Genomic DNA, 72089 nt, shown 5'->3' with positions numbered 1-72089 from the left:
GCTGGGTGCCTGGAGCCAAATCAATACAGAAATCAATATCACGATCCGGTGGTATGCTAGGAAGATCAGAAGGAAACACATCAACGAACTCTCGAACTACTAAAACTGAATCAATCATTGGAGACTCTACGGTGGTGTCTCGAACATATGCCAAATAATCCAAACACCCCTTCTCGACCATTTGTCGAGCCTTCAAGAAAGAGATAACCCGGCTAGACCTATCAACCGTGGAACCCTTCCACTCCAACCCTGGAAACCCTGGCATCGCTAAAGTAACAGTCTTAGCATGTCAATCTAGGACGACGTGATATGGAGATAACCAATCCATTCCCAGGATGACCTCAAAATCGACCATATCAAGCAACATGAGATCTGCTCTATTCTCTAAACCACAAAAGGTGACCACACAGGACTAGTAGATCCGATCCACAACCACGGAATCGCCTACAGGAGTGGACACATGAATAGGAGTGCCCAAAGGCTCAGGAGAAATAACCAGCAAGCGAGCAAACAGAGATGATATATATGAATAAGTAGACCCTGGATCAAATAACATTGAAGCATCCCTACCGCAGATGAAAATGATACCTGTGATGATGGCATCTGAGGCCAATGCCTCTGGCCTAGCTGGAAGGGCATAAAATCTGGCTGGAACGCCAGCTGGCTGGCCTCCACCTAACTGAGTAGTAGCTGGTTGACCTCTCCCTACCTGGCCTCTACCTCTTGAATGGCCCCTACTAGTCTGCCCTCCACCTCTAGGTGGCGGGGCAGCCGGTGCTAAAATCATAGGTTGCTGACCCTGCTGTACTGCCTTGCCCCGAAGCCTGGGGCAGTATCTCCTCATATGACCAAGGTCTCTGCACTCGAAACAACCCCACGGTGCGGTAGCCTGCTGCCCTGATGGCTGACCCTGATGGCCTGTAGACCCACTGGAAGAAGCATGGATAGCCAATGGACGGTACGAACTCTCCGGCATAGCATTGAAATAAGAATCAGAAGAACCCTGAGGACCTGAATACCCATTGGAAAAACCCTGAATAGTTGGAGGGCGATAAGAACTCTCTGGCAAGGCATCTAAATAGGGGCGTGTCGGAGCACCCCGAGTAGGTGGCGGTGTTGAATATGGGAGCGTGGTGGACTGACCCCTCCCAAACTAACCTATACCCCTAGCCGGGGAACCTCTAAACTCTCCAGAGAATTCCATCTTGTCCTGTTGCATCTGGTCTCTATCCCTCAAACGGTAGCCCTCAATCCTCCGAGCAATCTCCACCACTAGTTGATAAGGAGTCACCATCTCCACCACTCGGGCCATGTGTGCCCTAATGCCAGAATGCAACCTTGCAATGAACCTCTGCACCCTCTCTGTGTAAGTAGGAAGTATCATCAATGCATGGCAGGATAACTTAGAAAACCTTGCCTCAAAGTCGGTTACCGACATCTCACCCTGCTCCAACTACTCGAACTGATATCATAGATCTTCCCTCTCAGAGGGTGGAATATACCTATCTAGGAATAACTGTGTGAACTGACTCCAAGTGATGGTAGGAGAACTTTCTAGCCTACCAAGAACATAGGACTGCCACCATCTACGGGCCTTGACCTCAAGCTGAAAAGTAGTGAAGTCAATCCCATGCGACTCCAATATCCTCATGTTGTGCAGTCTGTCCCTACACCTATCTATGAATTACTGGGTATCCTCATGATGCTCACCCCCAAAGATAAGAGGGTGAAGTCTAGTTGTGATGACCCAAAAGGTCATCACTTGTGTTGCAAGTGAATTCAGTGTTTCGAGGCCTAAACACCTCCTTTTTACCTTACATTGATTTACATGCGTGGTCCGGACCTATATCCGAAAATCCTTCTATGTGAAAATATGAGAAATAGAAATTTCTAGAGTTAAAAATTTGATTATGGTTGACTTTGGTCAACATTTTGAGCAAATGGACCCGGATCCGTGTTCCGATGATCCCGGGAAGTCCGCAATAAAATATGGGACTTGGGCGTTGTATTGGGAAAACTTAAGTTTATATATAGAATTTATTATAATATGACATGTCATGACACGTGAACCAGTCAAAGGAGGATAGGTGAAGAAGAATAATAAAAGAGGCACGAGCTTCAACAGGCACGGGTAGATATTCAAGAAAAGTCAAGAGAGATAGACGTTCGAACCTCTTTATGATGGAAGGGAATGAATCTGATAGTAATTAAGGTATAGATACGTACTACTGGGCATTAAATACGGAAAACGTTAAGGAATCTATATTGAATCAAATATGATTACTGATTGTAACGTTACAATATATGCTATTAATTATCAGTAATGGCATTGTTATGGTAAAAACAAAATGTATTCCCTAGAAATAGCTATAAAAGGAGAAGATTGATCATTTTTAAGGACATGAAATACTATTGGAATACATTGATTTACTTTGCATTCAGCTATTATTTCTCAATTATTCTTATTTCTATTTGATTATCAGTAACCCAAGTTCTTCTAACATAAGCTTTGACCAAAATCCCTATTTTTGTTTAAATAAATTGGTTTCGTTACCGGGAATCAGATAATCGTTTACTTTCTTAATCAATTCTTTCATCAAAAAACTTACCATGTCGAATAACAATAACAACCAAAAAGATCCTCAACATCAGGAGAATGATGCGGGTGACAGGACTCCACTTCCCTCACCGCATGATTCACAATGTCAGTCACGAGAAGGAACTTCAGATGGATCTGAAACAAATAACGGGATTGCGAACCAAAGCGGATTTGAGGAAAATCAAAATACTGGAGTTGCGAACGAGCAAGCACTCGATAATGCTCTGAAGAATCTAATTGCTCAACAAGTTAGTAATGCTCTCTGGGCTTTTACCATCCAGTTGCCCATTGCGCCACCAACGCCAACTCCGAATCAGAATACCTTGGAAAACCCACGTTCTGGGCTCGTTCATTCAGGCACTGGTGGAACTCCAAGCGAGTCTCGTGATGGCGAACCAGGTAACATAGTTAATTCTGATTTACAAAGTTTAGTTCTAACCCTGCAAAAGCAGCTCAAGGAACAAAGCGATCGCATAGAACAAATACTTGGAGTACCACCTGTAATCAAAGGAATAGACATGGATAAATATTCACAACAACCATGGAAGCCTAGTACTACTCCAGTGTCAATACCAAAGAAGTTCAAGATGCCCGATATTCCAAAGTATGATGGCACAACTGATCCACGAGACCACGTGACTGCATTCACAATTGGTGTGGAAGGCAACGATTTAACCAAACAAGAAATCGAATCAGTATTTTTCAAGAAATTTGGTAAAACACTCACCAAGGGAGCATTGACATGTTATTCTCTCTTACCGGAAAATTCTATAAATTTTTTTGCTGAGCTTGCAGATTTATTTATCAAAGCGCATTCGGGAGCTCATAAAGTCGAAAAAAGAATGGAAGATATTTTCAAAATCAAGCAAGGAGATTTAGAGTTTCTTATAGAGTTCGTGGATAGGTTCTAGCATGAAAGAATGACGCTACCACGCGTACCTGATAACTGGGCAGCTATGGCTTTCACCAGTAATTTGAATGAGAAAAGCTCAGAAGCCACAAGACGACTCAAGGAAAGTCTGTGTGAATTTCCAGCAACAACCTGGAATGACGTTTACAATAGATACAGCAGAAGCTATGTATAGAAGAAGATACTATCTCCCGGTCTGAAAAAGAGGAGAAAGTGAGTTGAAGACGTGCAGAAACCGAAAAAGGTCCGGAAAAAATAGATACGAACCATATATGGGCCCAGTAGGGAAAGACTCACGATCAAAGCAGGACAATTCAAGGTATTATCATAGATCAAGGGATAGAGAGTCAGGCTCATCATCGAGGTTTGGAAATGATCGAAACACGAGAGAGATGTGAGATGATGATAGAAACTTGAAGGCAAGATTTGGCGGTTATAATTTTAATGTCAGCACTTCAGAGTTAGTAGCCATATTAAGAAGCATGGGTGATAAGGTGCGGTGGCCAAAAGAAATGAACTCAAATCCAAATAGACGTAATCCTGACCACTGGTACGAATTTCACAACGATCATGGTCATAAAATAGTAGATTGTAGATTGCTACAAGGAGAAGTCGACCATCTATTGAATCAAGGGTATCTTACTAAAATATTTAGTGAAAAAGGTAAGCAAGCATGTATGAAGAATAGGCAAGAGCCCCCTAAACCTCCTTCTCCGAAAAGGACCGTTAATGTTATAAGCGAGGGCGAGGATATCAATGGCGTAACTTATACGACGGCCAATAAAGTTTCTAAAGTTACAATTACCCACAGGAAAAGAGTCCGACATGTTTTGGAGGAAGAAAGTATTATATTTGATTATGCAGATGCGGACGACGTGTTAAGTCCACACAACGATGCACTGTAATCTCTCTACTTGTACATGATACTCATGTGAAACGGGTTTTGATTGATCCAGGTAGTTCCGTGAACATTATTGCTAAGAGTACTAAGCGAGATGTTGTTGATACCCAATTTTTTCCTATATATTTTCGATACGCAAAATACTTTCAAAATAGCATATGTATGCATATATAAGTATGTCCATATGTTTTATTATTTTTTCTTAATTTTTAAAGATTTTTAAACCAATTTATTCCCCTATTTTATTCATAAAAAATCCAATAATAATTTCCAAAATTATCATTTTTGGTGATTCATTTATTGGATTCTCATATTTATACTAAAATATAGCTCATATAAATTTTTCATATTTTTACAAATTCATTTAGTATTTTCAAAGCTAAATTGCATATAATTGCAATATTAGCCATTTTTAAGATTTAATTGTGTTTATATTTATAAAATTAAGTCCATTATTTTTAAATTGATAATTATGTGTTACAAATCATTTTAGTGCTTTTAATTTATTTCCAGGAATTAACTTGCTATTTTTTATAAAATAAATAGGGAAAATGGCTATTTAAAATCTAGCCAGATTCATTTCAATTGTAGCCTAATTTTACCCCAATTTAAACCCAATTACCCCGGCCCAATTCCTACTCATACTCGACCCCCAACCCAATTAAACTGACCCATACACGGATCCCCACCTAACCTTTTAAATCTCAGACGTTGATCATTTAGATCAACGGCCACCGGCTTCCCTTACCATAATTAATCCCAAACGACCACCAAAACCCTATCATTTGATATAATCCGCCGCCCTTGAACTCCTCTTCTCTATCAAATTATCTCTAAAACTCTCATGAACCCTAGCTACCGCCCTCTCACCCCACCTTGATATCTACTTAATCAATGGCCCTCCGTGGTCATTTGAGACCTGTACCAGCCTTCCATGGCTCCTATGTTTTCGTTATTAGGGTTTTAAGGCCAGACCTTGAAGGATCTTGGTCCAGTCCTTGTTCGATTTCAGTTATTAGCTCTTCTCCGGTCATCCTTGACCTTTCTCCAGCAAGCCATGGCCGCTCGAGTCAGATCCTTGACTCTCCTAGTTAGATCGGTAACTTTCAGGGCCTTTCTCACCTTTTTTGGTTTTTCTAAAACCTTAATCTCTAAGATCTTTCGATTTCTTTCAGACTACTTTAGATCTGTGCTTGCTTTGAACTTTTAAGCATTTTCGCAAAGTTTCTTTAACTTTATTTTCAAAACGACTCATTATTTTTCCGATTAGGGTTTTTCTCTTAAGTTATTTCAAAATATCTTCTCTGACTTTAACATGCTTCCGATGTTGCTATGTGTTGTTCATGTTGTTCTTTTATCTCATTTAGCATGTTGAAAACCCTATTTTTTTGGCTGTTTGTTAGATGAGTGCTTGTTTGGTTACGTTTTGTTTGATTTATTTGTTTATCATCTTTAAGCTCGACTATTGTTGAATGATCTATGTCTTTGGGTCTGAAACTGTTCGTTTAAATACATGACTCGATTTAAAGTTCTTTGTTCCAGAACCCCTTTTTCTTTATGTGATTCCTTTGATTCTGGGTTTTTATTATCTTTAAAACTCAACTATACTTGAAACCCTAACTTTTCAAAGGGTTTTTCTCGTCTGCTACTGTGAGATCTTCGGATGGTTATGATATTTTGTTTTCTCCACTATCGATTCAATGTGACTTAACCTACTTGAATACTATGCTTTGAATGTTTGCTTTACTTCTGAACCTTATGCCTATTTCTGTATGTTGTTTCTTTTGCCAATGGGTTTGGCCTCACATGTCTAGTTTGTTCACTCTATTTATATGCTGAGGTTCCTTCTTTGATTGACCTACAATCTTGTGACTGAATTCAAAACTTTTCTTTTATGAGCTCTAATTGCACTCGCCTGTTAAAGTTAATTGATTCCTTTCCTTATTTTTCCTTACTGAATCTTTTTCCAGAAAAAGTATATTTCTGCACTTAGACTTGATTACTTACTCGGTGGTTTTACTGCTACTTTTATGGCAACAATCAGACTACTTACAAACTTATTTTCTTTCCTTATTTTAAACCTGTCACTACCATTAAACAAGGATTCCCTAATTAAAGGGGAATCACTTAGTAAATTGATTCTGACTATTGATTGTTTCCATATTTGTATTGAAACTTTACTTATTACCTTATTTCTCACATATTTTCAAAACTATAAATACCCTGCACCCCTCTTCTTTCAAAGAGGGGAACCACTTGAGTTCAGAACACACACTTCACTCAAACTCTCTCTCTTTTTCTCTGTTGCTGCTTGTGTTGCTACCTTATCTAGACGGCTGAAAGCCAAGGCTAGGCTGTGGGAAACTTGCTTACTTTTTCTTTCTGCATTTGCTTCTTTACTAGTATGTTCTAATTAATTTTCCAGCATCAACAACAACATGTTTTCTTTGCTACTTCCTTCACTCTTGCCTATTTTTGTTTGTGTTTTAATCAAATTGCATTATTAAGCATGATGTAACTTGCCCCTTCCTTTTTCTGAATTCATGTTTTCCTTATGTATGAACTCTATGAACCCCAAACCCCATATCCCCTATGTTCTTGTATTCCTTGGTTGGTTTAAGGGCATGTCAGCATTAGACACTGTTGTGCATGACCCAAACCTGATCCTCCCTGATCATATACTTCATATCCTCTTTATGTGTGTGTCCTCTGGCTGGTTTATGGGCATGCCAAAATCACTTATTGTTGTGCATGTCCAGATATTTTACCCTTCCTAGGGTCATATACCACCTGCAATGTATTCCCAAACCCCTGCCCCCTTTGTGCAATTACTGATGCTATATAATTTTAGTTTTACTACTACTGTTTTCCAAACTACCCTCACCCCTTACTATTCTCAACCCAGTTCTTAAACAACTCTCTGCTCTTGCACTTCCACTATACTCTTAGACTTAGGTTCTGCCCCTCTTATGTGAGCCTTGCCTTGGGACCCATGAGCTCCCTCTGAACTTGGACACATGGGGGCTGGCCCTTCCACACTACACTCATCTCTATCTGGTTATGCAACTTGGGTGTGAGCACTACCCGGGGTCCCCTTGAGACCCTTAGGGAACTTTGACACACTCAAGTCTGAGAAAGGCTTTTAAACAATGGCATTTGAGGTGGTTTATTCCATAACTCAAAGAGGAAGTCAAGAATCAGTCTTTCTCTGGTTGTAACTTTTTCTTTTATACTTCCTTGATTTAATTCATTATTCAGTTTGTAATAATTTGTAATAAACACTTGGGCTGGCTAGTGAAAAGGGCTGGGTAATTATGCATGCTTAAGGGTAGAAATCATGCCTATAAGATCGGTTGCTTTAAATTCTGCATGTTTAACTCTGCATTTAGAAATCATGCCTATAAGATCTGTTGTTTTAAATTATGCATGTTTAACTGTGCATTTAGATACCATATCTATAAGGTTTGTTTTCACTAAAATTCTGCATATTCTACATTTAGAAAATATGCCTATAGGATTTAAATTATGCATACTTAGAACCTATCTATAGGACTTTTTCTTAAATTCTGCATTACCACATTTAGAGACCATGTTCTTAGGATCCAACCAGTTATAATCTGGCTTCATGTCCAGTAGTTTAAAATCAGTATCTTTTATAGAAATTATGCCTATAGGAATTGCGACTAAATTCTGCCTGCTTCATTACACGTTCAACTAGGTATCATGTCTATAGGAATTAGATCATCAATAATAGATTTCATGCCTAAAGGATCCGAAATCAGTCTAGTCTAAAATCAATCCAATTCATATTGTTCTTAACTAGTTTTTAAAATCCTCTCTTGTTTCCTACTAATATAGTTTAGAGAGCATGCCTGTGGGATCTCAAATCGTTTGTTTTAAAATTGAACTTCTTTGCCATATTCTGAACCAACTAGATATCATAGGACCTCACCACTTAGGCAAGCCTTAGGTGATAATAACTATAAAAATTGAATCCGCCTTTTGTTAATTAGCGATTGCTACAACCAGCAGGCAGTCCTGATTCAGACTTCTTATCTGAGTTATGTAATAAACTAGTCTGCTTCAACGATTGAAACTTCCCTTACCTTAGTATGTTAAATTCAGACCTTAGATGTATGTTTAAGTCATGCTATTTATGTGCTTTGGAGGTATACATGAGCCTCTTATTTGTTACATGTTTCCCCTAATGTGCAGTCCCTATATGTTTTTGTATGTCGCCTTAGCTTTTACACCTTTAAAACCTAAAATCAGCCTAATATCCCTCCCCTTTAGGAATAGTAATCCTAAACTCCTCCGGGACTAATAGGAAGGGACGGGTAGTAACATGCAATAGAGGTCGAGACCATTCCGCGCTTTAATACCTTAATGGGGTGGGAAGGGTAGATATGGATATGATGACCAGTGCGCTAATACCACGTGTATCCCCTCTTTTGAGGAGTGTCATACCAGGTATCGCATTGATGTGATCCATATTAAATATAAACCTAGGACCCCCTTGCCCTTTATTTGCAAACTTCTTTTCAAAACTCGTCTTTTAATTGTTCTCGTATGTGTTTAAATTTAAATCCCCTACTATTTGACCTTATACTTGTTTATTAGCTAAATTGCACAAATTCACAAAACTGCCTGACCGGGAACCACACTAGTGGATCCTGTGGGGTGCCTAAAACCTTCCCCGTAGGATAATTTCAAGCCCTTACCCTATCTCTGGTTATCAAATGAACTTAGAATTAAACCCTTATAGGTGTCCTAATGCGCCTTAAATCATTAGGTGGCGACTATTCAAATGCAAAACACATTTCTCAAAAGGAACTAGTTGTCCTACACCCGAAATGTCATAAACCCGATCTCCCGATTGCATAAGAGGGTAAAAGGGGGCGCGACAGCATGGCAAATCCGCTGGGGATATTTAGGATTTTACGATTTCAAACTGTTATTGTGAATTTATACCTCTTTATGTGCAATTACTTGTTTAATTCTTAAAGCATTCAGTTCCATTTTCAACTGCAAAATAGACTTGTCTTCTTTGTTTCTTTCCTTTACTCCTACTTTAAATTATGAAAATGCTGTATTTACTGCTTTCTTAATGTGTAAATACATGCCAACATGCTTTTAATTATTACATAACCATGCTCAGCATCATACTCCACTCGTGCCAAACAAATACCATAGCAGCACTTATAATGAGTGGTTGCACTCTTCCTATATTATCACCCCCTAAATTCGGAATGGCATATTTGCGATAAAACTAGTCGATCAGCAGTGCAGTCAGCCATTCCGTGCCTTCCCCCTTGAGTTGTCTGCTCAAGGATACCAGTCTAAATCCCCATAGAAACCTTACTCTGTTCAAATTGTGCATGCATCATGGTCAAACCTAGCCAGGTCAGTTATGTTGTCCACATAATGATCCTTTAAGATAGTCTTGTCCAAAGTCCACTAGTTTTCCCTAAACCTAAACGGAATCACCACGTTCTGTGCATTTATTTGGAGAACTAAATGGTTCATGCTAATTGTTGGTATTAAATAGTCGAGTCTAGTGGGGGTAAGGGTCTAACCTTATTTGTCTTGTAGAAATATGAGGCACGAAGTCCCTAGATTCGGCATGGTCACCAACATCTACCCAAGACTGCTAAGCTGGTAGAAAGATCTTATCGAACCCTTGTCCAAAAATGTTTGGGGAATCTACCTTCCCTCCTAGAAATCCAACCTAACAACAAGATCATAAAAGCTGCTAATTTGTTTTGTGATTGTGAAAGGGCTATATTCCGCTTTGGGGGTATTGAAATGACACCCTTGCTAGAGGAGATAGGAAGATTGGCTGGGCTAGTATGGGAAACTCCGGGTCTGCTGATGCCCGAGAACCGTAAAGGTAGGGGTTTCCTCAAAATTATGGGTTTAAAGAAGAATCCAGAATTGACATGTCTGAAGGAGTCCTACATCCCTTTTGATTATTTGTATGAAAGGTACGGTCACAACAAATCCTATAGTACCTACCATGACGAGTTTGCCATCACATCATTGGGGCCACATCCATCGAAGGGTCTTCATATTCATGTTTTGTTTCCTGGGGCTGATCGTGTTTCCGATGAAGAAAGCAAGAATCCACACCAGGCTGGCTATGGTAACTAAAACCCTAATGGAAGGGATCAGTAGGCAACCATTCAGCATCATGCCCATGATCATTGCCTACATATATCGAGCCTTGGAGAAGTGTCAACGAGGAGCAAAACACTTCGAAGACTGCAATTTATTACCACGTTCTACCCATTTATTTGGAAAACTAAATGCTTCATGCTAATTGTTGGTATTAAATAGTCAAGTCTGATAGGGGTAAGGGCCTAACCTTATTTGTCTTGTAGAAATATGAGGCACGAAGTCCCTAGATTCAGCATGGTCACTAAAATCCACCCAAGACTGCTAAGCTGATGTAAATATCTTCACTCTAGTGATCAAACCCTTGTCCGAAAATATTTGGGGAATCTACCTTGCCTCCTGGAAATCCAACCTAACAACAAGATCATAGAAGCTGCTACTTTGTTATAGGATTGTGAAAGGGCAGTTTTTCGATTTGGGGGTATTGAAATGACACCCTTGCTAGAGGAGATAGGAGGTTTCGCTGGACTAGTATGGGCAACTCCGGGTCTACTGATGCCCGAGAACCGTAAAGGCAGGGGTTTCCTCAAAATGATGGGTTTAAAGAAGAATCCAGAATTGACGTGTCTGAAGGAGTCCTAAATCCGTTTGGACTATTTGTATGAAAGGTATGGTCACAACAAATCCTACTGTACCTACCCTGATGAGTTTGCCATCACATCATTGGGGCACATCCATCGAAGGGTCTTCGTATTCATGTTTTGTTTCCCGGGGCTTATCGTGTTTCCGATGAAGAAATCAAGAATCCACACCACGCTAGCTATGGTAACTAAAACCCTAATGGAAGGGATCGGTGGGCAGCCATTCAGCATGGTGCCCATGATCATTGCCGACATATATAGAGCAAAACACTTGAAGGCTGCAATTTATTACTTCAACTGTGGGTCATGGAACATCTCCAAAAGGGTGAATACCGACAAAATTCAGCGAAGGGACTGGGATGATCATATCGTTTTTCATCATCTAAAGTGAATGAATTACATCCCCGATATTTTCGCTCAGCTTGAGGATGCCAAGGGATGGTTGGAGCTATTTGATAATCTGACTGAAGAACAGGTTCAATGGATGTTCGAATGGTTTTCAACCGAGGAGTTCATCGCCCAATCCAGAGATGTACCTTTCCTGATATTGATTGGTCTGAGGGGAACCTATCCTTACGTCCCTCTCCGAGATATGAGACAAGCTGGTAGGAAGCAGGTTATACCCAGGGTCGACAAGATGAGTCATTTCTGGGCTGACTTCTAGAATGATGACAGCCCTTACAAGTGCCAAGCTTAGCATATGTGGCACTACAAGATCATAATGGGGAGAGATACCATCGAGCCAGACAGGTATCATGCTGGTTGCGCTCCTTTCTACTCAGGTTGGTTGGAAGACAATCCCGGTCATGAGATCATAGATGAAAGAGCCAAGGCACAGGTCAAATACAACCAACTTCACAAAAGGATCTGGGAGTACAAAAGCTAACACCGCGAGATACAAGAGTCCAACCAAAAGCTAATTAAGGAATTGAAGGACATGGCTGTCAGTGCCAACAAATGACTGGGATACTTGGAGCGGGACATCTAGCCAGAGCCTACCTATTGCTGGGACTTCGCGAGTTGGGGAAGCGGTTCGACGGAGCCAAAGATGCTGAATCTGGGGAAGGTCCTTCTGGGACCAAGTAGATAGGAGTTTTTATTTTCGCTTTATAAAATGTAATAAGGCCAATGGCCATTAGTGATTTTCATTCCTGTTTATTTAGTATCAATTAGGGATTCGTCTACTTTTTATCAATAAAATTAGGCATTTAGCATCCTAAGTTCTACAAATCAATTTGTCGCTAGACTTACCTCGGGCACAAAGAGGTCCCCAAACTAGGACACGATTTACATTCCCGCACTATGTGTTTAAATATTGCAATACTTCCTATAAACCTCACTAACTTGGTTACCTATTGTTTTTATTTTTATTTTTGTTTTTGTTTTTATTATTTCCCCTCCCCAAAGATTAGTCCGTGCACTCTGGCAATATCATCCTATTCCATGAGATCCAGGGGCCCTCCACCCACTCCTCCTCTTAGTCCCGTCAAAAACAAGAACAAAGGTAAGATGGAAGATTTGAACAATATCAGAAAGGAGAATTCAACTGAACTGATAGAGGCCACTAATGGCCATGATACGTAGGTTACTAAGGAAAGTGCATCCCAACTTGAATAAAAGCTATTGAAATTCCAAGAAGAGCTCGATCAGGTTAAGAATCTGGCAAGCTTGTCATTTGCCCTTAGCACCCCGAATATCCCTTTTTCTAACATTCAAAACCCTATACCACCTCAAAACAACCCAAAGCAACAAAATCATCTCGCTCCTCACCATCATACTGTTCCACCAAAGACCCAATACAACATCTATCATACCTCAAACAATACTCCCCTACTCGTCCCAGAACCCCAAAACTCCACAAATAACCACTTCTACACCCACTATAACACCCCCATCTACGTGGAGACCATACCGCACTCCACCTGACCTATCTTGAGCACACCCGAGTCTGATGATAAAGACTTGCTCATCAGGAACCTGGTTGAGGAACTTAAGAAATTGACCAGCCAGATTCAAGGCGTTGAAGGAAGCAAGGGAATTGAGAGGCCGAACTATGAAGATCTTTGCATACAGCCTGATGTCGAACTGCCCAAGGGGTAAAAACCTCCGAAGATCGAAATGTTTGATGGTACAGGGAATCCATGGGTCCATTTAAGAACGTACTGTGACAAGCTGGTTGGAGTAGAGAAAGACGAGAGAATCCGCATGAAGCTTTTCATGAGGAGTTTGAAAGGAGATGCTTTGTCTTGGTACATCATCCAAGATCCTAAGAAGTGGTTAAGCTGGGTAAGCATGGCGTCCAACTTTATGGACAGGTTCAAGTTTAACACAGAAAAAGCGCTGGATGTGTTCTATATTCAGAATCTAAAGAAGAAGCCTACAGAAACATTTTGCGAGTATGCTACTCGCTTGAGGTCCAAAACTGCTAAGGTCAGACCTACCTTAGAGGAGGAACAGATGAACAAATTCTTTGTCCGTGCCCAAGACCCGCAGTATTATGAACGACTAATGATGATTGACAACCACAAATTTTTTGACATTATCAAACTGGGTGAAAGGATTGAAGAGGGTATCAAAAGCGGTATAGTTACAAACCTCGAGGCCTTGCAAGCTACAAATAAGGCCTTACAGTCCGGTGGTGTGTCCAAGAAAAGGGACGTGGGGCGCTCACCCACTTATCAATCGCCTCCACCTCTCACAAATCAGCCTACTTTTCCCGGATATTCCCAACCCTCACATGTCTACCAAACCGACAATGCTCAACCATCCCACTATCAATCACCTCCTGCATGCCAAAACATCCCTAGACCTCGACCAAATTTTGACCGCAGACCTCTGAAACAATATACAACCATTGCTAAACCTATTGACCAGTTGTACGAGAGACTCAAAGCTGCTGGTTATGTCACCCCCATCCCTACTACAACTCCTGAGAACCACTCTCAGTGGGTTAACCCAAACAAATCCTATTCATACCACTCCGGTATGAAAGGGCACACCATCGATGAATGTCGTTCCTTGAAAAACAAGATCAAGACTATAATTGATAACAAGATTATTCTGTAAAAGGAACCCGCTCCAAATGTCCGCAACAACCCTCTGCCGGACCATAAGAGTAGGGTATCCACATGATTGAAATAGAGGATGATTGAGATCCGGAGGGATCAATCGGGTTGATCGCAGAAGGTGATGACCCAAAGAAGCCAATAGTTACTCTTAATCTAATCATAGTCCAGATTTAGCCATCCGAAGATGCTGAGGTAAATATGGTTGTGCCACTTGAGTTTTAAGCAACGTCATCCACAAAGACACCAGTGCCAATTGAGGTCAAATTCGTGTCTCCAGCAAATGCACCCACACCGTTTGAAGTTGCAATTTTACCACCCACCGCACATGCTCCGTTTAGAGTAAGGACAGCCACGCCAATCACAGTGGCGATGTCGTCCATGACACCATTCCATACAAAGGCTATACTATGGGACTATACAGCCTAGGCAAGAAGGAAAGGCAAGGTTAGGTTTGAATAGACTATTGCAGCACAAGGTATGATAAGAGCTGGTAGAGTTTATACCCAGAACATCTGGCTGAGTCAAGCAAGCAGGCTTCTAATCGGTCACCCATCATTGAGACAGGTCCAGATGATCTTTAGAAAAAGATACATGCCAATGAATAATTAGTCGTCGACCAGTTGAACAAAACACCGGTGCAAATCTCCATTCTTGCTATGCTACAAAATATCGAGGCACACAAGAATGCTATGTTGAAGGTGCTAAGCGAAGTATACGTACCAAGCAATATCACTGGTGGAGAAATGGCTAACATGGTAGGACAGGTGTTGGAAAGCCATAAGATCACATTTCATGAGGATGAGCTACCACCTGAAGGGTTGGGACACAACAAAGCACTACATATCACTGTGCAATACGAGGACTATTTCATCGCTAGGATCCTGATCGACAGGGGTTCCAGTCTCAACATTTGTCCACTGGTAACACTCAAGAAGCTGGGTAAAGGACTACACAAGATAAAGGACAAAGCCATCAATGTGAAAGCCTTCGACGGCTCCCAAAGGTCCACCATTAGGGAGATCAGCTTATGCTTGCAATTGGGACCAACCTGGTTCGACGTTGATTTCAAGGTAATAGATGTGCCAGCATCTTACAATCTGCTGTTGGGACAGCCATTTATTCATGTTGCTGGGACCGTAGCGTCAACACTACATCAAGCCATAAAGTTTGAATGGAACCACTAGGAGGTGATCTTTCATAGCGATGGTAGCAACCCTATATACAGCCGCCAGACCATTCCGTCAATCGAAGGAAGAAGGAAGCTAGGTAGAGAGACTTACCACCACATTGAATGGGTAAATGCTGTTGACAAAGACAAATGGTGGGATAACAAAATCGAGAGCATACTGAATTGGAGTGGGTACGAACCTAGAAAAGGACTCGGAAAGAACATCCAAGGAATCGTTAAGCCTATAAAACTCAAGAAACATGGCACCACTTTTAGTCTGGGATATGAGTACACTTGGGAAGAATTCAACAATTGGTCGCCACCATAGCGCGGTCCTTACTATCCACTGGAGCTGCCAATACCACATTTGGTGCAGACTTTCCAGTAGGCTGACATTGTTTATGGGTCAGAAGAAGAAGAATCACTTGCAGTGGTAAACAATTTGTTCCTAGAAGATAATGACATGGACTGTTGTATTGTTCTCAAGGAGGAGGGGGAGGAAGGCCCTTCTATACAGGCTGTAAGCAGAGGGGCATGCCTTAATAACTAGACCATTAAACTAGAGCCTAACTATCCTCAGGGTAGCAAGGCTAAAACAAGCACTGTTTTTATTTGCTAAATGATTTTCCTTCCGCATTTTAATTCCCATTATAAGATCTTCAATGTTCAAAACAGTTATGAAATTTATCAAAGCCTTTCGACTTTTCTTATGAATCAACACTCATTATTATTTTTCTCTCTCATTACTTTACTTATATAGCATTACTATTACTTATCTTGATGAACCAATGATTGTGACATGCAATGAGACAACGCAACAAGCGAACATAGATTCAGAGGAAGACGACATACCAGAAGAGATTGTTAAAGAAGTTGAAAATTTTGAAAGTAGACCGAAACCCAACCTAGGCGAGACCGAGATTGTTAACCTGGTAGATGCAGAAAACGTCAAGGAAACACAAATCAGCGTTTACTTATCGCCATCAGAAAAGAAGGAATATATAGAATTTCTAAGGGAATATGAGGACATATTTGCCTATTCATACGATGACATGATTGGTATGAGTACATTTATTGTGGCTCACAAACTACCAACCGATCCAACATGTCCGCCGGTAAAGCAAAAGCTCAAAAAGTTCAAGCCTGACATGAGTTTTAAAATCAAAGAAGAAGTCACCAAGTAGGTCAAAGCTAAGGTTCTCAGGGTAGTAGAATACCCGACATGGTTATCAAACATCGTGCCAGTACCAAAAAAGGATGGAAAGGTTAGAGTCTGTGTCGACTACCGGGATCTCAACCGGACCAGTCCGAAAGACGAATTCCCTTTGCCAAACATACACATCCTGATTGATAATTGTGCCAAGCATGAGTTGCAATCATTTGTTGATTGTTTCGCTGGTTATCATCAGATCTGGATGGATGAGGAAGATGCTGAGAAAATGGCTTTTATTACACCGTGGGGAATGTATTGTTACAAGATGATGTCGTTGGGTTGAAGAATGTAGGAGCCACCTACATGAGGGCCATGACCACCATTTTCCATAATATGATACACAAGGAGATAGAGGTATATGTGGATGACGTTATCATCAAGTCTAAGAAAGCTACTGATCACATGGGAGATTTGAGGAAGTTCTTCAATAGATTGCGGAGGTACAACCTGAAACTGAATCCCGCTAAGTGTGCATTTAGGGTTCCTGCTGGAAAATTCTTGGGTTTATTGTGAGTCGCCAAGGAGTAGAACTGGATCCATCAAAAGTCAAAGCAATTCAAGAATTTCCACTGCCAAGGAATAAGAAGTACGTGATGAGTTTCTTGGGGAGACTCAACTACATCAGTCGGTTCATTGCACAGTCTACAGTCATCTGTGAGCCGATCTTTAAGATGTTGAAGAAGGATGCCGCTACCAAATGGACTGATGACTACCAAAAGGACTTCGATAGAATTAAGGAATACCTGTCAACACCACCAGGCTTGGTCCCGCCTGAGCCAGGTAGACCTTTGTTACTCTACCTCGTAGTATTGGATGGAGCTTTCGGTTGTGTTCTGGGTAGCATGATGAAACGAGGAGGAAGGAGCATGCCATTTATTACCTCAGTAAGAAGTTCACCCCGTACGAGGCTCGGTATTCTCTATTAGAGCGCACTTGTTGTGCCTTGACTTGGGTGGCCTACACTACATATCTTATATCAAGGATGGATATTTTGAAGTACATCTTTCAGAAGCCCATGTCCGCTGGCAAGCTAGCCAAGTGGCAGATCCTGTTGAGTGAGTTCGACATTGTCTACGTGACTCAGAAAGCAATCAAGGGACAGGCACTAGCAGATCACCTTGCTGAAAATCTCGTGGATGGAGAATACGAACCCTTAAAAACATATTTTCCTGATGAAGAGGTATCATTCATAGGAGAAGACATTGTAGAATCCTATGATGGTTGGAGAATGTTTTTCGATGGAGCAACAAATTTCAAAGGAGTCGACATAGGAGCAGTCCTAGTTTCAGAAACCGGTCAGCATTATCCGGTGTCTGCCAAACTTAGGTTCCCATGAACTAACAATATAGCTAAATATGAAGCTTGCATCTTAGGGCTCAGAATGGCCATTGACATGAACATTAAAGAGTTGCTAGTGATTGGAGACTCGGACCTACTCATACATCAGGTCCGAGAAGAATGGGTGACCAAGAACTCCAAGATAATCTCGTATCTGCATCATGTACAGGAATTGAGAAAGAGATTCACAAATATGGACTTTCAACATGTTCCCAGAATCCAGAATGATTTCACCGATGCATTGGCTACCTTGTCATCTATGATACAAGATCTGGACAAGAATTCAATTTATCCCATTCCAGTAGAGAACCATGATTAGCCAGCTTATTGTGCCCATGTTGAAGAAGAAGCAGATGGAAAGCCTTGGTTTCATGATATCAAGGAATATTTGGCAAAAGGTAAGTACTCAAAACTTGCAAATCCTTCTAAAAAACGCACACTCTAGAGGTCTCCTGATTTGGGATTATTAAGGTGTGTCGACGCAAAGGAAGCATCTATGCTACTAGAGGAAATTCATGATGGGACCTACAGTCCACATATGAACGGTTTTGTCTTAGTAAAGAAGATGCTCCAGGCTGGTTACTTTTGGATGACTATGGAAATTGACTACATCCATACGTCCAGAAATGCCACTGCTATTAGATACATACAGACCTGATAAAGGTACCTCTGAATGAGCTTAATGCAACAAGCTCACCATGGTCGTTCATCGCCTGGGGAATGGATGTTATTGGACCAATCGAGCATGCCGCTTCCAACGGGCACAGTTTTATCCTAGTAGCAATCGACTATTTCACCAAATGGGTCGAAGCAGCAGCTTACAGAGCAGTAACTAAGAATGTCATGGTAGACTTTGTCCGTGACTGCATTGTTTGTAGATTTGGAATTCTAGAGTTAATCATCACTGATAATGGCTCCAACCTCAACAGTGACTTGATGAAAGCTATGTGTGAAACCTTCAGGATCAAACACAAGAATTTCACACCCTATAGGCCGTAGATGAATGGAGCTGTAGAGGTCACCAACAAGAATATCAAGAAAATATTGAGAAAAATGATAGAGAAGCATAAACAGTGGCACGAGAAGTTATCATTTGCTCTATTGGGGTATCTCACCACAGTCTGCACATCAACTGGGGAAACCCCCTATATATTGGTTTATGGTACAGAGGCAGTCATTCCCGCCAAGGTAGAGATTCCTTCCCTAAGGATCATACAGGAAGCTGAGCTCAATGACGCAAAGTGGGTAAAAAGTCGTTTTGAGCAACTAGCCCTTATTGATGGAAAGAGAATGAATGCATTATGCCATGGTCAACTCTATCAGAACAAAATGTCTAGAGCCTTTAATAAAAGAGTCAAGCCGAGACAGTTCACACCGGGGTAGCTGGAACCAAGGGGAAATTATCTCCCAACTGGAAGGGTCCATATATGGTCCACCAGGTTCTGACAGGAGGAGCCCTCATACTTGCAGAAATGGACGGAGAAGTCTAGCCAAAGCCAATCAATTCAGATGCAGTCTAGCGTTACTATGTGTAATCTTTACGCTTTCCTTATATGATGTAATTGAACTACGCCTGACTTGATTCCCATTTAAGAGGGGATACGTAGGAAACCCTATGGGTTCGGTCAGAATTCAATAAACTTTTCATTTCCCCGCAATTGGAAACTGGGGCAAAATTTTGAGGAGGACCCTCAAAATTCTGAAGTAATTTCAACCGATCGTCACAAGCAACAGTCAGAAGCATCAACCCATTAAACTAGGGCAAAATTTTGAGGAGGACCCTCAAAATTCCATAACAAGAAAAGTTGCAATGTCCTGAACCACATCGCAGTCGTCGGTTCATCTAAAAGCTATTCTTAATTATATACTTATGTCATATTTTTACTAAATCATGCATGTTTATTACTGAAATTGCCTCGTTTAGCAATGCTACCCCAAGGATACATACAATATCACCAGATCAAAGCCGAGCAGGTCAAGTAGAGCCAGTGGGGATACAAACTAACCTCCCCCTTTACAAAACTCACGACTTTTCTTTGGGTGCAGGCACTTGGATTGCAAAATCATCCAACATACTATACACTCACGAGACAAACATTGTTCAGGAATACAACTCTCAAAACTGTTGCACTTACCAACATTTGCTATCCACCTATACCAGTGACGTTTCGTGTGTCACAATGTCCCCAGCAGTCACAATATCGCAATTTGCTATTAGCTAAGAAAACTCTATTACAATTTGCCACTTTATTTCATTGCATAAGGCTACCATTCTGCCTTCCGAGACTAAATGTTGTCTCCATATGCATTCTGTATTACATAAGGCTACCATTATGCCTTCCGAGACTAAATGTTGTCTCCATCTGCATTATGCGTTGCATAAGGCTACCATTCTGCCTTCCGAGACTAAACGCTATCTCGATCTGCATTTCTATATTGCATAAGGCTGCTATTCTGCCTTCCGAGACTAAATGTTGTCTCCATCTGCATTTTTGCATTGCATAAGGCGACCATTCTGCCTTCCGAGGTTAATCTCTACCTCCATCTGCATCTGCATGGCTTAAAGATCGCCACAAACTGCATTTGCATGGCCTAAAGATCGCCACAAACTGCATCTCATGGGCTAAAAGATCGCCACAAACTGCATTTCACGGGCTGAAAGATCGCCACAAACTGCATCTCATGGGCTGAAAGATCGCCACAAACCGCATATCATGGGCTAAAAGATCGTCAAATTATCCAAAGGTGTCATCGTTCGGAGGCAACATCTTCATAGGCCGAGAACACCATGTCATGGCCTAAGGATCCCATTTAATCTTTTACATATCAGTATTCAAAGGCATCATGGTTCGGAGGCACCATCCTCGTAGCCCAAGAGCATTATTTCATGGCCTGCAAATCCTTTATTGCACACTCTATGGTTCAGGACATCATGGTCTAAGGACGTCATCTAACCGTTTAAAAAAACCTTTATGGTCCAACGGGAATTTGCATCATGTTTAAATTTAAGCGCGATGCGCGCTTGTATTGTTTCTAGTTGTAGGTACACTGACAAGCAATGGCCATCTCGGCAGGAGAGATCCTGCTCCAGTTCCCGTAGCCATATCAAACCAAAACATTCCCAAAAATCTACCACACACTCGACCCTAAATATTGCGTCCATTCTCGAAAAGTCTACATCGGCATCCTCCGCCGACAGATCTTGAACTACATATGGCCTGATTCCTATAAAACCAGGGATATGTAGGTAGCTCAGAAGCCAGGGCGCGGACGAAACCTCTTCGAACCGTTCCGCTCAGTCAAAATTTGCCATCATATCTTTACCCGACAAATCTTTCATCCATCCCGAGTAAAAAGGGGCAGCTGTTGATACCCAATTTTTCTCTATATATTTTCGATGCGAAAAATACTTTCAAAATAGCATATGTATAAATATATAAGTATGTCCAGATGTTTTACTATTTTTTCTTAATTTTTAAAAAAATTTAAACCAATTTATTCCCCTATTTTATTCATACAAAACCCAATAATAATTTCCAAAATTATCATTTTTGGTGATTCATTTATTGGATTCTCATATTTATAATAAAATATATCTAAGATAATTTTTGCATATTTTTACAAATTCATTTAGTATTTTCAAAGCTAAATTGCATATAATTGCAATATTAACCCCTTTTAAGATTTAATTGCTTTTATATTTATAAAAATTAAGTCCAGTATTTTTAAATTGATAATTATTACAAATCATTTTAGTGTTTCTAATTTATTTCCAGAATTAATTTACTATTTTTTATAAAATAAATGGGGGAAAATGGCTTTTTAAATTAGCCAGATTTTATTTCAATTGTAGTCTAATTCTACCCCAATTTAAACCCAATTACCCCGGCCCAATTCCTACTCATACCCGACCCCTTACCCAATTAAACCGACCCATACCCGGATCCCTACCTAACCTTTTATATCTCAGTCGTTGATCATTTAGATCAACGGCTACCGGCTGCCCTTACCTTAGTTAGTCCCAAACGACCCCCGAAACCCTATCATTTGATACAATCCGCCTCCCTTGAACTCCTCTTATCTCTCAAATTCTCTCTGAAACTCTCATGAACCCTAGTCGCCGCCCTCTCACCCCACCTTGATATCTACCTAATCTATGGCCCTCCGTGGTCATTTAAGACTTGTACCAGCCTTCCATGGCTCCTATGTGTTTGTTCTTAGGGTTTCAAGGCCAGACCTTGAACAAGCTTGGTCCAGTCCTTGTCCGATTTTAGTTCTTGGCTCTTCTCTGGTCATCCTTGACCTTTCTCCAGCCAGCCATTGCCGCTCGAGTCAGATCCTTGACTCTCCTGGTTAGATCAGTATCATTCAGGGCCTTTCTCACCTTTTCTGGGTTTTTGAAACCCTAATCTCTAAGATCTTTCAAGTTATTTCAGATCTGCTTTAGATCTGTGCTTGCTTTGAACTTTTAAGCATTTTCTCGAAGTTTCTTTAACTTTGCATTCAAAACGACTCTTTATTTTTCCGATTAGGGTTTTTCTCTTAAGTTATTTCAAAATATCTTCTCTGACTTTAACATGCTTCCAATTTTTTCGATGTGTTGCTCATGTTGTTCTTTTATCTGATTTAGCATATTGAAAACCTTATTTTCTTTTGGCTGTTTGTTAGATGAGTGCTTGTTTGGTTACGTTTTGTTTGATTTATTTGTTTATCATCTTTTTACCTCGACTATTGTTGAAGGATCTATGTCTTTGGGTCTGAAATTGTTCGTTTGAATACCTGACTCGATTTAAAGTTCTTTGTTTCAGAACCCTTTTTCTTTATACGATTCCTCTGATTCTGGGTTTTTATTATCTTTAAAACTCGACTATGCTTGAAACCCTAACTTTTCAAAAGGTTTTTCTCGTCTGCTACTGTGAGACATTCGCATGTTTATGATATTTTATTTTCTCCACTATCGATTCAATGTGACTTGACCTACATGACTACTATGCTTCGAATGTCTGCTTTACTACTGAACCTTATGCCTATTTCTGTATGCTGTTTCTTTTGCCAATGGGTTTGGCCTCGCATGTCTGGTTTGTTCACTCTATTTATATGTTGAGGTTCCTTCTTTTATTGACCTTCAATCTTATGACTTAATTCAAAAAATTTCTTTTGTGAGCTCTAATTGTACTCGCCTGTTAAAGATTAATTGATTACTTTCCTTATTTTCCCTTACTGAATCTTTTTCTATAAAAAGTATATTTCTGCACTTAGACTTGATTACTTACTCAGTGGTTTTACTGCTCCTTTTATGGCAATAATCAGTCTGCTTACAAACTGATTTTCTTTCCTTATTTTAAACCTGTCACTACTATTAAACAAGGATTCCTTAATTAAAGGGGAATCACTTGGTTAATTGATCCTGGCTGTTGATTGTTTCCTTAGTTGTATTGAAACTTTACTTATTACCTTATTTCTCACATGTTTTCAAAACTATAAATACCTTGCACCCCTCTTCTTTCAAAAAGGGTAACCACTTCAGTTCATAACACACACTTCACTCAAACTCTCTCTTTTTTTCTCTGCTGCTCCTTGTGTTGCTACCTTATCTAGCTGGCTGAAAGCCAAGGCTAGGCTGTGGGAAACTTGCTTACTTTTTCTTTCTGCATTTGCTTCTTTACTGGAATGTTCTAATTAATTTTCTAGCATCAACAACAACATGTTCTCTTTGCTACTGCCTTCACTCTTGCCCATTTCTGTTAGTGTTTTAATCAAGTTCCATTATTAAGTATGTTGTAATTTGCCCCTTCCTTTTTCTGAATTCATGTTTTCCTTATGTATGAACTCTATGAACCCCAAACCCCATATCCCCTATGTGCTTGTATTCCTTGGTTGGTTTAAGGGCATGTCAGCATTAAATATTACTGTGCGTGACCCAAACCTGATCCTCCCTAATCATATACTTTATATCCTTTTTATGTGTGTGTCCTCTGGCTGGTTTATGGGCATGCTAGCATCACTTATTGCTGTGCATGTCCAGATTTTTGACCCCTCCTAGGGTTATATACCACCTGCAATGTATTCCCAAACCCCATGCCCCCTTTCTGCAATTACTGATGCTATATAATTTTAGTTAAACTACTACTGTTTTCCAAATTACCCTTACCCTCTTACTATTCTCAACCCAGTTCTTAAACAACTCTCTGCTCCTACACTTCCACTATACTCTTAGACTTAGGTTCTGCCCCTCATATGTGAGCCTTTCCTTGGGACCCATGAGCTCTCTCTAAACTTGGACATATGAGGTCTGACCCCTTTCATACTGCACTCATCTCTATCTGGTTATGCAACTTGGGTGTGAGCACTGCCCGAGGTCCCCTTGAGACCCTTAAGGAACTTTGACACACTCAAGTTTGAGAAAGGCTTTGAAACAATGACATTTGAGGTGGTTTATTCCATAACTCAGAGAGGAACTCAAGAATCAGGCTTCCTGTGGTTCTAACTTTTTCTTTTATACTCCCTTGATGTAATTTATTATTCAGTTTGTAATAATTTGTAATAAATACTGGGGCTCGTTACTGAAAAGGGCTGGATAATTATGCATGCTTAAGGGTAGAAATCATGCCTATAAGATTTGTTGCTTTAAATTCTGCATGTTTAACTCTGCATTTAGAAATCATGCCTATAAGTTCTGTTGTTTTAAATTATGCATGTTTAACTCTGCATTTAGATACCATGTCTATAAGATATATTTTCACTAAAATTCTGCATATTCTACATTTAGAAAATATGCCTATAGGATTTAAATTCTACACAATTAGAACCTATATATAGGACTTTTTCTTAAATTCTGCATTACCACGTAGACGCCATGTTCTTAGGATCCAACTAGTTATAATCTGGCTTCATGTCTAGTAGTTTAAAATCAGTATCTTTTATAGAAATCATGCCCATAGGAATTGCGAGTAAATTCTACCTGCTTCATTACATGTTCAACTAGGTATCATGTATATAGGAATTAGATCAACAATAATAGATATCATGCCTACATGATCCGAAATTAGGCTAGTCTAAAATAAGTCCAATCCATACTATTCTTAACTAGTTTTTAAATAACTTTCTCGTTTCCTACTAATATAGTTTAGAGAGCATGCATGTAGGATCTCAAATCGTTTGTTCTAAAATTGAATTGATTTGCCATATTTTGAACCAACTATATATAATAGAACCACACCACTTAGGCAAGCCTTAGGTGATAATAACAATAAAAATTGAATCCGCCTTTTGTTAATTAGTGATTGCTACAACCAGCAGGCAGGCCTGATTCGGACATCTTATCTGAGTTATGTAATAAACCGGTCTGCCTCAGTGATTGAAACTTCCCTTACCTTAGTATGTTAAATTCAGACCTTAGATGTATGTTTAAGTCCTGCTATTTATGTGTTTTGGAGCTATACATGAGCCTTTTATTTGTTACATGTTTCCCCTAATGTGCAATCCCTACATGTTTTTGTATGTCGCCTTAGCGTTTTCACCTTTAAAACCTAAAATCGGCCTAATATCCCTCCCCTTTAGGAATAGCAATCCTAAACTCCTCCGGAATTGATAGGAAGGGACCGGTAGTAGCATGCAATAGAGGTCGACACCATTCCGCACTTTAATACCATAACGAGGTGGGAAGGATAGATATGGATATGATGACCGGTGCACTAATACCACGTGTATCCCCTCTTTTGAGGAGTGTCATACCGGGTATCGCATTGATGTGATCCATATTAAATATAAACCTTGGGCCCCCTTGCCCTTTATTTGCAAACTTCTTTTCAAAACTCGTTTTTTAATTGTTCTCTTATGTGTTTAAATTTAAATCCCTTACTATTTGAGCCTATACTTGTCTATTCGCTAAATTGCACAAATTTACAAAACTGTCTGGCCGGGAACCACACTAGTGGATCTTGAGGGGTGTCTAAACCTTCCCCTTACGATAATTTCAAGCCCTTACCCTATCTCTGGTTATCAAATGAACTTAGAAGTAAACCCTTATAGGTGTCACAATGCGCCTTAAATCAGTAGGTGGCGACTATTCAAATGCAAAACCCAGTTCCCAAAAGGAACGAGTTGTCCTACACCCGAAATGTCATAAACCCGATCTCCCGATTGCATAAGAATGAAAAAGGGGGCGCGACAGCATGGCGAGTCCACTAGGGTTATTTAGGCTTTTACCATTTCAGACTGTTATTGTGAATTTATACCTTTTTATGTGCAATTACTTGTTTAATTATTAAAACATTCAATTCCCTTTTCAACTGCAAAACTGACTTGTCTTCTTTGTTTCTTTCCTTTACTCCTACTTTAAATATGAAAATGTTGTATTTACTGCATTCTTAATGTGCAAATATGTGCCAACATTCTTTTAATTATTGCATAACAATGCTCAGCATCATACTCCACTCGTGCCAAACAAATATCATAACAACACTTATAATGAGTGGTTGCGCTCTTCCTATATTATCACCCCTAAATTCGAAATGGCATATTTGCGATAATACCAGTCGATCAGCGGTGTAGTCAACAATTCCGTGCCTTCCCCCTTGAGTTGTCCGCTCAAAGGTACCAGTTTAAAACCCCATAGAAACCTTACTCTATTCAAATTGTGCATGCATCATGGTCAAACCTAGCTAGGTCAGTTATGTTGTCCACATAAGGATCCTTTAAGATAGCCTTGTCCAAAGTCCACTGGGTTTCCCTAAACCCAAACGGACATCACCACGTTCTGTCCATTTATTTGGAAAACTAAATGCTTCATGGTAATTGTTGGTATTAAATAGTCAAGTCTGATAGGGGTAAGGGCCTAACCTTATTTGTCTTGTAGAAATATGAGGCACGAAGTCCCTAGATTCAGCATGGTCACTAAAATCCACCCAAGACTGCTAAGCTGATGTAAATATCTTCACTCTAGTGATCAAACCCTTGTCCGAAAATATTTGGGGAATCTACCTTGCCTCCTGGAAATCCAACCTAACAACAAGATCATAGAAACTGCTACTTTGTTCTAGGATTGTGAAAGGGCATTATTTCGCTTTGGGGGTATTGAAATGACACCCTTGCTAGAGGAGATAGGAGGTTTCGCTGGACTAGTATGGGCAACTTCGGGTCTACTGATGCCCGAGAACCGTAAAGGCAGGGGTTTCCTCAAAATGATGGGTTTAAAGAAGAATCCAGAATTGACGTGTCTGAAGGAGTCCTAAATCCGTTTGGACTATTTGTATGAAAGGTACGGTCACAGCAAATCCTATTGTACCTACCCTGATGAGTTTGCCATCAAATCATTGGGGCACATCCATCGAAGGGTCTTCGTATTCATGTTTTGTTTCCTGGGGCTGATCGTGTTTCCGATGAAGAAATCAAGAATCCACACCAGGCTAGCTATGGTAACTAAAACCCTAATGGAAGGGATCGGTGGGCAGCCATTCAGCATGGTGCCCATGATCATTGCCGACATATATAGAGCAAAACACTTGAAGGCTGCAATTTATTACTTCAACTGTGGATCATGGAACATCTCCAAAAGGGTGAATACTATCACTTTCCATCATCCAAAGCGAATGAATTACGTCCCCGATATGTTCGATCAGCCTGAGGATGCCAAGGGATGGTTGGAGCTATTTGATAATCTGATTGAAGAACAGGTTCAATGGATGTTCGTATGGTTTCCTACCGAGGAGTTCATCGCTCGATCCAGAGATGAACCTTTCCTGATATTGATTGGTCAGAGGGGAACCTATACTTAAGTCCCTCTCTGAGTTATGAGACAAGCTGGTAGGAAGCAGGTTATACCCAGGGTCGACAAGATGAGTCATTTCCAGGCTGACTTCCAGAATGATGACATCCCTTACAAGTGCCAAGCTCAGCATATGTGGCACTGCAAGAACATAATGGGGGAGAGATACCATCGATCCAAACAGGTATCATGCTGGTTGCGCTCCTTTCTACTCAGGTTAGTTGGAAGACAATCACGATGATCTGGGCCAGCCAGAGTTTGCTCGAGGTCACAGGATCATAGATGAAAGGGCCGAGGCAGAGGTCAAATACAACCAACTGCGCAAAAGGATCCGGGAGTACGAAAGCGAACACTACGAGATACAAGAGTCCAACCAGAAGCTAATTGAGGAATTGAAGGACATGGCTGTTAGTGCCAACAAATGACTGGGATACTTGGAGCGAGGCATAGTGGAGATGGAAATAATATTTCTCAAGAGGGTCGAAGACTACTAAAATGCTAAAGGAAACGAAGGCGGACATCTAGACAGAGCCTGCCTATTGCTGGGACTTCGCGGGTTAGGGAAGCTTTTCGACGAAGCCAAGGATGCCAAATCTGGGGAAGGTCTTTCTAGGACCAAGTAGATAGGAGCTTTTTTTCGCTTTATAAAATGTAATAAGGCCAATGGCTATTAGTGATTTTCATTTCCTGTTTATTTAGTGTGAATTTGGTATTCGTCTACTTTTTATCAATAAAATGAGGCATTTAGCATCCTAAGTTCTCCAAATCAATTTGTCGCTAGGCCTACCTCAGGCAAAAAGAGGTCCCCAGACATGATTTACATTCCTGCATTATGTGTTTAAATATTGCAATACTTCCTATAATACTCACTAACTTGGTTACCCTTTGTTTTTATTTTTGTCTTTGTTTTTATTATTTCCCCTACCCAAAGGTTAGTCCGTGCACTCTGGCAACATCATCCTATTCCACGAGATCCAGGGGCCCTCCACCCACTCCTCCTCTTAGTACTATCAAAAACAAGAACAAAGGCAAGATCGAAGATTTGAAAACGTCAGAAAGGAGAATTTTGGCCATGGTACTCAGGTTTCTAAGGAGAGTGTATCCCAACTTGAACAAAAGATGTTGAAAGTCCAAGAAGAGCTCGATAAGGTTTGGAATCTGGTAAGCTTGTCATTTTCCCTCAGCACCCCGGATATCACTTTTTTCATCACTAAAAACCCTACACCACCTCAAAACATCCCAAAGCAACAGAATCATCGCGCTCCTCACCATCGCACTGTTCCACCAAAGACCCAATACAACACCTGCCATACCTCAAACAATACTCCCCTACTCATCCCAGAACACCAAAACTCCACAAATAACCACTTCCACACCCACCATAATGCCCCCATCTACGTGGAGACCATACCGCACTCCACCCAACCCATCTCGAGCACACCCGAGTCTGGTGATAAAGACTTGCTCATCAGGAACCTGGTTGAGGAACTTAAGAAATTGACCAGCCGGATTCAAGGCGTTGAAGGAAGCAAGGGAATTGAGGGGCTAAACTATGAAGATCATTGCATATAGCCCGATGTCGAATTGCCCAAGGATTACAAACCTCTGAAGTTCGAAATGTTTGGTGGTACAGGGGAACCAAGGGTCTATTTAAGAACGTATTGTGACAAGCTGGTTGGAGTAGGGAAAGACGAGAGAAGTCGCATGAAGCTTTTCATGAGGAGTTTGAAAGGAGATGTTTTGTCTAAGTACATCAGCCAATATCCAAAGAAGTGGTCAAGCTGAGTAAGGATGGCGTCCGACTTTATGGACAGGTTCACGTTTAACACAGAAATGCACCGGATGTGTTCTATATTCATAATCTAAAGAAGAAGCCTACAGAAACATTTCGCAAGTATGCTACTCGCTGGAGGTCCGAAGTTGCTAAGGTCAGACCTGCCTTAGTGGAGGAACAAATGAACAAATTCTTTGTTTGGGCCCAAGACCCGCAGTATTATGAGCGACTGATGATGATTAAGAGCCAAAAAATTTCCGATATTATCAAACTGGGTGAAAAGATTGAAAAGGTTATCAAAAACGGTATGGTTACAAACTTTGAGGCCTTACAAGCTACAAATAAGGCCTTATAGTCTAGTGGTGTGTCCAAGAAAAGGGACGTGGGGGCCGTAATGGTTGCACAGAAAACCAAGTCTCCCATCAAATACTAAACTTACCCAACACCTCCACTCACATATCAACCAACTTCGAACTACCAAGCACTATCACCATCCTATCAAGCTCCGTCACCCACTTAGCAATTGCCTCCACCTCCCACATATCAGCCTACTTCGCCTAGATATTCCTAACTTGCCCATGTCTACCAAACCTACAATGCACTACCATCCCACTATCAATCACCTCCTTCATGCAAAAACTTCCCTAGACCTCGACCAAATTTCGACTGTAGAGCTCTGAAACAATATGCAGCCATTGCTGAACCTATTAACCAGTTGTAGGAGTGACTCAAAGTTGCTGGCTATGGCACCCCCATCTTTGTTGCAACTCCTGAGAACCCTTCTTAGTGGGTTAACCCAAACAAATCCTGTGCATACCATTCTGACATGAAAGGGCACACAATTGATGAATGTCGTTCCTTGAAAGACAAGATCCAGACTTTAAGTGATAACAAGATTATTGTGGAAAAGGAACCCGCTCCAAATGTTCGCAACAACCCTCTGCCAGACTATAAGGGTGGAGGTATTCACATGATTGAAATAGAGGATTATTGGGATCCGAAGGGATCAATCGTGTTGATCGCAGGAGGGAATGACCCAAAGAAGCCAATAGTTACTCTTAATCCAATCATAGTCCAGATTCATCCATCCGGAGATGCTGAGGTAAATATCTTTGTGTCACTTGGGTTTGAAGCAACGTCATCCACAAAGACAGCAGCGACAATTGAGGTCGAATTTGTGTCTCCAACAAATGCACCCACATCATTTGAAGTTGCAGTTTTACCACCCAAGGCACATGCTCCATTCGGAGTAAGGACGGCCACACCAATCCCAGTGGCAATGTCGTCTATGAAACTATTCTATACAAAGGCTATACCATGGGACTATACATCCTAGGCAAGAAGGAAAGGCAAGGTTAGGTTTGAAGAGACTATTGCAGCACAGGGTATGACAAGAACTGGTAGAGTTTATACCCCAGAACATCTGGCTGAGTCAAGCAAGCAGGATTCTAATTTGTCACCCATCGTTGAGACAGGTCCAGACGATCTTTGGAGAAAGATACATGCCAAGGAATACTTAGTCATCGACCAGTTGAACAAAACACCAGCGCAAATCTCATTTATTGCTTTGCTACAAAATTTCGAGGCACACAAGAATGCTCTGTTGAAGGTGCTAAGCGAAGTATACATACCAAGCAATATCACTGGCGGAGAAATGGATAACATGGTAGGACAGGTGTTGTAAAGCCATAAGATCATATTTCATGAGGACGTGCTACCACCTGAAGGGTTAGGACGCAACAAAGCACTGTATATCACTGTGCAATGCGAGGACTATTTCATCAGGCCGTAAAGTTTGAATGGAACTACAAGGAGGTGATCATTCATAGCGACGGTAGCAGCCCGATATACAGCCGCCAGACCATTCCGTCAATCGAAGGAAGAAGAAATCTAGGTGGAGAGACTTACTACCATATTGAACGGGTGAATGCTGTTGACAAAGACAAATGGTGGGATAACAAAATCGAGAGCATTTTGAATGTGAGTGGGTACGAACCTGGCAAGGGACTCGGAAAGAACCTCCAAGGAATCGTTAAGCCCATAAAACTCAAGAAACATGGCACCACTTTCGGTCTGGGATATGAGTACACTTGGGAAGAATTCAACAACTGGTCGCCACCATGGCGCGGTCCTTACTGTCCGCTGGGGCAGCCAATACCACATTTGGAGTAAACTTTCTAGCAGGCTGACATTGTTTATGGGTCAGAAAAAGAAGAAGAAGAAGCACTTGCATCGGTAAAGAATTTGTTCCTAGAAGACAATGACATGGACTGTTGTGTTGTTCTCGAGGAGGAGGGAGAGGAAGGCCCTTCCATATAGGTTGTAAGCAGAGGGGCACAACTCAATAAATGGACCATCAGGACAACCAAAGCCCGACTAGGCTCGGGGTAGCAAGGATAAACAAGCATTGTTTTTATTTGCTAAATGATTTTCCTTCCGCATTTTAATTCCCGCAATAAGATCTTCAATGTTCAAAACAGTTATGAAATTTATCAAAGCCTTTCAACTTTTCTTATGAATCAACACTCATTATTATTTTTCTTTTTCATTACTTTACTTATACAGAATTATTATTACTTATCGTGAAGAACCAATGACTGTGACATGCAATGAGACAACTCAACAAGTAGACATAGATTCAGAGGAAGAAGACATACCAGAAGAGATTGTTAAAGAAGTTGAGAATTTTGAAAGCAGAACAAAACCCAACCTAGACGAGGCCGAGATTGTTAACCTGGGAGATGCAAAAAATGTCAAGGAAACACGAATCAACGTTCACTTATCGCCATCAGAAAAGAAGGAATATATAGAATTTCTAAGGGAATATGAGGACATATTCGCCTGGTCGTACGATGACATGATTTGTCTAAGTACATTTATTTGAGCTCACAAACTACCAACCGATCCAACATGTCCACCGGTAAAGCAAAAGCTCAGAAAGTTCAAGCCTGACATGAGTTTGAAAATCAAAGAAGAAGTCACCAAGCAGGTCATAGCTAAGGTTCTCAAGGTAGTAGAATACCCGACATGGTTAGCCAACATTGTGATAGTACCAAAAAAGGATAGGAAGGTCAGAGTCTGTGTCGACTACTGAGATCTCAACCGGTCCAGTCTGAAAAATGACTTTCCTTTGCCAAACATACATATCCTGATCGATAATTATGCCAAGCATGAGTTGCAATCATTTGTAGATTGTTTCGCTGGTTATCATCAGATCTAGATGGATGAAGAAGATGCTGAGAAAATGGCTTTTATTACACCGTGGGGAATGTATTGTTACAAGATGATGTCGTTGGGTTGAAGAATGTAGGAGCCACCTACATGAGGGCCATGACCACCATTTTCCATAATATGATACACAAGGAGATAGAGGTATATGTGGATGACGTTATCATCAAGTCTAAGAAAGCTACTGATCACATGGGAGATTTGAGGAAGTTCTTCAATAGATTGCGGAGGTACAACCTGAAATTGAATCCCGTAAAGTGCGCATTTGGGGTTCCTGTTGGAAAATTACTTGAGTTTATTGTGAGTCGCCGAGGAGTAGAACTGGATCCACCAAAAGTGAAAGATATTCAAGAATTGTCACCGCCAAGGAACAAGAAGGATGCGATGAGTTTCTTGGGAAGACTCAACTACATCAGCTGGTTCATAGCACAGTCTATAGTCATCTGTGAGCCGATCTTCAAGATGTTGAAGAAAAGCGCCACTAACAAATGGATTGATGACTGCCAAAAGGCCTTCAATAGAATCAAGGAATACCTGTCAACACCACTAGTCTTGGTCCCGCCTGAGCCAGGTAGACCTTTGTTACTCTACCTTGCAGTATTGGATAGAGCTTTTGGTTGCGTTCTAGGGCAGCATGATGAAACGGGGAGGAAGGAGCAGGCCATTTATTACCTCAGTAAGAAGTTCACCCCGTACGAGGCTCAGTATTCTCTATTAGAGCGCACTTGTTGTGACTTGACTTGGGTGGCCCAGAAGTTGAGACATTACTTCTGTGCCTACACTACATATCTCATACCAAGGATGGATCCTTTGAAGTACATCTTTCAGAAGCCCATGCCCGCTGGCAAGCTAGCCAACTGGCAGATCCTGTTGAGTGAGTTCGACATTATCTACGTGCCTCAGAAAGCAATCAAGGGATATGCACTAGCAGATCACCTTGCTGAAAATCCCGTGGATGGAGAATATTAACCCTTGAAAACGTATTTTCCTAACGAAGAGGTATCATTGATAGGAGAAAACATTGCAGAATCCTATGACGGTTGGAGAATGTTTTTTGATGGAGCAGTAAATTTCAAAAGAGTCAGCATAGGATCAGTCCTAGTATTAGAAACCAGTCAGCATTATCTAGTGTCTGCCAAACATAGTTTCCCGTGCACCAATAATATGGATGAATATGAAGCTTGCATCTTAGGGCTCAGAATGGCCATTGACGTTAACATTCAAGTGTTGCTAGTGATTGGAGACTCGGACCTACTCATATATCTGGTCCGAGAAGAATGGGCGACCAAGAACTCCAAGATACTCCCGTATCTGCATCATGTATAGGAATTGAGAAAGAGGTTCACAAAGACGGAGTTCCAACATGTTCCCAGAGTCCAAAATGAGTTCGCCGATGCATTGGCTACCCTGCCATCTATGATACAACATCCGGACAAGAATTTCATTGATCCTATTCCAGTAGAGATCCACGATCATCCAGCTTATTGTGCCCTTGTTGAAGAAGAAGCAGATGGAAAGCCTTGGTTTCATGATATCAAGGAATATTTGGCAAAAGGCGAGTACCCAGAACTTGCAAATCATACTCAGAAACGCACACTCCTGAGGTCGTCCAACAATTTCTTTTACAACGGAGGAATCTTGTATATGAGGACTCCTGATTTGGGATTATTAAGGTGTGTCAATGCAAAGGAAGCATCCAGGCTACTAGAGTAAATTCATGCTGGGACCTGCGGTCCACATATGAACGGTTTTGTCTTAGCAAAGAAGATGCTTCGGGCTGGTTACTTTTGGATGACTATGGAAACGGACTGCATCCAAAATGTCCGGAAATGCCACCGCTATCAGATACATGCAGACATGATAAAGGTACCTCCGAATGAGCTTAATGCAACAAGCTTGCCATGACCGTTCGCCGCCTGGGGAATGGATATTATTGGACCAATCGAGCATGCTGCTTCCAACAGGCACATGTTTATCCTAGTATCAATCGACTATTTCACCAAATGGGTCGAAGCAGTATCTTACAGAGCACTAATTAAGAAAGTCATGGTAGACTTTGTCTGCGACCGCATTGTTTGTCAATTTGGAATTCTAGAGTCAATCATCACTGATAATGGATCCAACCTCAATAGTGACTTGATGAAAGCTATGTGTGAAACCATCAAGATCAAACACAAGAATTCCACAACCTATAGGCCGCTGATGAATGGAGCTATAGAGGCTGCCAACAAGAATATCAAGAAAATATTGAGGAAAATGATAGAGAAGCATAAATAGTGGCACGAAAAGTTATCATTTCCTCTATTGGGGTATTTCACCATAGTCCGCACATCAACGGGGCAACCCCCTATATGCTGGTTTATGGTACAGAGGCAGTCAATCCCGTCGAGGTAGAGATTCCTTCCCTAAGGATCATACAAGAAGTTGAGCTCAACGACGCAGAGTGGGTAAAAAGCCATTTTGAGGAACTAGCCCTTATAAATGGAAAGAGAATGAATGCAGTATGCCATTGTCAACTCTATCAGAACAGAATGTCCAAAGCCTTCAATAAAAGAGTCAAGCCGAGACAATTCACACCGGGGCTGCTGATGTTAAAGAAAACTTTTTCGCATCAAGATGAAGCCAAGGGGAAATTCTCTCCCAACTAGCAAGGTCCATATATAGTCCATCGGGTTCTGACAGGATGAGCCCTCATACTTGCAGAAATGGATGGAGAAGTTTGGCCAAAGCCAATCAATTCAGATGCAGTCAAGCGTTACTATGTGTAATCTTTACGCTGTCCTTATATGATGTAATTAAACTACACCTGACCTGATTCCCATTTAAGAGGGGATACATAAGCAGCCCTATGGGTTCAGTCATAATTCAATAAATTTTTCATTCCCCTCGTAATTGGAAATTGGGCAGAATTTTGAGGAGGGCCCTCAAAATTCCGAAGTAATTTCAGCCGATCGTCGCAAGCAATAGTCAAAAGCATCAACCCATTAAACTGGGGCAGAATTTTGAGGAGGACCCTCAAAATTCCGTAACAAGAAAGGTTGCAATGTCCTGAACCATGTTGCAGTCATCGATTCATCTAAAAGCTATTCTTAATTATATACTTATATCATATTTTTGCTAAATCATGCATGTTTATTACGGAAATTGCCTCGTTTAGCAATGCTACCCCAAGGATACATACTGTATCACTAGATCAAACGTGAGCTGGTCAAGTAGAGCTAGTGGTGATACGAACTAACCTCCCCCTTTACAAAACTCACGACTTTTGTTTGGGCGCAGGCACTTGGATTGCAAAATCATCCAACATACTATACACTCACGAGACAAATATTGTTCAGGAATACAACTCTCAAAACCGTTGCACTTACCAACATTTATTATCCACCCACACCAGTGACATTTCATGTGTCACAATTTCCCCAGCAGTCACAATATCGCAATCTGCTATCAGCTAAGAAAACTCTATTACCATTTGTCACTTTATTTCATTGCATAAGGCTACCATTCTGCCTTCTGAGACTAAACACTGTCTCCATCTTCATTCTGCATTACATAAGGCTACCATTCTACCTTCCGAGACTAAACACTGTCTCCATCTGCGTTCTACATTGCACAAGGTTACCATTCTGCCTTTCGAGACTAAACGTTGTCTCCATCTGCATTTATGCATTACATAAGGCTACCATTCTGCCTTCCGAGGCTAAACATTGTCTCCATCTGCATTTCTGCATTGCATAAGGCTACCATTCTTGCTTTCAAGGTTAAGCTTTACCTCCATCTGCATCTGCATGGCTGAAAGATCGCCACAAACTACATCTCATAGGCTGAAAGATCGCCACAAACCGCATCTCATGGGCTGAAAGATCGTTACAAACTGCATCTCATGGGATGAAAGATCGCCACAAACCGCATCTCGTGGGTTGAAAGATCGCCAAATTATCCAACTGCGTCATCGTTCGAAGGCACCATCTTCATAGCCCGAGAACACCATGCCATGACCTGAGGATCCCTTTTAATCTTTTGCATATCATTATTCAAAGGCATCATGGTTCGGAGGCACTATTCTCATAGCCCGAGAGCATCATTTCATGGCCTGCGAATCCTTTATTGCACACTCCATGGCCCAGGACATCATGGTCTAAGGACGTTATCCTAACCCTCCAAAGACAACCTTCATGATCCAACGAGAATTTGTATCATGTTTAAATTTACGCGCGATACACGCTTGTATTGTTTCTAATTGCAGGTACACTAGCGAGCAACGACCATCTCGGCAGGAGCGATCTCGCTCCAGTTCCCGCAGCCATATCAAACCTAAACATTCCCACAAATCTACTACACACTCAACCCTAAATATTGCATCCATTCTCGAAAAGTCTCTGTCGGCATCCTCCGCCGACGGATCCTGAACTATATATGGCCTGATTCCTGTAAAACCAGTGATATGTAGGTAGCTCAGAAGCCAGGGCGTGGCCTAAACCTCTTCAAACTGTTCTGCTCGGTCAAAATTGGTCATCATATCTTTACCCGACAACTCTTTCATCCTTCCCGGGTAAAGAGGGGCAGCTGTTGATACCCAATTTTTTCCTATATATTTTCGGTATGCAAAATACTTTCAAAATAGCATATGTATGCATATATAAGTATGTCCAGATGTTTTATTATTTTTCCTTAATTTTTAAAGATTTTTAAACCAATTTATTCCCCTATTTTATTCATAAAAAAAACCAATAATAATTCCCAAAATTATTATTTTTGGTGATTCATTTATTGGATTCTCATATTTATACTAAAATATAGATAATATAATTTTTTCATATTTTTACAAATTCATTTAGTATTTTCAAAGCTAAATTGCATATGATTGCAATATTAGCCCCTTTTAAGATTTAATTGCGTTTATATTTATAAAAATTAAGTCTAATATTGTAAAACTGATAATTATGTGTTACAAATCATTTTAGTGCTTTTAATTTATTTCCGGGAATTAATTTACTATTTTTTATAAAATAAATGGGGAAACTGGCTATTTAAAATCTAGCCAAATTTCATTTCAATTGTAGCCTAATTCTACCCCAATTTAAACCCAATTACCCAGGCCCAATTCCTACTCATACCTGACCCCCAACCCAATTAAACTGACCCATACCCGGATCCCCACCTAACCTTTTAAATCTCAGCCGTTTGATCATTTAGATCAACGGCTACCTGCTGTCGTTACCTTAATTATCCCAAAGGACCCCCAAAACCCTATCATTTGATACCATCCGCCGCCCTTGATCTCCTCTTCTTCTAAAGTTCTCTCTGAAACCCTCATGAACCCTAGCCGCCTCCCTCTCACCCCACCTTGATATCTACCTAATCCATGGCCCTTCGTGGTTATTTGAGACTTGTACCAGCCTTCCATGGCTCCTATGTGTTTGTTCTTAGGGTTTCAAGGCCAGACCTTGAAGGAGCTTGGTCTAGTCCTTGTCCGATTTCTGTTCTTGGCTCTTCTCCGATCATCCTTGACCTTTCTCCAGCCAGTCATGGCCGCTCAAGTCAGATCCTTGACTCTCCTAGTTAGATCGGTAACTTTCAGGGACTTTCTTACCTTTTTGGGTTTTTTGAAACCCTAATCTCTAAGATCTTTCGATTTCTTTCAGATCTACTTTAGATCTATGCTTGCTTTGAACTTTTAAGCATTTTCTCTAAGTTTCTTTAACTTTGCTTTCAAAACGTTTCTGAATAGGGTTTTTCTCTTAAGTTATTTCAAAATATCTTCTCTGACTTTAACATGATTCCAATTTTGCTCATGTTGTTCTTTTATCTGATTAAGCATGTTGAAAACCCTATTTTATTTTGGTTGTTTGTTAGATGAGTGCTTGTTTGGTTACGTTTTATTGGTTTATTTGTTTATCATCTTTTAAGCTCGACTATTGTTGAAGGATCTATGACTTTGGGTCTGAAACTGTTCGTTTGAATACCTGACTCGATTTAAAGTTCTTTGTTTCAGAACCCCTTTTTCTTTATATGATTCCTCTGATTCTAGATTTTTATGATCTTTAAAACTCGACTATCTTTAAACCCTAACTTTTCAAAAGGTTTTTCTCATCTGCAATTGTGAGACCTTCACATGTTTCTGATATTTTATTTTCTCCACTATCGATTCAATGTGACTTGACCTACTTGACTACTATGCTTCGAATGTCTGTTTTACTACTAAACCATATGCTTATTTCTGTATGTTGTTTCTTTTGCCAATGGGTTTGGCCTCGCATGTCTGGTTTGTTCACTTTATTTATATGTTAAGGTTCCTTCTTTGATTGACATTCAATCTTGTGACTGAGTTCAAAACGTTTTTTTGTGAGCTCTAATTGCACTCGCTTGTTTAAGTTTGTTGATTCCTTTCCTTATTTTGCCTTACTGAATCTTTTTCCAGAAAAGTTTATTTCTGCACTAAGACTTGGTTACTTACTCAGTGGTTTTACTTCTCCTTTTATGACAACAATTAGCCTACTTACAACCGATTATCTTTCCTTATTTTAAACGTATCACTACCGTTAAACAAGGATTCCCTAATTAAAGGGGAATCACTTGGTTAATTGATTCTGACTGTTGATTGTTTCCATATTTTTATTAAAACTTTACTTATTACCTTATTTCTCACATGTTTTCAAAACTATAAATACCCTGCACCCCTCTTCTTTCAAAGAGGGGAACCACTTGAGTTCAGAACACACACTTCACTCAAACTCTCTCTCTTTTTCTCTATTGCTGCTTGTGTTGCTACCTTATATAGACGGCTGAAAGCCAAGGCTAGGCTGTGGGAAACTTGCTTACTTTTTGTTTCTGCATTTGCTTCTTTACTGGTATATTTTAATTAATTTTCCAGTATCAACAATAACATGTTTTCTTTGCTACTTCCTTCACTTTTGCCTATTTTTGTTTGTGTTTTAATCAAGTTGCATTATTAAGCATGATGTAATTTGCCCCTTCCTTTTTCTGAATTCATGTTTCCCTTATGTATTAACTCTATGAACCCCAAACCCCATATCCCCTATGTGCTTGTATTCCTTGGTTGGTTTAAGGGCATGTCAGCATTAGACATTGTTGTGCATGACCCAAACCTGATCCTCCCTGATCATATACTTCATATCCTCTTTATGTTTGTGTCTTCTGGCTAGTTTATGGGCATGCCAGCATCACTTATTGTTATGCATGTCCAGATTTTTGACCCCTCCTAGGGTCATATACCACCTGCAATGTATTCCCAAACCCCTGCCCCCTTTGTGCAATTACTGATGCTATATAATTTTAGTTATACTACTACTATTTTCCAAACTACCCTTACCCTCTTACTATTCTCAACCCAGTTCTTAAACAACTCTCTGCTCCTGCATTTCCACTATACTCCTAGACTTAGGTTCTGCCCCTCTTATGTGAGCCTTGCCTTGGGACCCATGAGCTCCCTCTAAACTTGGACACATGAGGGATGGCCCTTCCACACTGCACTCATCTCTATCTGGTTATGCAACTTGGGTGTGAGCAGTGCCCGAGGTCCCCTTAAGACCCTTAGGGAACTTTGACACACTCAAGTATGAGAAAGGCTTTGAAACAATGGCATTTGAGGTGGTTTATTCCATAACTCATAGAGGAATTCAAAAATCAGGCTTCCTCTGGTTGTAACTTTTTCTTTTATACTTCCTTGATGTAATTCATTATTCAGTTTGTAATAATTTGTAATAGACATTGGGGCCGGATAGTGAAAAGGGCTGGATAATTATGCATGCTTAAGGGCAGAAATCATGCCTATAAGATATGTTACTTTAAATTTTGCATATTTAACTCTGCATTTCGAAATCATGCCTATAAGATCTGTTGTTTTAAATTATGCATGTTTAACTCTGCATTTAGATACCATGTCTATGGGAATTCTTCCTGCTTCATTACACGTTCAGCTAGGTATCATGTCTATAGGAATTAGATCAGTAATAATAGATATCATGCCTACAGGATCCGAAATCAGTCTAGTCTAAAATCAGTCCAATCCATACTGTTCTTAACTAGTTTTTAAACAACTCTCTCGTTTCCTACAAATATAGTTTAGGGAGCATGCCTGTAGGATCTCAAATCGTTTCTTTTAAAATTGAACTGCTTTGCCATATTCTAAACCAACTAGATATCATAGGACCTCACCACTTAGGCAAGCCTTAGGTGATAATAACAATAAAAATTGAATCCGCCTTTTGTTAAATAGCGATTGCTACAACCAGCAGGCAGGCTTGATTCGGACTTCTTATCTGAGTTATGTAATAAACTGGTCTGACTCAACGATTGAAACTTTCCTTACCTTAGTATGTTAAATTCAGACCTTAGATGTATGTTTAAGTCATGCCATTTATGTGCTTTAGAGGTATAGATGAGCCTTTTATTTGTTACATGTTTCCCCTAATGTGCAGCCCCTCTATGTTTTGTATGTAGCCTTAGCTTTTTCACCTTTAAAACCTAAAATCAGCCTAATATCCCTCCCCTTTAGGAATAGTAGTCCTAAACTCCTCTGGGACTGATAGGAAGGGATGGGTAGTAGCATGCAATAGAGGTCGAGACCATTTCGTGCTTTAATACCTTAATGGGGTGGGAAGGGTAGATATGGATATGATGACCGGTGCGCTAATACCACATGTATCCCCTCTTTTGAGGAGTGTCATACCGGTTATCGCATTAATATGATCCATATTAAATATAAACTCAGGACCCCCTTGCCCTTTATTTGCAAACTTCTTTTCAAAACTCGTCTTTTAATTGTTCTCTTATGTATTTAAATTTAAATCCCCTACTATTTGAGCCTATACTTGTCTATTCGCTAAATTGCACAAATTTACAAAACTGTCTGGCCGGGAACCACACTAGTAGATCTTGAGGGGTGCCTAACACCTTCCTCTTAGGATAATTTCAAGCTCTTACCCTATCTCTAGTTATCAAATAAACTTAGAAGTAAACCCTTATAGGTATCCTAATGCGCCTTAAATCATTAGGTGGTGACGCTACAAATGCAAAACCCAGTTCCCAAAAGGAACGAGTTGTCCTACACCTGAAATGTCATAAACCCAATCTCCCGATTGCGTAAGAGGGAAAAAGGGGGCACGACAGATGCAAGCTAAATATAAGCTACTACCTAGGGCACATACTTTGTCTGGCTTCGACAATTCAAGAATTGTGACCAAAGGGGAGGTAATATTTACAACATTCGTTGAAGGGGTGGTCAAAGATACAAAATTTCAAGTGGTAGAGATGGAAATGGCTTACCATATGATTCTTGGGAGACCGTGGATCCATGAGATGGATGTTTTTCCATCTATCTTACATCAAGTTATTAAATTCCCATCACTATGGGCAATACATCAAATCCGTGGGGATCAATAGACTTCCAAGAGCATCAATTCTGTAGCAGATTCAAGTATGAAAAATGAAGAAAAGTAACAATTACAGAATCCAGTTGAGGATATCACGGCACAAGCATCTACTAAACAAGGACGGACAGTTGTAGACTCAAGGCCCGATTCCATTCAAGAACCAGAAGAAAATGAAAATATCAAAACAACAATTGAAGAACTGGAGGCTGTAGAGTTATTTGCACAATGGCCTAAAAGGAAAGTCCACATTGGGGCCAACTTAAGCCACGACACGAAAGGTAAGTTGAATGAATTTTAAAAACTAACGTGTATTGTTTCGCCTGGTCCCATTCTGATATGACAGGAATACCCCTAGAAGTAATGACTCACAAGTTAAATGAAGATCAATCGTATCCGCCATTCAAGCAAAAGAAGAGAAAGTAGGGGACTTTCAAAAATCAGGTGATTCAAGATGAGATTCAAAAACTATTAAAAATTGGGTCTATCTGCGAGGTAAAGTATCCTAATTGGTTAGCCAATATTGTGGTAGTACCGAAAAAGAATGGCAAATGGCAAGTTTGTGTAGATTACACCGACCTTAATAAAGCATGTCCTAAAGATTCTTTTTCATTACCACATATAGATCAACTGATTGATGCTACTGCAAGACATGAATTGTTAAGCTTTTTAGATGAGTATTCAGGGTACAATCAGATCAAAATGGATCCCTTAGATGAAGAAAAAACTTCATTTATAATAGACAGGGGGACTTACTGTTATAAAGTAATGCCCTTTGGTCTCAAAACGTTGGTGCCACATATCAATGATTGGTGACCAAAATGTTCCAAGAACATTTAGGTAAAACTATGGAAGTGTACATAGATGATATGCTTGTCAAATCTCAACGATCAGGAGATCATATATCGCATTTGACTGATATATTTTAGATCTTATGAAAATTCAATATGAAGCTAAATCCCGAGAAATGTGCATTCGGTATTTCATCAGGTAAGTTTTTGGGTTTTCTTGTTTCTAATCGTGGTATTGAAGTAAATCACGTACAGATTAAAGCCATTGAAGAAATTCCTGACATGCTTACAAATAAGAAAGAGGTGTAGAGACTAATAGGAAAAATTGTAGCCTTGGAAAGATTTATTTCCAAGTCATCGAAAAAATATTATAAATTATTTTCGGCTCTTAAAAAACAAGACCAGTTCGAATGGTCAGGAGAGTGTCAACAAGCGCTCAAAAACCTGAAGGCATAGCTGTCAAACCCACCATTGCTTGCAAAACTGAAGGTCAGAGAAAGGTTACTTATTTATTTAGCTATTTCAGAAGTAGCGGTGAGTGTTGTTTTAGTTCGTAAAGACCAAGGTAAACAGTTTCCAATTTATTATGTTAGCAAATCATTATTAGATGCAGAGACGCGGTATCCCCAATTAGAAAAGCTTGCATTTGCATTGATTATGGCATCTAGAAAACTAAGGCCTTATTTTCAATGCCACTCTATTTCCGTAGTAACTACTTATCCATTGCATAATATATTATATAAACATGATTTATCAGGTAGGTTAGCCAAGTGGGCCATAGAATTGAGTGAATACGACTTCGCATATCAACCTAGAACCGCTATAAAATCTCAGGTATTAGTAGGTTTTTTGGCTGATTTTAACCATGGGATACAATTAGAAGCTGAAAAGGAACTACAGGTGTTTAATGGGTCTAATCCAGGATTTTGGACCTTATTTACTGATAGCTCATCTAATGTGAATGGGGTCAGGTTTAGGAATTGTTTTTGTACCACCTACGGGTGAAACCGTTCGAGAAGCCATAAAATGTCATCATATAACTAACAATGAGACAGAGTATAAAGCTGTGATTGTAGGTTTAGAACTGGAACGTGAACTTGGTATTAATCAGATTGTAATCAAAAGTGATTCGTAGCTCGTAGTTAATCAAATGTTAGGGACTTATACAGCTAGAGAAGCACGAATGCAGCAGTACTTAGAGAAGGTACGAGATCTGATTAGGCAATTCCAAACCTGGAAAGTTACGCAGATACCAAGAGATGAAAATGTCGAGGCAGACACCCTAGCTAATCTCGCATCCGCAGCGGACGTGATGAGCAATGAAAATGCTTCTGTAATCCATTTGTTTCATTCAGTTCTCGATCCTCACAAAAATGAGGTAAATTTCAATAACTTAACCTAGGATTGGAGGAACGAGATTGTCACTTTTTTGCAGTATGGAACCATCCCTGAAGACAAGAAAAAGGCTCTCGCGCTTCGTAAAAAGGTTTCTCGGTACTGTTTAAAGCAAGGCAATCTTTATCGAAAAATGTTCGGTGGTCCCTTAGCAAGATGCCTCGGGCCTTCTCAAATGGAATATGTAATGAGAGAGATACACGAAGGGCATTGTGGAAATCACGCAGGAGGAAGATCACTGGTAAGAACCATGATTAGAGCAGGCTATTATTGGCCTAAAATGGAAGAAGAAGCAGAACATTTCGTGGCTAAATGTGATAAGTGCCAAAGATATGGTAATAACATTCATAGACCTGTGGAGTTGCTATATCCGGTCATTACACAGTGGCCTTTTATGAAATGGGGGATGGACATCATGGGTCCACTACCACAAGCAAAAGGCAAGGTAAAATTCTTACTTGTACTCACTGACTACTTTACTAAATGGGTAGAAGCAGAAGCACTTAAATAGGTATGAGAAAAAGAAGTCAGAGATTTCATTTGGCGAAATATTATATGTCGATTCGGTGTACCAAAGGAAATCGTGTGTAATAATGGCCCGCAATTTATAGGGACACAAATCACAGAATTTTTGCAAAGTTGGCAGATTAAAAGGATTACCTTAACACCTTATCATCCGGTGGGTAATGGACAAACTAAATCGACAAATAATGTCATTATCAATAATTTGAAGAAACGATTGGAAGAATCCAAAGGTAATTGGCCATAATTGTTACCTGGTGTTTTATGGGCATACCACACCATAGCAAAAACAAGTATGGGTGAAACACCATTCTCATTGGTGTATGGAGCTGAAGCCTTAATTCCAGTTGAGATAGGGGAGCCAAGCACGAGGTACACACAAGCGTCAGAGGAATCCAATGAAGAAGAAATGCGCATAAACCTTGATTTACATGAAGGAAAAAGGAAAGTTGCATTAATAAGAATGGAAGCACAAAAACAAGTCATGGAACGATATTACAATCGGAAAGCTCGTCTAAGATACCTCAAGTTTGGGGACTTCGTACTCAAGAAATTTTTTCAATCCACGAAGGCGGCTAATGCGGGAAAATTAAGTCCAACATGGGAAGGACCTTACAAGATTCATGGTATCACGGTGAAAGGAGCATACGAGCTGGAAACAATGGATGGAAAGATATTACCTTCACATTGGAATGCCGTTCACCTGAAGAGATACTATTTCTAAGAAGTACCCACGGTCAGGTATCCTCATTTTAAAATTTTATTTTTGAATTGTTAAAATTTTAACCTGCAAGGCATTTGGAATAAATTAAATCCGCGGTCTAGGGTTACAACTATTCTGATAGAAATTAAGATGGGTTAAGCAGTCTACATCTATAATCATACCTCCGAGTCCCGTATGTTTTATTCCTCTTCAGGAAAAGGACCAAATAAAACGAGTTATCAAATGCTCAAGACTTCATACTTCAAAGCTCAAACACTTGGGGGACTATATAATATAAATCAACATATGTATAAAGAAGGCAAAGAAGATTGGGAAATAATCAAAGTTCAAGCCTGAAAAGTTTACTCATTGAATGAGTCAAGTGCGAAGCGAAGTTACTAGCCAAAGCCAAAGAAAAACCTTATCATAGTTAGGTTAAAGGCAATGTACTGAAACGGGTTATAAATAAAAACCTTGTATTTTATTTTCTTTTTTTTTGAAATCTATTGTAAGAAAAAAAAGTTAAGAAAAAGCTATAGAAGTTATTTAAACACATGTAAGGTGTTATTTAAAACATGACAAAGTTCAAATAAAAACTTGTCAAAGTTATTTCAAGAAACATGTGTATTCAAGAAATATTTACACCATTATGAAGTTGAGACGTCTTCTTCATTAAGTGTCGAATATAAAAGGGCCCTCTTTTATAAAATTTATGATTGGTTTAAGCATTCATGAAGTTAAAAAATTATTTTGCAAAATAAAAGTGCAAATTATTGAATAAGTCCTTAAATATAAAGGCAAGAATGATCAAAACAGAAGTTCAAAAATAACTACGAAAACTTATTAATATTAAAATGTTTAGACCAAGTATGAACTTAGTCATAAATTAAGAGTTATTTATACAAAACGCCCCGAAAAAGGTCTAGGGACTTGATGTTTTCAACATACCCTCAAATGGGACCAAGTGTTATAACCACATTCCACCAAAGAAAGAAAAAAGAGGAGTCACATATCATAAACTTGTCACTGAGGAGTTGAAGAAGGAACCAAAGCAGGGTCATCAGCATCAGTAGGCTCAACTTGACTTGAAGGAATTGGAACACTCACAGTACCCAGATCATCTTCAAGATTTCCAGAAGTTTCGGCCATAGGAGAGGGAAAGTCTTGGCTCTGTTGAGTCTTTTTAATGGTTTCTCTTATTTTAGATAACTTATATTCCAAATTAAAATTCTCTTGGCTAACTTCTACAATGGTATCATGGAGAGTATTTAAAAATGCTCAACTCACTTCAATTGCGGTTTTATCCTCAATAATTTCGTAATCTTTCTCCTATTAAGCAATTTCACTTTTGAGCTTCTCATTCTCAGCCAAGGTAGAATCATAAGAAGTTTTAAGAGAAGCATGTGAACTTTCTATGGAGCGAACCTTATCAGAAGATTCCAGGAGGTCTTCTTGAGTCTGAGTCATAGTTTGCAATGAGGTTGATCTAAAAAAGGAAAAAGTAAGAACCTTAATAAAATAAAAAGGAGTAGCAAATCATTAAAAAGGAATACCTTTAAAGATGATTGTATTATGTCGTTTATCCAAGTTAAAGAGTTGTGGCTCTCAAGCTTGGCTCTCTCGATTGGACCAATTAGGGGTTTCAACCACATGTCAGCCCCACCTGATTTTCTCAAAAGATTACCATCGGTAGGGACCTCGATGATAACCTGTTTCATAGCTCCTCTTCCACTTGAGGAACCAACTTCAGTGTGTTGCACAGTTGTGGGAGGAACTGTGGAAGGAGTCAAAATAGCCTGGGGTGGAGTAGCAACGGTAACAGTCACGGCAGGTAGAGAAGATGTCATAGAGACAGACATGGGAAAAGAAGCAAGGGGCACTTCATCAGAAACTGGACCCAAATTTTCATTATCGAACCTACGAGCAAAAAGTTGATCAACGGAATCATGAGCAGCCGCGGGAGAATCATCATCAGAAATCACCAACGAGGCTTCAATAGGCTTGATGGAAGGAATAGAATGAGGGGGAGAAGCTTCATCATCTGAAATAATGTGTCTTCTAGCCCGTCGCCTTTTTACCAGAGAACCCCCATCTTGTTCTTCCTCCTCTTCAGAGTCTTGATCAACAGTAGTTTTCTTTTTCAATGAAGAACCCAAAATTATCTCTTGGGCTCTTTCCAAAGAAATTTTGGAAGCTACAACGGCCTCAGCACTTATGCCTCGAATAGGACCTGACAATAAGAAGGGTCAAGGTAATATTCAAAAGAAAGAAGTAAATAGAAATGCAAAAGATATAAGGGAAAGAAGCACTTACCGTGAGTTTTCACTTTCCAACCAAACCGATGAGAAAGGTTTTTCCAGGACCTACCGTCCATCAGAGCAACATTTAATAGATTTCCTATCCAACCACGGAAGTTGGTAATTTTATCAACATCTCCCATGGTTGCTGAAAAAGAAAAGGAAATTAAAATGATGACCATTAAAATTGAGAAAAAGGTACGAGAAAGTTATTATAAAGAAAACTTACATGCAAAATTCCACTTCTCAGGGAAGGGAACATTCTCTTTACCCACTAATCCAATAGTGTGGGCAGCAACGAACCTGGCATACTAGTCGCGGTCTTTATCGTCTTTTGGACTAACTAGAACTCTTTTGCTTCTTGCCACTAAAGTAAAGATTCCTTGGCGAAAGAGTTTGGGAGAATAGAGATGGATTAAATGAAAAAATGTAAAAGGTATACCATCCATGTTGGACAAATGCCTCAAGAAAGCAACAACCCTCCACACGATGGGGCCAATTTGTCCCAAGAAAACATTGAAAAAGCGACAAAATTCAAGTATAACAGGGTCAATAGCAGGTTTGAAACCCAACGTGAAAGGGTATGTATAAATAAAAGAAAACAAGTTAAGTAAGAAGTGATTATAATGGAGAATTCATGACTCCAATGGCAATCTCTACGAACTACAGAAACCGGACCTTCAGTAATCTGAGTCGGGTAGATGTCAGCATGATCTAAAGAAGACAATTGGTTTCTGATGGATTCTCTATCTTTGTAGAAAGATAATTCCGCAGGAACAATTTCATCCACTAAAGGTTCACGAAGAGGTTCAGTGGGGTTTTTTAGTTCTAGATGAAGATATTTGAGAAAGTGAACCCCTAGTTCTAGAAGGTGGAGTAGAACTCGATGAAGGAATATAGGGGTCTCTTGATGAAGAAGACCCTAAGCTATGAAGCCTTCCCCCTATTCTACTTCTAATAGGAGAAAGAAGAAGGTTGTCAACAATGGGGACTCTCCGAGGGTTAGGGTATGAAGAAGACATAGTAGTACGAGGCAAAAGAAAATTAAAATTGAATACTCTAAACTTTTGTGAAAAATACAAAGGTAAAAAGTTATATTTATAGTCAGAAGCAACCGTCAAAGGAAAAGGCGCAATGATGGAAATGTCATAATGAGAACTGTTGTTTCGTAATTGGTGAAGTCATAAAAAAGCCTTAAAAGATGCTGAAAGGTTGCAGAACCAACCAGGAGATGCCACGTGTCAAGGACATTAAATGGAAGTGACAGATGAAGCATCAGTTCCAGGGGAGAATTAATGGCGGCAAATATTCCCGCTTTAATGAGATCTACTTCCCAAATATTCTATTGATGAATAAATGGCAAGTGGGGGGACTAACTGTACTGGGAAAAATTAAGTTTATATGTGGAATTTATTATATGATGACACGCTATGACACGTGGACCAGTCAAAGGAGGATAGGTGACGAAGAATAATCAAAGAAGCATGAGCTTCAATAGGCAGGGGTAGATATTCAGGAAAAAGCAAGAGAGATAGACGCTCGAACCTCTTTATGATGGAAGGGAATAAATCTGATAGTAAATAAGGTATAGATACGTACTACTGGGCATTAAATACGGAAAATGTTAAGGAATCTGTATTAAATCAAATATGATTACTGATTGTAACGTTACAATAAATGCCATTAATTATAAATAAGGGCACTGTTATGGTAAAAACAAAAGGTATTCCCTAGAAATAGCTATAAAAGGAGAAGATTGATCATTTTTAAGGACACGAAATACTATAGGAATAAATTGATTTACTTGCATTCAGCTATTATTTCTCAAATATTCTTATTTCTATTTGATTATCAGTAACCCAAGTTCTTCTAACATAAGCTTTGACCAAAATTCCTATTTTTGGTTAAATAGGCGTATGCCCGAAAATGAATTTCGAGGTCCCAATCCTTAGAAATCAATTTTTTGAAAGAAATTATTTTACTAAATTATCTAAGAAATGAAGAAAAAAATTAATGTTTGAAACCATTGTTATCGGGCCCGTATTTTTGTTTCGTAGCCCGGTACAAACCTGTGAAAGATAACTGTGAAATATTGTGAAAACGGAGTTTATTTGACGTGAGTTGGACTTCCGGTTGAAGAGTTATGAACTTTGAGAGTTCTTGATGAAAATGTTGAGTTTTTAGGTTTAATACGTGATTTTACATGTTATTTTGATGATGTGATCGCACGAGTAGGTCCATATGATATCTTTGAGTTAGTATGCACACTTGGTTTAGAGTTCTGAGGGCTCGAGTGAGTTTCGGGTAGGTTCTGGGATGTCTTAGGCTTAAAACATGGATGTTGCAGGTTCAGAGAAGTGCAAATCTCTAAACCCGCATGTGCTGACCGCATTGGTTTTGGTGTTGTCCGCAGTGGGGGGTGTGCGGCCGCAATCGATTTTGTGCGGTCCGCACAGGTTCACTTGTTCGACTTCGGAAGCCTATATCTTTTGATCTACAAGGAAATTTGAGATGATTCAAAATCAAAGGTTGCAACACTTCATGGCTAGTTTCCGAAAAGGTAAAGAAATCACAATTTGGACATCTTTAGATAAAGTTATTGCCAAAATACTAAAGCATGTCACTGCAGTCCACATGAAGAGTTGTGCGGTCACACTCGATTTTATGCGGTCCGCACAGGGGGTCTGGGAGAGGTATATTATGACAGGATTTTCAGTTATTTTTCATTTTTCAAAACCCCAAAAACATAAGAGGCGATTTTTCAAACAACCTTTATTCCCCAAAATATTGGTAAGTAATTTCTAACTCATTTTCTTTACTTCTTAACTTCTTTTTACAAGATTTCATCCTAGAATCTAGGGTTTTCATGGTGGAATTGGGAACTTTGGGAAAAACCTAAGAATATTGAAATTTGGGGTGTTAGACCTCAAATTGAGGTCAGATTCCAAAACCAATTATATATCCGGGCTCAGGGGTGAATGGGTAATTGGATTTTGGTTCGAACCTCGGGTTTTGACCATGTGGGCCAGGGGTGATTTTTGAATTTTTTGGGAAAACACTAGAAAACCAATTTTCATGCATTAGAATTGGTATATTTAGGATTTATTAATGTTATTAAGTAAATTGTGGCTAGATACAAGCGAGTTGGAAGTGGAACCAAGCGGTAAAGCGTTAGTTGGAGCTTGATTGTGCTTGTAACTATGAGGTAAGTGCTTGGTCTAACCTTAGCTTGAAGGATTAGGAGTCGAGTCCTATTTTCTATGTGGTATATGTTAAGTACGACGTATAGTCATGGTGACGAGTATCTATACGTTGGTGTCAAGCATGCATGTAAGTCTTATATTGTGGTTATTATGACTTCGTTTTATTTTTCATATCTTGATTGATGATTTCTATTGTTGGGCAAAGTATGTGGAAGTAATTGTTACACTTGAACTTTGAGGAGTGTTGCTTCGAGTTGTATAATAAGAAATGAAAGTATAAGTGATAATTGAACCTTTAGAGCATTGGCTCGAGTCGTGAATCGAATTGTGAAGTAAAAGTGAGAAAGAGAAGAGATTATTATGTTGCCTCCCTTGCTAGGACATTGTTGCTTTTTTTTATCTCCCTTGCCGGGATGTTGATGTTGTTCCCTTGTCGGGATTCTTATTGTAATTTCATTTATTCCTTTGCCCTCTTGTTTGTGATTGTTGTTTGGGTGAGGAAGAGTGCTAAACCACGAAGGGTGATGATGTGTATTATTTTGTGAGGAAAGAGTGTTAAAGCATGAAGGGTAATGTTGTGTATGATTGTAAGGAAAGAGTGTAAAGCACGAATGGTGATGTCGTGCCGCGTGATGTACCATTCCATGCCAATTATATTAATTACATGTTGAGGATGAGAGTAAAAGCACGAAGGGTGATACTGTTCACATTTTCATTACTTGATTGCTTTGGTGAGGATGAGAATAAAAGCACGAAGGGTGATGTCGTGCACTTATTGATTTCTGGTTCTTTGTGGTTATTCGAGATATATTGTTTCCTTCAATTACCTGTTGACTTTCTATCCTGAATTGATATCTCCCCCATAGCATGCTACCCCTCCCATACTTGACTGTTTACTTTTGTACTTCTTTTCCGTTGTATATATTTGAATTGCACAGGTTTATTTCGTAGTCTAGTCCTAGTCTCGTCACTACTTTGCTGAGGTTAGGCTAGACACTTACCAATACATGGGGTCAGTTGTGCTGATACTACACTCTACACTATGTGCATATTCCAGAGCAGCTCTTGGACCGTAGTTTGGAGGCTACCTTCAGTCCACGCGGAGATCCAAGGTAGACTTGCAGGCATCCGCAGGCCTAGCATATCCTCTATCCTTTATTTCATATTTCATCTCTTTGCTTCAAAAACAGTGTGTCTTTTATTTTCATATCTTGTATTTAGTAGTCTTAGACCGTCTGTGGTACTGTGACACCAGTTCTGAGTGATTAAGGCTTAAACTATTGTAATAGATACATATTCAGATATTTTTTGTTGTTTTCTTCTTCTTATTCTAAATTTCCGATGTTTATCCGCCATTATTTTATATAGTTGTAAAGAGAATAAACTTGGTAAAAAGGTAAATTAGTCTAATAGAATGGCTTGCCTAGCTCACATTAGTAGGCTCCATCACGACTCCCGAGGGTGGGCAATCCGGGTCGTGACAAGTTGATATTAGAGCCCTAGGTTACATGGGTCTCACAGTTCATAGACAAGCTTAGTAGAGTCTGAGAGATTGGTACGTAGACGTATGTATTTATCCCCCAAAGGCTATAGAGTTAGGAAAAATTCACATTTATTCTCTCCTATCGTGCGGTTTGGTTTCTCAATGCTAAATGAATTTCTACTCTGTTCTTTCGTAGATGGCGAGAACACGGGCTTCCTCATCCACTGACCAGCAGCCCGAGCCCCCAGCAGCAGCTCCCACGAGGGGTAGAGGGCGAGGCCGAGGTCGTGCTAGAGAATGAGGTAGGGGCAGAGCTCAGCCTAGAGTAGTAGTAGCAGTGGCGGAGCCTTAGGTTAACGTTGATGATGAGGTTTCGGCCCCAGCAGTTCCGGTAGGACCAACTCAGATCGCAGAGGGGTTTATTGCTACCCCAGTACTCCAGGATGCTTTGGTCCGTCTAGTGGGCCTTATAGAGAGTGTCATCCATGTATGTTCCTGTAGCATCAACCGTCTCTCAGGCTGGAGGAGGAGCCCAGACGCCTGCTACTCGCACTCCGGATCAGGTAGCTCCCTAGTTCCAAACTCCAGCAGTTCAGCCAGTTGGAGCACTTCAGCCGGGTGTGGTGGCTTAGACCGGTGATGGAGCAGCTATGTCTACCGATTCCCTATGGAGGTTGGATAGGTTTACCAAACTCTTCACTACTACTTTCAGCGGTGCATCTTCTAAGGATCCCCAGGATTATCTAGACAGCTATCATGAGGTTCTTAGGAACATGGGGATAGTTGAGACCAATAGGGTCGATTTTGCTACTTTTTGCTTGTCTGGATCCACCAAGACATGGTGGAGAGATTACTGTTTGTCTAGACAAGCCGAAGCATAGTCCTCAGGTGTTGCTCATGATCTTCCCGACTCCGGGAATACACCAGAATATCATCAATAAAGACAATGACGAACGAGTCAAGATACGGCCGGATCACACTGTGCATCAAATGCATAAAGGCTGCTGGGGAATTGGTCATCCCAAATGACATAACAAGGAACTCGGCTTGTCTAGACAAACTACTTTCTCTCCACCAAGTCTTGGTGGATCCAGACAAGCGAAAAGTAGCAAAATTGACCCCATTGGTCTCAACTATCCCCATGTTCATGAGAACCTCAAGACAACTGTCTAGATAATCTTGGGGATCCTCAAAAAATGTACCGTTGAAAGTAGTAGTGAAGAGCTTGGTGAACCTATCCAACCTCCACAGGGCATCAGCAGACATAGCTGCTCCATCACCGGTCTGAGCCACCACACCCAGCTAAAGTGCTCCAATAAGCTGAACTGCTGGAGTCTGGAACTGGGGAGCTACTTGCTCCGGTGTGCGAATAGCAGGAGTCTGGTCTCCTCCTCCAGCCTGAGAGATGACTGGTGCTACAGGAAGCAAACTTGCCTGGGTGACACTCTCCATAAGTCCCACTAGACGGACCAGAGCATCCTGGAGTACTAGGGTAGTAATAAACCCCTCTAGGACCTGAGCTGGGCCCACCTGATCTGTTGGGGCCAGAACCTCATCATCAAAGTTAACCTGAGGCTCCGCCGCTGGTACTGCTGCTCTAGGCTGAGCTCTGCCCCTACCTCAGCCTCTAGCATGGCCTCGCCCTTGCCCTCTGCACCTCGTGGGAGCTGTCGCTGGGGGCTCGGGCTGCTGGTCAATGGATGAGGAAGCTCATGTTGTCGCCATCTGCGAAAGAACAGAGTAGAAATTCAATTAGAATTGAGAAACCAAACCGCAGGATAAGAAAGAATAAATGAGAAGTTTTCCTAACTCTGTAGCCTCTGGGGGATAAATACAAACGTCTCCATACCAATCCCTCAGACTCTACTAAGCTTGTCTGTGAACTGTGAGGCCCATGCAACATAGGGCTCTGATACCAACTTGTCACAACCCGGATTGCCCAATCTCGGGAGTCGTGATGGCTCCTACTAACGTGATCTAGGCAAGCCACTCCTTTAGACTAATTTACCTTTTTACCAATTTTATTCTTTTTACCACTATATAAAACAATAGTGGATATAAGAAGAAGGATGGGTCGATGAGAATGTGTATTGATTACTGGCAGTTGAACAAGGTTACACTCAAGAATAAATATCCATTACCGAGGATTGATGATTTATTTGATCAGGTTCAGGGTGCCAAGGTATTTTCAAAGATTGACTTGAGATATGGCTACCATCAGTTGAGGATTAGGGCATCTGATGTCCCTAAGATAGCTTTCCGCACTCGGTACATGCATTATGAGTTCTTGGTGATGTCATTCGTGTTGACAAATGCCCCAGCAACCTTTATGGATTTGATGATTCGAGTGTTCAGCCCCTATTTGGATTCGTTTGTGATAGTCTTCATTGACGATATTTTGGTATATTCCCGAAGTCGGGAGGAGCACGAGCAACATCTTATAGTGGTCCTTCAGACCTTGAGGGATAGTCAATTGTATGCAAAGTTTCGAAGTGTGAGTTCTGGTTGAGTTCAGTGGCATTCCTGGATCATGTTGTATCAACAGAGGGTATTCAGGTTGATCCGAAGAAGATTGAGGCAGTCAGGAACTGGCCTAGACCAGCATCAGCTACAAAGATTCGGAGTTTCTAGGGATTGCCATGCTACTATCATCGGTTTGTGGAGGGGTTCTCATCTACCGTAGCCCCGATGACCAGGTTGACCCAGAAGGGTGCCTAGTTCAGACGGTCGGATGAGTATGAGGCGAGTTTTCAGAAGCTCAAGACAGCACTGACTATGGCACCGATGTTGGTTTTGCCCACAGGTTTAGGGCCTTATACAGTTTATTGTGATGTATCTCGTATTGCACTAGGTGCGGTGTTGATGTAGGATGGCAAGGTCATTGTTTATGCTTCACTGTAGTTGACGATCCATGAGAAGAACTATTCGCTTCATGATTTGGAGTTAGCAGTCATCGTTCACGCGTTGAAGATTTGGAGGCATTATCTGTATGGCATGGAATGTGAGGTGTTCACGGATCATAAGAGTATGCAGTATTTGTTCATGCAGAAGGAGCTAAATTTGAGGTAGAGAAGGTGGTTGGAGCTATTAAAGGATTATGATATCACCATCTTATATCACCCGGGAAAGGCCAATATGGTGGCTGATGCTTTTAGTAGGAAGTCAGCTAGTATGGGCAGTCTTGCTTATATTCCAGCCGGTGAGAGACAACTTTCTTTGGATGTCCAGGATTTGGCCAATCAGTTCGTGAGGTTGGATGTTTTTGAGCCCCGACATGTGTTAGCTTGCACAGTCGCTCGTTCTTCATTATTGGAGCGTATCCGAGATCGGCAGTATGATAATCCTCATTTGTGTGTCCTTAGAGACACGGTGCAGCGTGGAGGTGCCAAGCGACTTACCGTAGGAGATGATGGAGTTTTGAGATTGCAAGGTCAAGTTTGTGTGCCTAATGTGGATGGACTCCGAGAGTTGATTTTAGAGGAGGCCCATAGCTCCCGGTACTTTATTCATTCGGGTGTTGCAAAGATGTATCAGGATTTGCGGCAACATTATTGGTGGCTAAGAATGAAGAAGGATATCGTAGCATTTGTAGCTCGGTGTTTGAATTGTTAGTAGGTTAAGTATGAGCATCAGAGGCCTAGTGGTTTGTTCCACAAGATTGAGATTTCTGAGTGGAAGTGGGAGCAGATCACTATAGACTTCGTTGTTGGACTCCCACAGACTCAGAGGAAGTTCGATGCAGTGTGTGTTATTGTTGATAGGCTGACTAAGTTAGCACATTTCGTTCCTGTGGCAGTCTCCTATTCTTCCGAGAGGTTAGCTAATATATATATTCGGGAAATTGTGCGTCTTCATGGTGTGCCCGAGTCTATCATTTCAGATCGAGGTATGTAGTTTACCTCACATTTTTGGAGAGCAATTCAGTGAGAGTTGGGCACACGGGTTGAGTTGAGCACAACATTTCATCCTCAGATGGACGGGTAGTCCGGGCGGACCATTCAGATTTTGGACGATATTCTTCGATCTTGTGTCATTGACTTTGGTGGCTCGTGGGATCAGTTTTTTCCTTTAGCAGAGTTCGCCTACAACAACAACTACCAGGAGAGTATTCAGATGGCTTCTTATGAGGCTTTATATGGTTGGCGGTGTCGGTCTCCGATTGGATGGTTTGAGCCGGGAGAGGCTCGGTTGTTGGGTACGGATCTGGTTCAGGATGCCTTGGACAAGGTCAAAATTATTCAGGATAGGCTTCGTACAGCTCAGTCCAGACAAAAGAGTTATGCCCACCACAAGGTTCATGATTTGGCTTCATGGTCGGTGAGTGGGTATTGCTTCGAGTGTCGCCTATGAAGGGCGTGATGATATTTGGGAAGAAGGGCAAGCTTAGCCCTAGGTTCATTGGCCCGTTTGAGATTCTTGATCGAGTGGGAGAGGTGGCTTATAGACTTGCATTTCCGCCGAGCTTATCGGCCGTGCATCTAGTGTTTCATGTGTCCATGCTTCAGAAGTATCATGACGATACATCCCACGTGTTAGATTTCAGCACTGTCCATTTGGACAAGGACTTGTCTTATGAGGAGGAGCCGATAGCTATTCTAGACTAGCAGGTTCGTCAGTTGAGATCGAAGAGTTTTCCTTCTGTACGTGTTGAGTGGAGAGGTCAGCCTGCTGAAGCATCGACCTGGGAGTTCGAGTTCGATATGTGGAGTCGTTATCCCCATCTTTTTCCTGACTTAGGTACTTCCTTCTTATGTCCATTCGAGGACGAACGGTTGTTTTAGAGGTGGAGAATGTGATGACCCAAAAGGTCATCACTTGTGTTGCAAGTGAATTCAGTATTTCAAGGCCGAAAAACCTCCTATTTATCTCACCTTGATTTACGTGCGTGGTCCGGACCTATATCCGGACCATATGATATCTTTGAGTTAGTATGCATACTTGGTTTGGAGTTCCAAGGGCTCGGATGAGTTTCGGGTAGGTTCCGAGATGTCTTAGGCTTAAAACATGGATGTTGCAGGTTCACAGAAGTGCAAATCTATGAACTCGCCAGTGCTGCTGCATTGGTTTTGGTGCTATCCACGGTGGGGGTTGTGCGGCCGCACTCGATTTTGTGTGGTCCGCATAGGTTCACTGGTCCCATTTCGAAAGCCTATATCTTTTTATCTACAATTAATGTTGAGATGATTTAAAATGAAAGTTGTAGCCCTTCCTGTCTAGTTTCCAGAAAGGTAAAGAAATCACAATGTGGACATATGTAGAGAAAGTTATGGCCAAAATACTAAAGCATGTCACTGCAGTCCACATGGAGAGCTGTGCGGCCGAACTCAATTTTGTGCGGTCCGCACAGGGGGTATGGGAGAGGTATATTAAGACGGGATTTTCAGTTATTTTTCATTTTTCAAAACCCCAAAAACATAAGAGGTGATTTTTCAAACAACCTTTCTTCTCCAAAACATTGGTAAGTGATTTCTAACTCATTTTCTTTACTTCTCAATTTTTTTTACAAGATTTCATCCTAAAATCTAGGGTTTTCTTGGTGAAATTGGGAACTTTGGGAAAAACCTAAGAATATTCAAATTTGGGGAGTTAGACCTCAAATTGAGGTCGGATTCCAAAACCAATTATATATTCGGGCGTGGGGGTGAATAAGTAATCGGATTTTGGTTCGAACCTCGGGTTTTGACCATGTGGGCCCGGGCGATTTTTGACTTTTTGGGGAAAATACTAAAAAACCTATTTTCATGCATTAGAATTGGTATATTTAGCATTTATTAATTTTATTAAGTAAATTGTGGCTAGATACAAGCGAGTTGGAAGTGGAACCAAGAGGTAAGGCGGTAGTTGGAGCTTGATTGTGCTCGTGGCTTTGAGGTAAGTGTTTGGTTTAACCTTAGATTGAAGGATTAGGAGTCGAGTCCTATTTGCTATGTGGTATATGTTGAGTACGATGTATAGGCATGGTGAGGAGTATCTATACATTGGTGTCAAGCATGCCCGTGAGTCTTATATTGTGGTTATTATGACTTCGTTGTATTTTTCATGCCTTGATTGATGATTTTTGTTGTTGGGAAAAGTATGTGGAAGTAATTGTGACACTTGAACATTGAGGAGCGTTGGCTCGAGTTGTATAATGAGAAATGAAAGTATAAGTGATAATTGAACCTTTATAGCATTGGCTCGAGTTATGAAGTGTATTGTGAAGTAAAAGTGAGAAAGAGAAGAGATCATTATGTTGCCTCCCTTGCTGGGACGTTGTTGCTTTATTTGTTATCTCCCTTGTCGGGATGTTGATATTGTTCCCTTGCCGTGATTTTTATTGTAATTTCATTTATTCCCTTGCCCTCTTGTTTGTGATTGTTGTTTTGCTGAGGAAGAGTGTTAAAGCATGAAGGGTGATGCCGTGTATTGTTTTGTGAGGAAAGAGTGTTAAAGCACGAAGGATGATGTCGTGTATGATTGTGAGGAAAGAGAGTAAAGCACGAAGGGTGATGTCATGCCACACGATGTACCATTATGTGCCGATTATATTGATTATATGGTGAGGATGAGAGTAAAAGCACGAAGGGTGATGTCGTGCACATTTTCATTACTTGATTGCTTTGGTGAGGACGAGAGTAAAAGCACGAAGGGTGATGCCGCGCACTTATTGATTTCTGGTTCTTTGTGGTTATTCGAGATATATTGTTTCCTTCAATTACCTATTGACTTTCTATCCTGAATTGATATCTCCCTCATAGCATGCTACCCCTCCCATACTTGACTGTATACTTTTGTACTTCTTTTCCACTGTATATATTTGAATTGCACAGGATTCTTTGGTAGTCTGGTCCTAGCCCCGTCACTACTTTGCCGAGGTTAGGTGGATACTAACCAGCACATGGGGTCGGTTGTGCTGATACTACACTCTGCACTATGTGAAGATCTCGGAGCAGCTCTTGGACCGTAGTTTGGAGGCTACCTTCAGTCCACGCGGATATCCAAGGTAGACTTGCAAGCATCTGCACGCCCTGGCGTCTCCTCTATCCTTTATTTCATGCTTCATATTTTTGCTTCAAAAACAGTGTGTTTTTTATTTTCAGACCTTGTATTTAGCAGTCTTAGACCGTCTGTGGTACTCTGACACCAATTTTAGGTGATTATGGCTTAAACTATTGTAATAGATACATATTTAGATATTTTTGTTGTTTTCTTCCGCTTATTCTAAATTTCCGTTATTTATCTGCTATTGTTTTATATAGTGGTAAAGAGAATAAAATTGGTAAAAAGGTAAATTAGTCCAAAGTAATGGCTTACCTAGCTCACATTAGTAGGCGCCATCAGGACTCCTGATGGTGGGCAATCCGGGTCGTGACACTAGTCCATCTATCCAATAACTTATGTGGGTCATCATCCGCAGCTGGTTTGGGCTGGGGCACCACTGCAACAACTAGCTGGGCCTATATGCGAGTAGTGCACCCGAAGTCTGATACACTGCAGCTCCATGTCCCGGAGCCTGAGCAGTAGGGGTCTGTGCTCCCCCTCCTTCCTGTGATGTAGCTAGATCCGCTGGAAATAAACCAGCCTGAGTCATGGAATCCATGAACCGCAGCATACGGCCCATGACCTCCTGGAAGCCCGGTGCTATCATAAAGTCTGTCGGGGTAGGCTCAACTGCGGGCACCTCGCCCTGCTCCTCGATGATAGGATCTCCCACAGGATCTGCTGGTGGTACTACTGGGATAACTCTGGGACGTCCTCGTCCACTACCTCGAGTCGGGGCCCTCCCCCGGCCTCTACCTCGGCCTCTAGCAACAGGGGGAGCAGCTCCTCCCGGGTTTGGAACATCAGTCGTGCGTGTCCTCACCATCTGCGAGAGAATAGAAGAAGGAAATTTAGTATACCAACCACTACATGGTAGGAAATGAATAAAGAGTAGTTTTCCTAACACCTTATAACCTCTCTAAGATAAGTACAAACGTCTCTGTACCGATCCGCAAGACTCTGTTAGGTTTGCCCATGACTTGTGAGACCTACGTGAACCTAGTGCTCTGATACCATGTTGTCATGACCCATTTCCCCAATAGATCGTGATGGCACCAAACACCATTGTCAGGCAAGTCGACAAGGAATTATAATTAAGTTCTCATTTTACTTTCACCAAAATAAGTGCAGTAATTCCTTAAGTTAAAATTAAAACCAGAACTGAACAGTGATGTGCCAAAAATAATCATACAACCCCAAAATTAAAGTCTGCTAATGTGTGTGGCAAGACCTAGTTTCACAAGTAGTGGTCAACTAGCAGAATGTACAAAGAATAAAACTATCATACTGTCCAAAACAGAATAGACAGCAAAAGTCAAGAAAGACTCTGTCAAGCTGCTGAACGGCACAGGAAGGGGTAGCTCACCGTGGAAGTCTCGGACTATGAATCAGGGGCGCGCACCATACTGGTAGCCAGATGTACCTGCCTCAGATCCTGTACAATTAAGTACAGAAGTATAGTATGAGTACATAAACAATATATACCCCATAAGTATCTCATATAATCTCGAAGAAGTAGAGATGAGAGGTCGACTTGATACTTACTAAGGTTAAATAATATAATAAAGTGTAACGCTAAGCATGGGGGTCACAATTAACAACAGTTTATAGCAAGAGGTAATAAGTCATGTTCTTAACCATTTTATAGTTAGCCATTTACATTTCAAATAGTTAGCAGAACAAGTCATGGATAACATTTCACATAGATATCATGCGTACATTATGCCGAGGTCGACAGCCCGATCCAATAGAAAATAAATTGTGCACTACCAGAGGGTCGAATGGTGCGAACCATAGATGCAACTATTTCTATCGAGGCGATCGGCTCGATCCACCAATATCAATTAATATCAAGAAAACACATGAAGGAGCATTTATTTTCAAACAAATTCATACAAGTGTCCAACAAGTGTATACATTCTCTTATATTCCTTTCCAAGTCTCTAGCATACCCTAAGTGATTAGCAAGAAAATATTGAGACATTCACAATATAGCATGGTACGAGTCCTAGACTACCCGGACAATTAACATAATAGTAGCTACGCACGGACTCTCGTCACCTAGTGCGTACGTAGCCCCCGCATTTAGTAGCAATTATTCAATTATTACACCTATGGGGACAATTCCCTCTTACAAAGTTAGAAAGGAGACTCACCTCACTCCAAAGTGCACTTCTAATACTAAGAACGAGGTCGAACTCTCAATTTGGAGCCGAACGATCCAAAACTCAAGGTTCTAGGTGGAAGTCTTCTCTTAAATGCTCCCAAAATCACCAATGGAGGAGTGAAAAGTGGCAAATATGACTTAGAACCCGTATTAAATGAGGCTCACCACTTCAGCAATTTACGCATCTACGATCGTACTTCTTCGAGAAATTGGGCGCATCTGCGGACCCGGCCAAGCGGGCAGCGACCGCTTCTGTTGTCTTGAAGCCACTTCTGCGGAGCCGCTTCTCCAGTTGAGGAGCCGCTGCTACGATTCTGGGCCTGGCTTACCTTGGCCGCATCAGCGATAGTAGGACCACTTCTTCAGTCTCGCACCTGCGGTCGACCAACCACAGGTGCGGTTATGACAGAAGCAGATGCTTCAGCGCTTCTCAACATTTCCAACTTCACTCGAGCCTCGTTCGATTGACGCTCGGGGCTCCCGGACCCCGCCCAAACATACTTAAAAATCTAAAATCATGAAACAAACATACTCGAACCTAATACCCGGAACAATGCTATATCTAAGAATCACCCCCTAAAACTAATTGAATCAAACTTATGAACTTCAAGTTCTTAATTTTCCTCAAACGAGCTGAAAAGCCCTTAAACTACTCGGATTGATACCAAATTTCGCGGGAAAATCTTAAATGTTATATTGGACCTGTAATAGGTTCCGGAACCAATATACGAGCCTGATACCCATGTGATCAATCATTATTTAGTTTCTTTAAATCCTTAGAATTTCAGTTTAACAATTTCTAATTAAAAATTCATTACTCGGCCTAGGGACCTCGGAATTCGATTCCGGGCATATGCCTAGGTCCCATATTTTCCTACGGACCCTCCAGAGCTGTCAAAATATGAATCCGGGTCCATTTGCTAAAAATATTGACCAAAGTCAAACTCACCCTTTTAAGAAAATCCTAAGGAATCAAATGAGCATATTTCAACCCAAAATCTTCCAATTCCTGAACCAATCATCCCCGCGGGTAGTAAATTAGTTAAAGCAAGTGCGGGAAGTTTTATTTAGGTGGACAGGGTTCTAAGAGGCAAAACGACCAGTCGGGTCGTTACATTCTCCACCTTTTAAACAAACGTTCATCCTCGAACGGACATAGAAAAGTACCTGAGGTGCTGAATAAATGTGGGTATCTACTCCGCATGTCCCCCTCGGACTCCCAGGTCGCCTCCTCGATTGGTTGGCCCCTCCACTGGACCTTTACCACTGAAATCCTCTTGAATCTTAACTGGTGATCCTGTTTATCAATAATGGCAACTAGCTCCTCCTCGTAACTCAGGCTCTCACCCAACTGAATAGTACTGAAGTCCAACACATGGGACAAGTCGGCATGATAGCTCCGATGCATGGACACATGAAAGATTGGGTGAACTCCTGATAAACTGGGGGTAAAACAAGCTCGTAAGCAACCTCCCCAACTCGTCTCTGTTACGCCCCGCAGTATTACGACGATGTTGCACTCTGAAATATTGTACATTAACATTTCGTTTTTAATTAACCGATGTAAGACTCGGGGATGAGATCATCTTGACGTTAACGTATTTACGCTAATTGTAACAAGCGATAAATAAGTGTCATGAAGGATAAAGTATACACGAATTAATAAAATGAGTTTCGTTAAAAATGGCCAATTTGGGATAAAATACGGGTCGAACGATAATACCCGATAATTATGGACTAGTACCAGGAAAGGTACTATATGACCACGGTAGTACGATGTATAAAGTATATTAAAAATAAATAGAATTTTAAGCAATTCGAGACAATTCTCAAATTTTCGTGTAATTGGTTAATTACCGGGTAACGGGACATTACCCGATTAACTAATAAGTGGATAAGATTAAACCCCTCCCCCAATAAAACGTGTCAGCAACATAATATGTCAACTAAGTGACTCATAACCCAAATAGATAAGGTGGCAATATTTAAAGTTTGCATGCATTTCATTAAAATTGGGTTCAACATTAAGAACCAAGGCTACTATGGATAAACAAGGAAAATGATTGTTTATTATTACACCTAGCCATCTCTTCTAAACTGGTGGAAAAAGGATTTAGTGAAATGTAAATAAAGGATACTACATGAATGACAGTGGCTAGCCGTGAGATTGTAGTTTTTGATAAGAAGCTTATACATGATGATGATGTATATGGAGATGTGGAAATTGCAATTTGGTTTTACATCTCGACAAACAGATACACGAGAAAGTTCGAAAATTGGCTCACAAGTAATTACAACATTGTCTTTCCTCCATTTAAAAGGAGATTGTTCATGGATACAAGTAGGAATTTGGCAACAAAGGTATGTTAAGGCTATCCCTTCTTTCTTTTGGCATGATCCCTACGATATGAACGAAACGTGCAAATGCACAAATTCCAAAAGTGACTCTACTCATAGAAGTAATAGAAATATCTATGTTCTTTAATTTCCAGGTGTCATAATATTTTATCATCTGTTCATGGGTCTCAGAAAAATATGAAAGTTGAAAGGATGTTACTTTGTGATATTGCTCAAGGGGCAAAATAGTCTTATGACATTCTGAATGGTTTTATTGACGTACTTTTCATGCATTGCATCCACGTGCATTGACCCATGACCAGATGGCGTTATATGTGCGTATATATGTAAATATATGTATATGGGATATGGGAAAAGGTTATGGCGTTATATACGCACCACCACCTGATCAGCTGGTATATGATGATAATATTGCCACAGTTGCTGAAATATGATTCAAACGGCGTTATATACGCATATATGGGTATGTATTCAAATGGCGTTATATACGCATATATATGTATGTATTAAAACGGCATTATATACGCGTATATATGTATGTATATATATGTATATTGGATATGGGAAAGGTTATGGCGTTATATGCGCACCACCACTTGATCAGCTGGTATGCGATGATAATTTTGCCCACGGTGGCCGATATGATATGATGGGATGCCCTCAGAGGCTGATGATGTTGTGAAACATATACCTATGCACGATATGACATTCATACGCATATGCATGACGCTGAAAGTAATTTATGATTTACAAAGTTATTCAGACGTACGGGTTGAGTCATGTACTCCATATGTCTTCCATGTCTCCTATGTATTTATTTATGTGCCTTACATACTAGGTACATTATTCGTACTGACGTCCCTTTTGCCTGGGGACACTGTGTTTCATGCCCGCAGGTCCTGATAGACAGGTCGAGAGCCTTCTAGGTAGGCTATCAGCTCAGCGGAAGATGTTGGTGCGCTCTATTTGCTTCGGAGCTGCGTATTTGGTTAGTATGATTTAGACGTCTTTTGTTTGGTATGGCAGGACTCTGTTCCAACCTTTGTGACACTTATGTACTCTTAGCGGCTTGGAGACATATGTCGTGTACGTGGAAGATTGTACGGCCCTGTCGGCCTATGTTTAAGTTTATAAATGATTATGTTAGCCTATTAGGCCCATATGTCACATGTATATAATGATGTAATAAGAAAGGTACATTACGTTGGTACTCAGTCAAGTAAGGTACTGGGTGCCCGTCGCGGCCCATCGGTTTGGGTCGTGTCAAAAGTGGTATCAGAGCAGTTCTGTCCTAGGGAGTTTACAGCCGTGTCTAGTAGAGTCTTGTTTATGGGTGTGTCGTGCACCAGACTTATAAGCAGGAGGCTACAAGGCATTTAGGACTGTCACTCTTTCTTCTTACTCTAGATCGTATGGTAGAGCTCAGTTGTAAGAACTCAATTTCCTAAACTCTACCTTATTCATAATACGACGATGCCTACATCCAGAAAGACAGGTGGTAAGATATATATCTATGGGAGAGTTGAGTCAGAGGAACTCGACTTTGCATCATGTTTATGATAAGTAAATATGAGGTCTTCAGCAGATCACGTGCATACAAAAAGGTGTAAGCCTCTTGGTAAGGATCTTGAGGCAAGAATACATATCCACCTTAATGGTGAATGACAATGAGAGATTTAGAATGTAAATACAAGTGTCAACAAGTAAAGGAAGTAATATGAAGAAAAGTACGAGGCACCCAGTCAATGAAGGTGAACGGTGTTTATAATTCAGGCAGAGCAACATAAGCTTTTTGAGTTATATTCAATAGTAACATAAGTATATACAATTGGTTGTACCCCTTCACGATATGCCCTATGGGGGTTAACAAAAGTAGTATAAGAAGATATGATGGATGAATTGATTGCGTCAGTTGACATTTTTGAAGGATATTGCAAATGTGTTGATAGATCTCTTTATGAGACGCCTAGATGGTGCACTCTAAAATAGTGCAGCCAGATATGAGTACTACAAAGACATGCACGATAAGCCTTGAAGGGATAAATATTACCTTAGTACAGCTCGCGTCCCTAGTAAAGCAAGAACGTTAAGCAACTTAAAGAGCCACTAGATGGATCAAAGGAAAGCTTAAAGCAAAAGAATGTCATATTGAAGGTTTCACAAGAAAAGGGATATGCAGAAATAGTAGCAGAATAATAGGAAGAGAGATAAGGAAATATTATGAATAAGGAGTGATACATAGATAAAAATGGTAGAGTGCTACAGAACCTATAGTCAAATGAAGGAAGATACGAAAGGTGATGGGCCTTAAGACGACAAAAGAGTATAGGCCATAAGGTTATATCCTCATTTCGAGAAATAAGTTCGTGACTCCAACGCGACTACCAGAGGGGATAGTTAATCCCTAGAGTAACAGAGATCAGTATGGACTGGTAAACAAGAAAAACTAAACATGAAATAGGGACTGAGTGAGTTGATAAGAGTCGGTATCATATGAATTTCATATCGTATTCCGGCAATAATAGGACGGATAACAGAAGAAGATTCATGAGAAATTCAGAGAATGATCATTCAGGAAGACGCTTCCCTACAGCAAGCAATGTGAGCAAAGTTCAGCTTAAGGGACTGTATGTGCTAGTTATACTAAATTTCACCCTCGTGAGTAACGGATTTTGCTATCCTTGGTATGGAAGGATTACCGAAAGGCGAGTAAGAGTCATCAATGATGTGAAAGGATGCCAAAGATGAAAAGGTGAAACATCCATATACGGGTCGTCGTAGCTACAATTGTTAGTACTCCCCAAAAGTGGGAGAATATGGAATGATAAAAGGAAGAATGCGATAAAAATGAGAAAGGGATGAGATTGCACTTATCCAAATACTACAGATATGCTACGATTCCAAAACATTATGCAAACGTGACGTCAGGGAGAAGAAGTAAGGGTTTCTGTCTGAGATGTTAATGATAATTAAGGAGCCAGTGCGAGACATAAGTTAAGACCAAGGAAATAACCCAAGAAAGATTTCGCGGAATATTGACATGAGGATGGGCCAACGAGTAGTTAGTAGTTGATTCAAAAAGAGCCTAGGTATGGCTAGTCAAGAGGATACAGAACAAGACAGCAAGTCGTGCAAGATAAAGATAGTAAATACTAATATAGTGAATTTAGCCCCATAGTTATGACATTGTAATACTTGAGAAATATTCAAATAGGAGTTGGGGTATTTAAGGTTATTATGAGTGTTACGGAAAGATAGTTCCACTAGGAAGACAGTCAAAACTTCAGTTCAGAAGCAGCCGTACGAACAGATGAGTATGGAGGCAAGTAACTGAGGATAATTACAGGCGAGCACGAATATCAAAAATTCTATCGGGAATACAATATAATAAGTTCGCATCTTTACAAGAGTCAGAGGGTCTTCCCTAAATACTACAATGAAAGACAAGTTGAGGAAATAAGGAAGAAGGCTTCAACCTAAGCACAACGACATAAAGAGGAAATAGTCGTGTAACAACAGTCTCACAACAACACTGGAAGCACTCCAACGAAAAGTGGCACCTACCATGGCTAATGAACGGGAAGTAAAGATAAAAGTAATATTCAATATCATATGAGTTATATGAAAACTCTGGCATGTGTGGACACTAAGATAAGCTAAGTATGGACGCAACAAGGGGCAGAAAGACACTTAGTCTCTTTTAAGAAGGCTTAAGTTGGAAAAGTCAACCGGATGTTGACTTATGTGTTAGAGGGTTCGGATGTGAGTTCCGATGGTTTGGTTAGCTTTGGGAGGTGATTTCTGACTTAGGAGAGTGATCGGAAGTGGTTTCGGAGGTACGATGTAGAATTAGGCTTGAATTGGCGAAGTTAGTATTTTGGCGAATTCCGGTTGATAGGTGAAATTTTGATCCGAGGGTCGGAATGTAATTCCGAGAGTTTCTGTAGCTTCTTTATGTCATTTTGGACTTGTCTGCAAAATTTGAGGTCATTCGGACGTGGTTTGGTTGGGTTTTTTTATCAAAAATGGAATTTGAAAGTTCTTGAGATTCATAGGCTTGAATTCAATGTGATTTGATGATTTTGGTGTTAGTCGAGGTGTTTTGATGATTGGAACGAGGTTGAATAATGTTTAGGATGCGTTGGTGCTTTTGGTTGAGGTCCCGGGGGCCTCGGGTGTGTTTCGGGTGAGTTTTGAGCGAGTACGGACACCCTGGAACTTAGAAAAATGGAGGGAGCAACAGTTTTGGCACGGACCGCGCTCCTGTTTGCGCTAGCCGTGCTGGCCTAGTGCTGTCCGCATCAAAGTGGCCGCGGTCATGAAGACTGCAGAAAGGTAGCCCTTTATGTCTAGTTTCCAGAAAGGTAAAGATATCGCAATTTTGACATCCCTAGCGAAAGTTATGGCAAAAATACTAAAGTCTGTCCCTGAAGAGCAAGACCTGCGCGGCCGCTGTCGTTTTTGCGCGGACCCCGCTGCTTTTGCACAGACCGCGGTCATTTTTGTGCAGTCAGCGGTGTCGGAATCCGAGGGGTACTCTATAAAAATGAGGTTTTGAGTTTTATTTAATATTTTGACCTAGAGAACTCGGATTTTGGCGGTTTTTCGAAGGTTTTTCAAGAAATTGGTCGGGGTAAGTGATTCTAACTCAAATTTGGTTAGAGTACATGAATCTATCACTGAATTCATCATTTAATTCGTGATTTGAGATGGAATTTGGGAAGAAAATTGTGGAACCTTTCAAAAATGTAAAATAATGATTTGAAGGACCAAATAGTATCGGAATTGGATAATTTTGGTATGGTTAGACTCGTGAGGGTATGAGGATTCTAAAAATGTAAATTTTACCTGATTCTAAGATGTGGGACCGGGGCTCGGGTTTTGCTAATTTCGAGATTTTTGATATTTTTCGAATGTTTTCGCTTGGGGTTTGTTCCCTTAGCATATTGTGACGTATTCGTTCCGATTTTGGATAGATTCGACGCGCGTTGAGGCCAATTCAAGGAGCAAAGGCATCGTGAGCTAGAGAATTAGCCAGTTCGAGGTGAGTAATGATTGTAAATGATGTTCTGAAGGTTTGAAACCCCGGATTGCACATCGTAGTGCTATATTGAGGCAAGATACGCGCTGGATGATGAGCGTGGGGTCTTCACTACAGGGGATTGTGACTTGGTCCATCCTGATTGATTATTTTACCAAATATTTGACTGAAATTCATTTGTTACCATCATGATTTGGGCTGATTTCCATAATTGGGCTTCGTGCCAACTATTTGGGCCCTTCGAGGATTTTTATCACTGTTTTCTCACTACTTGACTTATTATTTGAACTCAGTCCTATTGATATCTACTGTTTTACAAACTCAGCCACTTTTACTCAGATTTGAAACTTAAATGATATTTCTACATCATGTTTTGGGCTGAGAACTACTGTTTTACTAATGCCCAAGGGGCTTATGATGATTTCTGGATTGAGTGAGGCCGTGGGCCATATGTGAGGATAGCTGAGTGATATGAGGCCGAGGGCCTGAGATACTATTTATGACATGCGGTGGCTTGAGTGATGTGAGGATATGCTGAGTGATGATGCCACGAGGTGGCTTGATATAGCGCTTGGGTCGTAAGGGGCCCCTCTGGAGTCTGCACACCCACAGTGAGTGCGGGTACCCATGTGATTTGAAACAGTGGTAATAATGACACTGTTTGATGAAAGTTGGTCAGGTAACAATGGCTGACCATTATGCTGAGTGATTGTGAGGTGGCTGCGGGGCTGATACTGTACTGAGAGTGAGCTCGAGGGGCTGATACTATGCTGAGCGATTGATACTGTGCCCGAGGGGTGGATTTCTACTTGTTAATTACCTGTTAAATTACCTATTTCACTTGTTTTAAAAAGGAATATCATTTGATTTCTTCACTGATTTACTGCTTTAAGTGTTTTTACTGCTTGATATGGAATTGCTTTGTGCCTTTACGTGTTTTCATACTTTCAGCCATTATTTGTAATTATTACTCACTGAATCGGATTACTCACATTAGTCCCTACACCATGTGTGCAGATTCATGTATAGCAGAGTCCGCACTTGAGCGCTGATTCCTTCCAGGCTAGGCAGTGATTTGGAGTTACGAGGTAGCTTTTGACGTCCACAGCCCCTTGACTCTCTTATCCTCTATCATTTATGTTTTCTTCAAAGTGTTGTATCGGATTATATACTTTGTAGACCTATAGTAGATTCTGTAGTAGCTCATGACTTGTGACACCCCGATTTGGGCTGTGTCGGGATGGTTCCTGTTGTTATTATCGTTAAATTCCGCAATTTATGAGCATTATATTATATGTTATTATTGTTTATGATAATTAATTGTTTAAAAAAGGTGTTCTGTTTTGGTCTGGCTGGCATTGTCTTCACGAGAGGCGCCATCACGATCGGGTTCGGGGATCGGGTTGTGACATCCTGGTTAACAAAATTTGTCATAGGCAGAAAGGGATTAGGTAGCCCCACTTATAAAGCCATTGAAGGGCTGGTGTTTAACCTTGTTAAAGGTGTATGCCGAGTTGGATTGGCTTGTGACAATGTTTGGGATATTGAGGTTGGAGAGTCTTTGTTCAGCTAGCTTCTACCAATATTGGGTAACATTATCACATGTGAAGAGCATGCGTTCCATAGTTTCGACCTCCTTATCACAGAAGAAGCCCATGGGATTTAGGTTCATACCTCTTGAGTGGAGGTATTGAGTTGTGGGAAGCCTACCATGGGTTACTAAACAAAGGAAGAAATCACTTGCTTTTAAATTGAATTCTGCATTCCGAGGCCTCAAAAAAACCTCTTTTAGCATCACCTTGATTTGTGTGCGCAGTTCGGGCGCGTAGCCAAAAAGCTTATATGTGAAAATCAGTGAAAAATGATAAATTTTGACTATAAAATGTATTAATTTGACTTCGGTCAACGTTTTGGGTAAACAGACTTGGACCTGTAATTTGACGGTCTCGGAGGGTCCTTAGGAAAATATGAAACTTGGGCATATGCCCGGAATCGAATTCCGAGGTCCCAAGCCCGAGAAATGAATTTTTTAAAGGAAATTATTTTCTGAAATTGTTTAAAGGATTTGGAAACGAATTTTGATTAGAACATGTTGGTATCGGGCCCGTATTTTGGTTCCGGTGCCCGGTACAGGTCTTAAATGTGGTTTAAGATAATTCTGTGAAGTTTGGTAAAAGACAGAATCCGTTTGACGTGATTCGGACCGTAAATGCAAAGTTTGATGCTTTAAGAAATTTTGAAATATTTCATGGATTTTGAGGTTTAATTCATTGTTATTGAGGTTATTTTGGCGATTTGATCACACGGATAAGTTCGTATGATGTTATTGAGTTAGTACATATGTTTGGTTTTGAGCCCCGAGGGCTCAGGTGGGTTTCGGATGTGTTTCAGAAGGTTTTTGGAACTCAAAAAGTTGCAGGTTTTTGTTGTTCAGTGCCCATGGATTTTACTCTTCGCGTTCGCGTGGTCCCTCTCGCCAATGCATAAGGCAAATATCCCAGGTGCCAGATTTCTTCTTCGCGAACGCAAAGCTTGAGACGCGGACGCGAGGATGACGGGGGAATACCCTTTGCGAACGCGTCCATGCATTCATGAACGTGTAAGGTTAAAGGCCTGGGGAGGGTCACCATTTTGTGCATCGCAAACGTGGCCACTGGCCCGCGAATGCGTAGGCTTGAGGAGACAAAGATCTACGATTGCGAGCCATCTTCCGCGAACTTGAAGGTCTGTCAGACCTAACTCATCGCGAACGCGATGAGCTTATCGCAAACGCGATGACCAATTTCGCCCAGTTATTTTAAAAGTCCAGAAACAATAGCCATTACGGGATTTCTTCCAAAAACTCATAACTTCTTCATCTAAACTCCAAAATGGGCGATTTTTGAAAGGGGATTTCACCACCAATTCGTAGGTATATAATGTTAGACTCATTTTCTTCAATTTCCATTAACACCCATTAGATTTCTAGGCTTAAATCATGTTCTTAAGGGTAAAAAA

General features: G+C 40.6%; 2 protein-coding genes across 2 annotated transcripts; one reads left to right on the top strand and one right to left on the bottom strand.

The window, feature by feature from the left end:
* Nucleotides 1–412: 412 nt before the first annotated feature.
* On the bottom strand, nt 413–1438 carry LOC138891333 (uncharacterized). Its single transcript, XM_070174746.1, has 2 exons — nt 1159–1438; nt 413–1011 (listed from the first exon to the last, which is right to left on the bottom strand). The coding sequence occupies exons 1-2, from the start codon at nt 1436–1438 to the stop codon at nt 413–415; spliced, it is 879 nt and encodes a 292-aa protein (XP_070030847.1).
* A 31384-nt stretch (nt 1439–32822) lies between these two features.
* LOC138891332 (uncharacterized) lies at nt 32823–43212 on the top strand. Its single transcript, XM_070174744.1, has 5 exons — nt 32823–33396; nt 33733–33953; nt 34158–34393; nt 39502–39571; nt 43066–43212. Exons 1-5 carry the CDS (start codon nt 32823–32825, stop codon nt 43210–43212), a joined length of 1248 nt encoding a protein of 415 aa, XP_070030845.1.
* Nucleotides 43213–72089: the final 28877 nt, after the last annotated feature.

The sequence above is a fragment of the Nicotiana sylvestris genome, chromosome 1 (assembly GCF_000393655.2).
Source record: "Nicotiana sylvestris chromosome 1, ASM39365v2, whole genome shotgun sequence".
NCBI lineage: Eukaryota > Viridiplantae > Streptophyta > Magnoliopsida > Solanales > Solanaceae > Nicotiana > Nicotiana sylvestris.
This window is presented reverse-complemented; position numbering and strand designations above follow the sequence as displayed.

Bases quoted from the DNA above. Each gene is read 5' to 3' on its own strand.
- LOC138891333 (XM_070174746.1), bottom strand. From the start codon at position 1,438: ATGTCGGTAACCGACTTTGAGGCAAGGTTTTCTAAGTTATCCTGCCAT. The intron at 1,012-1,158 runs GTTAGTTTGGGA...ATGGGTATTCAG, and splicing joins TTCCCCGGCTAGGGGTATAG to GTCCTCAGGGTTCTTCTGAT.
- LOC138891332 (XM_070174744.1), top strand. From the start codon at position 32,823: ATGACCACCATTTTCCATAATATGATACACAAGGAGATAGAGGTATAT. The intron at 33,954-34,157 runs GTGATTGGAGAC...CATCCGGACAAG, and splicing joins TTAACATTCAAGTGTTGCTA to AATTTCATTGATCCTATTCC. The intron at 34,394-39,501 runs GTGTGTCAATGC...TACCTTATATAG, and splicing joins CCTGATTTGGGATTATTAAG to ACGGCTGAAAGCCAAGGCTA.